The 72,089-nt window shown below is 36.2% G+C and overlaps 3 protein-coding genes across 3 annotated transcripts; 1 reads left to right on the top strand and 2 right to left on the bottom strand.

The window, feature by feature from the left end:
* Nucleotides 1-19,604: 19,604 nt before the first annotated feature.
* Nucleotides 19,605-23,846, bottom strand: LOC150037240 (uncharacterized). The gene is made up of 2 exons (XM_090311931.1): nucleotides 23,707-23,846; nucleotides 19,605-20,576 (listed from the first exon to the last, which is right to left on the bottom strand). Exons 1-2 carry the CDS (start codon nucleotides 23,844-23,846, stop codon nucleotides 19,718-19,720), a joined length of 999 nt encoding a protein of 332 aa, XP_090168057.1. The 3' UTR covers nucleotides 19,605-19,717.
* Nucleotides 23,660-27,015, top strand: LOC150037239 (uncharacterized). The gene is made up of 4 exons (XM_090311863.1): nucleotides 23,660-23,972; nucleotides 24,101-24,276; nucleotides 25,194-25,392; nucleotides 26,468-27,015. The coding sequence occupies exons 1-4, from the start codon at nucleotides 23,894-23,896 to the stop codon at nucleotides 26,689-26,691; spliced, it is 678 nt and encodes a 225-aa protein (XP_090167989.1). The 5' UTR covers nucleotides 23,660-23,893; the 3' UTR covers nucleotides 26,692-27,015.
* A 1,132-nt stretch (nucleotides 27,016-28,147) lies between these two features.
* On the bottom strand, nucleotides 28,148-32,302 carry LOC150037238 (zinc/iron-chelating domain protein). The gene is made up of 5 exons (XM_090311864.1): nucleotides 31,952-32,302; nucleotides 31,765-31,843; nucleotides 30,981-31,068; nucleotides 29,463-29,575; nucleotides 28,148-28,579 (listed from the first exon to the last, which is right to left on the bottom strand). The coding sequence occupies exons 1-4, from the start codon at nucleotides 32,186-32,188 to the stop codon at nucleotides 29,482-29,484; spliced, it is 498 nt and encodes a 165-aa protein (XP_090167990.1). The 5' UTR covers nucleotides 32,189-32,302; the 3' UTR covers nucleotides 28,148-28,579; nucleotides 29,463-29,481.
* Nucleotides 32,303-72,089: the final 39,787 nt, after the last annotated feature.

Below are 72,089 nucleotides of genomic sequence, written 5' to 3'. Positions count from 1 at the left end.
CTTACAGAAAATTGTTAAGCAAGTTAATGATTTCTTGACCAAATCAATGATGGCTAGTCATTATAGGAACAAAAGTTGTTTTGGTTAATGATTGGTTGGGAGTGTCTCAATTCAGAGGAGGGATAAATTGACTATTCTTTGGTGGCTTTTGTCCTAGACCACTGAAGCGTCATTGCAAAACTAGATGTCACATGGGGTTTATTTTGATTTTGCTAAACCAGATTGGATTTGTTTTTAAAGAGTATTTGCTAAAATCTAATGTAGATCAATATATTTATTTTTTCAGCAACGTGTCATTGTATGTTTTTCCATTAATTGCCTTTTCAAATTTGACTAATTACATACATTGGAAAGAATCTATTAAAACGTATTTCGTGGTAAACAACCTCGAGTTTGTCATAGTAGAGGAGTGTCCTCAAGTCTCAACCCCTGATGCACCATAAAATGTTCGTAATGAGGTATGGATGAAGGCTAATTCGATGATCCGACTTCACATTTTGGCTAGCATACCTGACATTGGCCAAAAGAGTTGAGAACATGGTCATTGCACTCAGATCATGGACTCGTTGCAAGAATTATTTGAACATTAGTTCTCACTTTTTGAGCAAAAAGGGATTGAAGACAAAGAAACCAATAGTATCGGTTCCAAAAATAATCTCCAGTCTTTCTTAAATGTTAAGGGACTAAAAGAGAGCAATTGTTGCTGACTCAGATGAAGTTCATCAATGAGAATTGTTCTCTGAAATGGAACTTGGAACTTATTTAGGTTATTATACAGATCCCACTACTCTCTAGAAGAGGAAGAAGTCTAGAGGCGATAAATATGATTTATTTGTCTTGGAGACGTGCTTGGTAGAGAATGATGATTCTACCTGGATACTTGATTTAGGTGCTAGTAATCATGTATGTTCTTCCCATCAAGGATTTAGTTCCTGGAAAAAATTGGAAGATGGAGAGATGACTCTTCGAGTCGGTACTGGTGATGTTGTTTCAGCTGTTGCTGTAGACAGGTTTAAGTTATTTTTGGACAAGAAACATTATCTGTTACTAGATAATTTATGTAGTTCCTCATATCAAGAGGAACTTAATTTCAGTTTCTTGTCTAATTGAACAAGGTTATTTGATCTCCTTTTCTGAGAGTAAAGTGTTTATTTTTTAAAAATGGTATGGAGATTGGTTTTGGTTCAATGGAAAATAACTTGTATGTACTAAGGTTGTTAGTTATAAAAGCCTTACTTAGTTTAAAATAGCAACACCTGCAAAAAGACCAAGAGTTTCTCCTAAGGAAAACGCCCATCTTTGGCATCTAAGATTAGGTCACATCAATCTCAATAGGATTGAGAAGTTAGTGAAATGTGGACTTCTAAATGGTTTAGAAGAAAACTCTTTGCCGGTATGTGAATCATGCCTCGAAGGCAAGATGATCAAATAACCTTTTACTGGAAAAGATTATAGAGTCAAGGAAACCTTGGAGCTTATACATTCAGACCTCTGTAGTCCGATGAGTGTTAGAGCTCAAGGTGGGTATAAATATTTCATCTCTTTCATAGATGATTATTCAAGATATGGGTATCTATACCTAATGCAACATAAGTCTAATGCTCTTGAAAAGTTCAAGGAGTATAAGGTTGAAGTTGAAAGCTTGTTAAGTAAGAAGATAAAAACACTATGATCTGATCGTGGTGGAGAATATATGGACTTAGAATTCCAGAACTATATGATAGAACATAGAATCATGTCCCAACTTTCGGCTCTAGGTACACCTCAGCAGAATGGTGTATCAGAAAGGAGAAACAGAACCCTATTGGACAATGGTTTGGTCTATGATGAGTTATGCTCATCTTTCAGACTCATTTTGGGGATATGCAGTAGAGACTGCAGTTTACATTTTGAACAATGTTCCCTCAAAAAGTGTTTTTGAAACGCCTTTTGAGTTATGGAGAGGCCGTAAAGGTAGTTTACGCCACTTCAGGATTTGGGGATGTCCAGCCCACATGTTTGTGGCTAACCCTAAAAAGTTGGAACCTTGTTCGAAAGTTTGCCTATTTGTAGGCTACCTCAAAAAAACGAGGGGGGATACTTCTATGATCCAAGTGAGAATAAGGTGTTTGTGTCGACAAATACTATCTTCTTAGAAGAAGACCACATAAAGGAACATAAACCACAAAGTAAGCTAGTTTTAAATGAGATTTCTAATAAGACTACTGAAAGTTCAACAAGAGTTGTTGAACAGACTGATAGATCAACAAGAGTTGTTGATGTTGGTTCATCTAGTCAACCATCTCAAGAGTTGAGACTGTCTCGACGTAGTGGGAGGATTGCAAACTCACCGAAACACTACATGGGTTTGATTGAAGCCCAAACCATTATATCTGATTATGGAGTTGAGGATCCATTGTCTTATAAGCAAGCAATGGAGGATGTTGACAAAGATGAGTGGATTAAAGCCATGAATCAAGAAATAGAGTCTATGTACTTCAATTTCGTCTGGAAACTTATGGATCAGCCTGATGGGGTAAAACCTATAGATTGTAAGTGGATCTACAAGAGAAAAAGAGGAGGAGATTAGGGGTGTTAAAAAACCCGATGATCTGAAAGAACCGATCAATCCAACACAACCCGTATGGTCTGGGTTGGGTTATTGACTTATTTGGGTTGAGTTGGGTTCATATAAATGAAAATTTTATAGGTTGGGTTGGTTCATGAGTTCACCTAATATAACCCAAACCAACCCGAATTTATTATTAACTTTAAAATATATTTTTTATTACTTATAACACAATTATTTATACATATATTGATTTAAATTTTATTTAGTTCAAATATTTTTTGAATAATTTATTCTTCTACAAAGTAGTTTCTTTGCACTTTAGAAATAAAATTTTCACTATATAAATCGAAATTGAGTTGTTAATCTTAATTCAATATATGAAAATAATTCAATTAGACTTTTACATATTTATGTTTTGCTTCTTTTTGGAACAAAATTTTAAATAAATAACCCGATTAACCCGAACCAACCCAACCCAAATATTTCATGGTTGGGTTGGGTTGGGTTCATTTTTTAATAAGGGTTATTTGGGTTGAAAAAATTTACAACATGAATAATTGGGTTAGGTCTAAAAAGTCTTTTAACCAAACCCAACCCAACCCATGAACACCCTTAGTGGAGATGGAAAGGTGCAGATCTTTAAGGCTAGACTTATGGCAAAGGTTTATACTCAGGTCGAGGAAGTGGACAATGAGGAAACTTTATCACTTGTTATCATGTTGAAGTCTATCAGGATTCTCCTATCCATAGCCACATTTTACGATTATGAGATATGACAAATGGACGTCAAGATTGCCTTTTTGAATGGTAATTCTGAGAAGACCGTCTACATGGCTCAACCAGAGGGGTTCATTAATCCAGATCAAGAGGGTTTGCAAGCTTAATAGGTCCATTTATGGATTGAAACAAGCATATAGATCTTGTAACATTAGATTGATAGTGCGATCAAATCATTTGACTTTGATTAGAATGTTGATGAGCCTTACGTTTACAAGAAAATCATCAACAACTCAGTAGCTTTCCTTGTGCTGTATGTGAATGATATCCTACTAATTGGGTATGATGTAGGTTTTCTTACTGACATTAAGAATTGGCTAGCCTCCCAATTCCAAATGAAAGATTTGGGAGAGGCACAGATTGTTCTAGGGATCCAAATCATAAGGGATCGTAAGAACAAAAGGTTGGCCTTGTCTCAAACATCATACATTAACAAGATATTGATCAGGTACTCGATGCAGAATTCCAATAGGGGTTTATTACCTTTCAGGCATGGAATTGTTTTGTCTAAGGAACAGTGTCCTAAGACACCTCAAAAGGTTGAGGAAATGAGATGGATTCCCTATGCATTAGCTGTTGGTAGCCTCATATATGCAATGTTATGTACTAGATCTAATATTTACTATGCAGTAGGGATTGTCAGTTGATACCAATCCAATCTAGTATTAGATCACTGGACGGTGGTCACAATGATCCTCAAGTATCTTCGAAGAACGAGGAACTATATGCTCGTGTATAGAGATAAGGTTTTAATCCTTATAGGATACATAAACTCTGACATTTAAACTGATAGAGATTCTCAAAAATTGACATCAGGGTAGCGTTCACTCTGAATGGAGGAGCTGTAATTTGGCGAAGTATCAAGTAGAGATGCATCGCAGACTCCACTATGGAAGTCAAATACGTAGCCACTTGTGAAGCTACTAAAAAGGTTGTTTGGCTTAGGAAGTTCCTTACCGATTTGGAAGTTGTTCCGTCTTTGCCGATCACACTCTATTGTGATAACAGCAGGGTTGTGGAAAATTCTAAGGAACCTCGGAGTCACCAACGAGGAAAGCATATAGAATAGAAATATCATTTGATCAGGGAGATTGTGCATCACGGTGATGTGATTGTCACAAAGATCGCGTCGGAGCACAACGTTGCTGATCCGTTTACATAGGCTCTCACAGCTAAAGTGCTCGAGGGTCATCTAGAGAGCCTGGGTCTACGACACATACGACATCTTGCCTAGGGCAAGTGGGAGATGATACTGGGGTATAGAGTATGCCCTAGTTTATTGTATATTGTACTATTTTTGTATTGTATATTATTCTCCCGAGGCATTAGAACAAGTGGGAGATTATTATGATTGGTATCCTTATTCTCCTGGTAGTATCGTAGTTTGTAAACACTTTGTGAACATATTGTTATTTATAAGCATTTACTCAATCCAATAAACTAAGATCTGTGGTTATTTTATGTAACTTAAGCATGTATGTGGAGACATACAAGTGAATCATGCCTTAAGTAATAACCTAAATGGTCCGTAGTATAAGGATAAAGGAAGGATACCTTATCCTTGTGACACTATGAATATGACCCATTTTGTAGATGTTACAAGTGTTGTAAAGTGCTACAAATGGTTTGATCCTGACCATTCATGGGGAGACATGCGAGCAGGGGTATTCTATATAAAGAGTTTGTATAAGACCGGACCGTAAAATGATTAGTCTTTTTATATAATATCATTGATAATTGAGACTTACATTTCACTAGGATGACTATAGGTGACATGACCTTAATCTTGAGTGAGTTGGGAACTCCTGCTTATGAGGGCGGTCCTTTGATTTGTATGGGAGAGAGTGGCCAAATCGCCAACTTAACAAGCATGCTTGTAATTTACTTATTATGCATAATTTGTTCTTGTAGACTGTAATTGTTGTGTTCTTTCTCAATGAGATTTGAAACAATCTGCTTCTGCTCACTGAATGTTTATGTTTCGATTTCCTCCATTCTACGAGGTTGATGAATTCTTATGTGGTCTTCCTCTAAGAATGTAGCGTTTGTCGATACAAGCACTTTATTATCTTGAGGATCATAAACAAACCACCTTTTTTTTCTTTGGGTTATTCTACAAATAGGCATACCTCATAACGTCATTCCAGTTTCTTTGGTTTTTGTACCAATACATATGTTGGACATCCCTAAATCCTGAAGTGACGTAAACTATATTTCAACCTTCTCCATAACTCGTACGATGTTTTTGAAACACTTTTCGAGGAAACCATGTTTAAAATAAATATGGCAGTTTGTACTGCAGATCCCACAATGACTGAGGTAACTGGGCATAACTCATCATTGAACGAACATGTCTAACAGGGTTCTATTTCTTCTTTCTGCTACACCATTTTGTTGTGGTGTACTAGGTGCAGTAAGTTGGGTTTGAATTCTATATTCTATCAAATAGTTCTAGAATTCTAAATCCATATACTCACAACCTCGATCTATCGAAGTGTCTTGATCTTTTTACATAATAAATTCTCAACTTCTGCCTTGTACTTTTTGAACTTTTCAAGAGTTTTGGACTTATGACGCATTAGGTAAACATAAACATATCTTGAATAGTCATCAATGAAATTGATGAAATATTCAGATCCTCCTCAAGCTTTGATATTTATTGGACCACAGAGATCTAAGTGCACAAGCTCTAGAGGTTCTTTACTTCTTAGACCTTTTTCTGTAAAAGATCTCTTAGTCCTTTTACCCTCAAGGCATGATTCACACAGAGGTAGAGAATTGTCTTCTAATTGATTTAGAAGTCCATTCTTTACTAACCTTTTAATCTTGTTGACATTTATGTGTCCAAGTCTTAAGTTTCAAAGATAGGCATTAAAAGAAATTTTTCGTTTCTTATTTTTCGTTTTAGCTTTTTTAAAGATCTTTATATTTAAAATAGCTTTTGCCATAGTTGATTTTAACATATATAAGTGTTGGGGTTGATGCCCTAAAGTCTCGTATTCTATAGTTTGTAAACAATTTCTAGGAACGCTTGTGATGTATAATATATGATATTTACTTCACTTCTTGATTTTGCTCATCTGAATGTTTTATTTGCTTTACCACAAACCAATAAATTAAAATCTCTGGTTGTCTTTATGTAATTTAAGCATGCATGTAGTGACATACAAGTGGATCATGTCTTAAGTGATAACCAAAATGGTCTGTAATATATGGATATAGGAGGGAAACCTTATCCTGGTAACGCTACGAATGCGGCCTGCTTTGTGGAATAGTTACAAGTGTTATGACTTGTCATAGATGGTATGATCCTAATTGTGAAGGGGAAATACGAGCGGGGGCGTCTTATACAAAGAGTTTGTATAAGACTTGACCACGAAGTGTTAACGTCTCGTTATATAACATCGTTCATGACATAGACTTCACTTCACTAGGATGACCATAGGTAACATGACATCAATCCTGAGTGAGTTGGAAACTCCTGCTATTGAGGGAAGTTCTTTGATTTGCATGAGTGCAAGTGGCCAGGCTGCCGACTGAAACCTATCACCTTGGAATTCGTATGATTTGGGAGCTGGGAACTCAGCTACACAAGATAGAATTCACTTCTTCCCCGAAGCAGGGGCAAGTAGATAGATAGCTCCCTTAAGGGCTGATTCCAGAGCTTGAAGGATGTGGTGCCACACACCTTCTCATAGCCCGAGAGGTGTTCACACATAGTTGGACTATGTTGTATTTAGAGGGATCAATTGTATTTAAGGAGTGAGATGTAACTACAGGGGAAAAATGGTAAATTGGCCCAGATGTACTTATGACATATGTGAAGGGTTATCATACTCATGATTAGTTATATACGATTGACACATAAATATATCTGTTGTAAGAAGAGTTTAGCTATTGGTCTTTAGTAGAACGCCTGGCAGTTAACGGATGGTGGATCTCGTGGCTAAAGAGTTTAGTCAGCTATTCACGTACCGTTGGAGCTTCAAGCCATAGGTTCATAAGGTCCCTTTAGTAGCTTAGATACGAATTGAGAATAAGTTTTTTGGGTCAGTTTGAAATGTTCAAATTGACAAGAGAGAGTTCAATTATATATGATATAATTGAACTCGTTAATTATATACGATATGATTAACTAAATGTATGAGATACACTATTTTGGAGGAAATTAGATATAAACATGATTTATATCAAGTAGAGAAGAAAACACTACAGTTGATATATGATATCAAACTATAGGTTAAGAATATAATATGATTATATTCATTCAGTTATGAGATAATTGGCCGAAGTTTTCTCCGAATTTGTGCGAAAGTGGGAAGCTGAATTCAATTCTAGTAATTGAAGAATAAAATGAAAATTGTCTTCATTTTACAAAAGACACGCAAAAATCGCTCACGGTGTGAAAGCCTTGTATCGCTTAGTGTTGAGAGCCTATACGATAGTGTTAGGGTTGATGCCTTAAAGTTTCGTGTCCTGTAGTTTGTAAACAGTTTGTACGAACGCTTGTGCTGTATAATATATGATATTTACTTCACATCTTGTTTTATGCTCAATTGTATTTTATTTGCTTTACCACAAACCAATAAACATAAAATCCATGGTTATCTGTATGTAACTTAAGCATGTATATGGTGACATACAAGTGAATCATGTCTTGAGTGATAACCAAAATGGTCTGTAGTATATGGATATAGGAGGAAAACCTTATCCTGGTAACGCTACGGATGCAGCCCGCTTTATGGAATGGTCACAAATGTTGTGACTTATCACAGATGGTCTGGTTCTGATTATTCGTGTTGGGGACATGCGAGTGGGGGCGTCCTATACAAAGAGTTCGTATAAGACCTGACCATGAAGTGTTAATGTCTCATTATATAACACCGTTCATGACAGAGACTTCACTTTACTAGGATGACCATAGGTAACATGACCTCAATCTTGAGTGAGTTGGGAACTCCTGCCATTAAGAGCAATCCTTTGATTTGTATGGGTGCGAGTGGCCAGGTCGCCGATTCAAACCTATCATTTTGGAGATTTGTCTGATTTGGGAGCTAGGAACTCAGCTACACAAGATGGAATTCACTCCTTCCCCGAAGCAGGGGTAAGTGGATAGATAGCTCCCTTAAGGGTTGATTGCAAGGCTTGAACGATGTGGTGCCACACACCTTCTCTTGGCCCAAGAGGTGTTCACACATAGTTGAACTATGTTATATTGTTCATTAGAGAAATCAGTGGTACTTAAAGAGTGAGATGTACCTACAGGGGCAAAATGGTAAATTGGCTCAGTTATACTTACGAGCATGTGTGAAGGGTCATTGTACTCATGATTGGTTATATCCGATAGACACAGAAATATATCTGTGGTAAGAAGAGTTCAGCTGTTGGTCTTCAGTGGAATGCCTGACAGATAACGAATGGTGGATCTCGTGGCTAAAGAGTTTAGTCAGCTATCACGTATCGTTGGAACTTCGAGCCACAGGTCCATTAGGTCCCCTGGGTAGCTTTGATAATGTTGAGAATCAGTGTTTGGGTCAGTTTGAAGTGTTCAAATTGACAAGAGAGAGTTCGATTATATATGATATAATTGGACTGGTTAATTATATATGATATACTTGACTAAATGTATAAGATACATTATTTTGGAGGAAATTAGATATAAATATGATTTATATCATGTGAAGGAGAAATTACTATAGTAGATATGTGATATCAAACTATAGGGTAAGAATATAATATGATTATATTCATTAATTATTAAATTGGTTAATTATATGATAATTGGCCTAAGATTTCTCTCAGACGTGCATTAGTAGGAGCAGCCGCATTCGGTTATGTTAACCGAAGAATAAAATGAAAATTTGTTTCATTTTGCAAAGGTTCGTAAAAAAAAAATCGCATCGGTGTGAAAATGTAACGATCACATAGTTTGAGAGCCTATATAATAGTCGCTCATCGTCTAAACGATCACACACCTTGTGCTTAAACGATCGTATGCTAGTTTCTAAACGATCGTTTAGCATTCCTAAATGATCGCATAGTGTGTCGTGTTTTCTAAACAATCGTCGACCATTTACTAAACGATCGCTTAGTAAAACCTACACAATCGTGTAACTTTTTCTAAACGATAAGCATTTAGCTATACGATAGCTTTTTTTCTCTCCCACTTGCTTATCGTCTACACGATTAGTTCTTTCTCCAACCTCTACCAAACTCACCAAAGACCACACTTTGGATTCTCACTCTGAGAATACCACGGGCTCAATTTTGGTGGTGTCGTCCCCGCTGCTGTTCACTTGTTCGTGATTGTTCATCGTGCTACTACGGACGACTTGTTTGCTGGGCGATAGAGATCGCATAGAGGTCTTCCATTGCGTCAGGGTTCCAAAATTTGAAGAGGGTCTTCAATTGTTATGAGAACTCTTTCTTTTGTATTTTATTGTTCGAAGCATGCCTTTAATTAGTGTGAATTTGCATAACTGTATGTTAGAATGTATGTGTTGTATTTCAGTCACAATGGAATCGGAAAGATCCAAACGTGCTCATGGATGCTCTTCGTTAAGAGATCCTTCAGACAGTGCTCGCCTACTAAACGATTGCACACCCGCGTTTCCTAAATGATCGCCCGTAATTATCTAAACGATCGTTTACCTTTTGATAGATGATCACTTAGAAATTACTACATGATCGTGTATCTTGTCCCAACCTAGACGATCAAGCACCAGACTATACGATAGTCTTCCTTTTCTCCCACTTACTTGTTCGTAATACACAATCAGACCTTTCCTCCTCCCCTCTACCAATTCCATCAAAGTCCACCATTTGGATTCTCGCTCCGAGAATACTGAGGGCTTTGAGTGGTGGTGTCGTCCCTGTTTGCTTGGTGTTCGTGCGTTGCTGATCGTGTAAATGACCATGGTGTTGCTGGGCGATTGCTTGTCGAACGAATAGGAATGAGAGAAGTTAGTTCACTGTGAGACCGAGTTCTGGTGAAGAAAGTCTTCAACTAGTACATTCTCTCGATCTTTTGGTTTTATCTTTTAAAGCATGCTAGTATTTAGTGTTTTCAATGCATATCTATATGTTAGAATGTATGTGTGGAAATTCTGTCATAATGAAATCGGAAAGATCCACTTCCGCTCATAAGTACTCTTGTATAAAAGTTTCTTCAATAAGTTATTTCAAGTTTAGCATAACATATTGGAGCACCTCTTGAACTAATTTACACTTTATTTATATCAAAAGTAACTTTTTACATATGTTCTAATAAATAGGAGATTGAAACTAAGTTCCTTTTCATATTAGGTGCATAGTATACATTTTCCAATAAAATGTAAACATCTCCAAAAGATAACTTAAGATCTCCCACTGCTTGAGTCGAAATGACTTCATCTTTCCCACTTTGAAAGTCATCTCGTTCTCTGTTAGCTGTCTCTAGGAACTAGTTTCCTGAATGAAAGTGAAAATATGATTAACGATGCTTGAATTCAATATCCAGGTTAAATGAGAAATTTCTACTAAACATGTTTCAATTACTAGTTAAATCATATTTACCTTGGTTTTCCTTCTCGGCCTTCTTTTTTGCAAGATATTTAGGGCAATTTCATTTTCAATGACCATCTTCGTTGCAATAAAAACATTTTTCTTTTGAAACTTTTGTCTTACTTTTCTTAGTATGGGCTTTTTTCTTCCCTTTTTCCTTTTTCTTCATTTTTATTTTTAATTAGAGATTGGTGAGTCTGGAGTTCATTTAAAAGAGTAGTCAAGTTATAATTAATTGTATTCATCACTGTGTTTGTGCGAAAATTTGGGAAACTCTTCAGAAGAGATTCCATGATCATACTGTTGGGTTTTATGTTCTAAAACTCGTGGTATGTAAACAATAGAGCTTATTCTGATAATTCAATAAAGGTGTTATTGAATAGATCTATTACTTGAATAGAAATCCAATAAATTGAAAAGTCCCTTGACTATTGGATGAGTACTTGAACTTTATGTGGAGACATAAAGGTGGATCAGGTTCGAGTAAATAGTCAAATTGATCTATAGTACATGGATAAGGTTGGGTATCTTACTCTGGTAACACTATTGGATGCTTCCTACTCTGTAGTTGTTACAAGGAGTTGTAAAGTGCTACAAACAAAGTGATCCTAATTCGTTCATGTTGGACATGAGGAGTGGGGGTCCTTGTGCAAAAGAGTTTGTACAAGATCAGACCACGAAATGAGTCACTCTTACTTTATAACATTGTTTACTGTTTAAGACTGACTATTTCAAAGTGATGACCTAGGTAACTTGACCTTAATCCTAAGCTAACTATGAACTCCTGTTTATCTAGGATTGCCCTTAGATTTGCATAGGTGAGGGTTGGCTTAATAACACCAGCTCAATATGACTGCCATTTCAGGGGTAAGACTGGATAGATAGCTAGGGACATAGGGTGTAAGAGAAAATTCACTCATATCCGCTTTAGGGATAGTATAGAGGTTGTTCTCTTAAGTGCTGATTTTTGGACTTGAACAAGGGATCCCGCCCTCTCATTTGGCATGAGAGGGACTCGGTTTTGTGATTGGATCACAAAACAATTGTTCATTAGAGGATCAATGGGGACTTAAGAAACAAGAGGTAATTTCAGGGATAAAATAGAGATTTGACCCAGCCGTTATTACGAACAACCTGTGAAGGGTTAACTTACTAATCATGGTTATATCGAGTGGACATAATATATCTACAGTGAGGGGAGTTCAACTATGGACTTTAGTGGAGTGACCCATTAGTTAATGAATGGGGGTTAGATCGGTCTAATGAGTTTAGCCGATTAATCTCAAATCGTTGGAGCCCATGATCTGTAAGTCCATGAGGTCCCCCTACTAGCTCAGAAATGGGATTAGCTCTAGAGTAATGTGATTAGTTAATTTGAAACGTTCAAATTAGAATCAAACGAAATTGGAGAAAATATATTTAAATATAATTTAAATATATGAAGATGAATTTGTGTAAAAATTAATTTAATATTGGATATTAAATTAATTAGAATTATTTAAATTGTTTAAATAACTATTTATTAATTTTATCAGAAAATTAATTATGAAATTAATTTGTAAAATTAATAAATTTTGATTTTAGAAATAAAATATGATTTTAAAATCAAAATAGATTTTGGAAATTGAAAAATCACACACACTTGAAAAATGGGTTTTTCAAGTCATCTTCAAAATTGCTCACAAGGAACCCACCACCTCTTCTTTGGTTTACTCCAAGCATGAGCTGCATCCCATGCAACATTTCTCTTTGCATGATAGTCTGCAATATATTAAAGATATGGGAGTGAAGAAATGATGAGGAACTAATTGAATTTTTGCTAAAAAAAAAAAATCGGATGAAAAAAGTGTTCTTCAATGGGTTGGTTCAGTGAGTTTTCTCCATATTTCCTTTGATTCCAACTTATTTTGAGTCCCACAACTCAATCTAGAACACCAAGAGGATAGTAGGAAAGATCTTGTGGTGGTCTACACAAGGATTTGGATGATTTAGTAGCTGAAAATAGAGATTTCGAAGGTTCGGCTAAGGTATGTTCTTGAAACCCATTATACTCTGTTTTAGCATGTTTCTTTTCAACCAAAATTAATGAATTAGAGTGCTTATAGATCCTGATTTCTTCCGCTACGTGATGGTGTAAGCACATCGGATATGCTTGCTAAAATTTAAGCTCGAGCCTTCTCATTAGCCCTAACCCATCTATCATAAGCATCCGAATACTTCGGTTTGCATTTGAACTAGGAAGAGGAGGACATTCCTCTGTTAAAACGAATCTCAGATCATCTACAACTAGTATTGTATTAATTTTTTATTTCCATTTTGAGTCACCATTTAATTTATTGGAAGCTAATAATTGTATAATAGAGTTCGACATGCTGAAACATAAACAAATTCTATCAGAAAACTACATCTAAATCCAAATTCATTTTAGCAAAAGTAATAATGTACTCAAATTTCATTATTTATTTACAACGATACTTTAGTGAGTCATAATAGATGTTACCAAGGGGCAGTCAAATAGTCATTCACTGAAGCAAGATATTTCCGGACTAAATACTAATTCTAGAATAACTCTTATTCCTGTAGTTTTTTAGTTATCATTTTCGGTCAAGAACTTACTAACGTTCAGTAATTCTTGTAAGTGTGACCCTTTATTTTCAAATTTCATAGTATAGTATCAACAAGCCCTCGAATTGGAAGACAATGTTGAAGACGGAAGTAACCCTATTCATTTCTAAAGTTAGAGTTGTTCTTAATCCTATGTTACAACCTTCAAAGGGATAGTCGCTAAAAAAAATGACTAGCTAATGCCGCCTAAAAACGACAACAGACACAACATAAGAATCTAACGGTTCAAACTAATGGTAGAGACCGTAGGATATGTTACACATTTCCTTCACCTACTTACTATGAACAATTTCCCCTATTTACCTTATTATTGACCTATGCAAACACTTTCTGAATGGAGCAGTCATGATAAAAGTTAACGAAGCCGAGCATGGATCTCACGGTGTGAACTCTCAGGGACATGAGAGCTAAAAAAAATATATCATATGTAATGTTAATCTCCCATGAAGTGTTCTAATGGATTGGGTATATTTATTTACTTAGGTATATGCCGACTAAAACATCTTAAGTCTAGGTGAATTATCCAAGTATAACGATTATAATTGGATTTTAATCTATGACGTCTAAGTGATAAAACCATTTTATTACCTCATATTGCTCATGCATGCTCATAAAATTGAGTTAATAACGCTCAATACTTTGGCTATACTCCCAGGTAGAAGGGTTTCGTAAACCATCAACTTAAATACCTCCAGCCTTAGACAGGATTATAGTCCGATTGAGTTTGTAACCAAAGTTTTACAAGATAACCACTTATTTTAACTATTAAAACAAGTTGTTATTCGTTAACCCTTAGTGAGCATGCTTCTTATATTCGTTGTAGAAATGTATGATTCATTTTATAACACTTTATAAAACTATAGGCATGCTACAACATACATCAAGCATTCCACATTTTTAATATAACAATTATATTAAATACATGAAACCTAAATCATGTATACTATATATTCTAACATATTATAACATACTTTCAATGCATGATACATGCTTCCTATGTTGAGATTTTAAATCTACATGGCATGCTTTATGCAAATACAAGATTTAATTTAATTAAACATACATTCGTAATGCATAAATAATTAAACGCACACTGAAATGGACTGATTTTGGCATCCTAAGCAAGCAAACAAGCTAATTATTACATTAATAAATGAAAATCAGCTTCCAAATGCCTCTAGATCGCTCGAACTGACCTGAATTGCACCCGAACCACCTGAACCAGACCTCGAGGGCTTCAAAATGGGCTGAATCGATCAAATCCAGGCCAAACCAAACCTCCAAAACCTAAACTGGTCAAACTGATTCAATTGAACCGTTGGACTTTTGGCGCGTGGGCGGACTGGATTAGGATGAATAGCGAATCGTTGCAACGCCACAAGATGTCGACTTCTTTTCTATTCAATTACAATTTAACACATTAAGGCCCATAAACAAAGAGCCAATTACAACAATTACTTGTAAATTAAAGGAAAATTTTGATGCCAAAGCCATAATTTATCCATTTCAGCCACAATTTCATGCAACTCATGAAAAACACCCACCATACTAAAATTAATGCAAATTGAGTACTTAAAACATGCTCTAATACTTGATGGAGTTGACATTCAACATGCAGAAGCAATTAAGGATCTAAACACTCTTACCACATCAATTTTAGAGGAAAATCATGTATGTTCAAAGAAAAAATAAAAATAGGGTTTCTAGTATACAACCTTTCCTCCTAATTGTGTTCAATCTCCTCAAATTTCTTCTTCAATCCTTGAATTAGACTATCACATAAGCCTTCATTGCTAATCTCAGACTTTAGATTGAGTGGTGGAACTCAAATTGAGAGGGAATTGGGAGGATTTTGGGATTTTGAGAGAAAATTTTGACAACACTTTTTTTTCCCTAAAATTTCAGTTTTGCATGGTCATTTCCCTAATATTAACACTCATATTTATGGGATTAATACATGCAATCAGTTTTAGTGGAGTTTTGACGTTCAATTTCCACAAAAATTGTGAGATTAGGGGTAACATAAATAGGAAAAATGGAATATTCCCACTTTCAAACTTCTTTATAATTTATTTTGAATTTAATTTAATTTTATACCAAATCAAATTAAATTAAAATGAAATGGATTCTAAATTTAATTATTTCAAATTCTAATTTATTTTAAAAACTTTATTTTAAATAAATAATTTTAATTAATTAATTTAATATCAAATATTAAATTAATAAAACACCTAATCCATACATGAATCACTATTCATGTACTTGATATTTAAATCAAATTTAAATATTTTCAACTCTCCAACTCCATTTAATTTGTTAACTAAACGTTTGATCATATTGAATATAATAATCCAAACCCTAAACCGAATTTGAATATTTCAAATTCTCTCAACACGCTATTCTAAGATTTAATCCTTTTACGAGCTAGTAGAGGGACCTAATGAACCTTCAGATCATGAGCTCCAACAATTTGAGATTAATTGGCTAGACTCTTTAAATCGAATTAATCACTATTGGTTAACTACGGAGACATACCATTATAGCTCAATAGTTGCACTTTCCTCATTGTAGATATATTTTTGTCCACTTGATTTGACAATAATTAGTAAGTTGATCTTTTACAGATCGTTTGTATTTTTAACTAGGTCAAAATTACCATTTTACCCCTATAATACATCTTGCTCCTTAAGTCTCCACTGATCCTCTAATGAACAATTGGTTTATGATCCTACCAATAAAACAAATCCCTCTCAGCTATGAGAGGGCGGGGCCCATTGTTCAAGACCAGGAGTCAGTACTTAAAGGAACAATCTATCCACCACCTTAAGATGAGTAGGAGTAAATTTCGTCTTGCAAGATTATGTCCCCAACTACCTGGTCTTAACCCTAAAATGGGAGGTTTATTGAGCAACGATGTTGAACCACTCTCACCTATGCAAATTAGAGAATAATTATGAATAAATTGAAGTTCATAGTTAGCTCAGGATTAAGATCGAGTTACCTTAGGTCATTGAATTGAAATAGTCAGTTTTAACAGTCAACGGTCATTATGAAGAAAAGTGACTATCTCGTGGTCCGGTTTTATGTAAACATCCTTTGCATAAGATGCCTCCACTCACATGCCTTTACATGAACAACTTTGGGATCACATCGTTTGTACCAATATACAAAGTGAGTTGCATCCACAGTGTCCCTAGGATGAGATACCTAACCTTATCCATATATTTATAGACCTTTTAGCTATATACTAAAACTTAATCCTTTTTTATGTCTCTACATAAAGTTTAAGTATTCATGTTATAGCCATGAGTTAGTTTATTGGATTTAGGAATGAATGCAATTCAATAACACCTTTATTTAAAGAAATCTCAATTGTGAATAGAATAAAATGTCAACATATATTAGTTGATGGTTTTTAATGTTTACAAAATGCGAGTTTTAGGACATTCCCAACATATACAACGAAAAAATAAGTGTCACAAATTTTAATTGTGATACTTTTTAAATGTCAGAAATCTCAGTTTTGTAGTAGTATTAGTTGAACTACACTCATATTGACATATTTACCCTTGTTTGTGAGTTCAACTGACATGAACATAACTTAAAACTTGTACTATGAACCTTAAAGTCTAAGGTTTGATTTTTCGTCTCACATATTGCCAAAAAAAACTCTATTGAAGGTCGTTTGGGACGTTAAGTTATTATGAAGTTTGGAGTTAGGAAACCTATGTTTGAGGTGCAGAGTTATTAGATCGTGGGTATTTGGTGTAGTTTTTGTAATCTAAAAAGTATGATTTTCTAGTGTTTATTTTTGTTTGCTAAATTTATTTGCTTAACTTTTTGTTTAATCCATCGATTGCACGTATATTTTTTTCAAGTTTTTAACGCTTAACTGAGATGTCAACTTAAAAACCTTCACACAATTTTTTTAAATGGATTCATTGTACTTGAGGTAGGCAAAATACTCTTATTTCATAAAACAACAAAATTACATTATACTTTTACATTAATGAAATGTATGAACGTAATATGCACACACAAAATAGGGCATCAAGGGGTTTAGGGCTTTTCATGAGACTTTAGGTCAAATTGTAGGTTAAAATTTATTATTCATGTATGTTGGTGTTGCAAACGTAATCAAAGCCCCACACATAAGCTAAGTAAGAGAATAATCATAGGTATATATAAGAGATAACAGTTATTATCAATGGTATGAGTCATTTTGAATGGAACCAAAAGTAACGTCATAAAGGTATAAACTACTATATAAGATGACTATTAGATATCTATGAATTTGTAATTTCAATTTTGTGTTTATAAGCACGTTCACCGACCTTTTATATATATATATATATATATATGATCGATTGAGTTGGTCGTTAAAGTTAATCTTTGGAGATCATTGATAGAGTTGATGGTCGGAGTTGGTCACTAGAGGTGATCATCAAAGTTTGTCATCAAAAGTGGTAGTCCTTTGGAGTTAGATCATCGAAAGTGGCCGCAAGAGATGATTTTCGAAGGTGATCTTCGTCCAAAGGTAGTCGTTAGATGTGATTGTCAGAGTTTAGTCGCGAGTGGTGGTCGTCGTAGCATGTTGCTGGAGTTGATTATCGACAGTAGCCAACGGTTGGAGTCATTGGAAACATTAAGAGGGAGGAAAGAAGAAAGAGAAAAATATAGCATTTCTCAATAAATGTATAAATTTCAATAATAAACACTATAGAAGTTTGTAGAAATAAATTGTTTAATACCAACTTATAATATTAATGAGTCAAACATCGAGTTGAGTTAAAAACGCAATTCATGTCAATATTCCAAACGCCCCCGGTATAACACAACTATTGAAACGGATCGAAGAAACTTCGATGGGCTATGTTTCATTAGTTATTTGTTTTCTCATTTTTAATTATTTTTATAAAATTTTGTATTGATAGTGCAGATTTTTTTCTAAAAAAAAATTCCTGAAGTGCAAGCTATGCACAATGAAATATTTAGATACACGTCAATCCGAGTATATTGTTGAATGTACACAACTCATATTGTTGGAAGTCAAACCATTTCCTTCAATTACTTTGATTTACCTAATTATTTTGCCAAATGATAAAGTGTTTCCTTCCCTTTGTAAATCAGTTTTTTTTTCTCTTTTTAATAATTTTTATTATCATACGTGAAGTGAAAAAAAAAAACCTCCAAATTGAACCCAGTAGTATACGTTTTTTTCAATTCAACAATTATATAAGAATAGAGTATCAAACCTCTAACCTTTCTATAAAATTCAAAATCTGGATAACGAAAGCATTTCAAATTTGCACTATTTCGACCACATAATTCGAAAATAGTTTTCGACCAAACACCATTTGCTAAACTCAATGAATTTGAAAACATAAAACAAAATACAGATTCTCTACCAAATATGTACTAACTTTTTGAAAAGCTAAATTTAAAATGGTTTAAATACTTCTTTGGTCCATATACTTTTAGTTTTGGTTCATTTTGGTTCCTATACTTTCAACATTTTCATTTTAATCTCTACTCTCCATTTTGGTTCATTTGGATCCTTATACTTTAAAATATTTATTTTGGTCATTATACTTTCAACTTTGGTTCATTTTTTTAAAAAATTTAAGGATCAAAATGTACGAGTACAATGATCAAAATGAAAATTTTAAAAGTATAGGGATCCAAATGAACCAAAATTGAGAGTATAGGAACTAAAATAGGCATTTTGAAAATATAAGGACCAAAATGAATCATATAGTAAAAATATATGGATTAAAATAGTATTTAAATCGATACAATGATTCTCAAAACTAAATTTAAATTCTGTTTTGAAGTTCAACAATTGAATGTAAGATTTATTAAATTAAAAGACTAAAATTAAACCATTGAAAATATAAGAGAATAGAGATTAAAATGAAATTAAAAATAGATAATAATGATAAGTAAACCATTAAAAAAAAAAACAACAACAGCAATAATAATAATAATAATAATAATAATAATAAAAGAATAATTTTAGTTACAAAATTATCTTTTCCTTTTCAGGTATTGAATGTTTTGCAAACAAAAAATTTAAATTCTTTAAAAAAAATTCTAAGAGACCTCTGTGAGAAGAAGAAAGAAAAAAGCAAAATCAAAAGAAGAAAACCTATTAAATACCTTTTTCTATCCGCTTCTTAGGAGTTTAGCTTTACAGCAATAATCCCTAATCATTTCGAAACTTCATTCCGCCATTTTCCGGTGAGGCGAGCCGGCTGATACCTTAGACGGCGGTGTCGGTACAGTTCCAGGCGCATTCGGATTAGCGGTGGCTGTGGCTGCGGCTCCGCCGTGGATGGTGTCGAATGGGCTCTCATTGACGTAATTTCCAGGCGGATCGTACTCACAAATCATCAAAACGCCTCCAGTTTGACACTTGACGCGAGTGCATCCAAGTTTGAGAGAATCTCTCCAAATGATTTGTGTATAATGCCCGCACATTTGGCCGCCAGAGCAGGCGTTATGTTGAACATCGTAAAATTGCTTCTCCCTCGACCACGATTCCACCGCTTCCGTCGGCGTCCAGTGATCGAGCGCTCCCCAAAACAGATTCTCACCATAGGGACCGTAGGAATGGATCATTTTGCAATCGGCGACGCGTTTCATTCCCCAGCGACGGGCGTATCGAGCTAATTTTTTGTCCCAATTTAACAGAGGATGCGTCACGTTCATCCTTACTTTGTTGTGCGCTAACAGGAATTCGCGAGCGAAGAAAGGCGCAGAGCGTCGAGGCGGCAGCGGGGTCGGCGGTGATGGCGGCGATTGATTTGCCGTCGCGGTGGATTGAGTATTTCCGGCATTGGAAGGGGATTGTTGATGCGATAAGACGATTGGAAGGAGGAGGAGGAGGAGGAGAGAGATGCAGAGAAGAGAAGGAAGAGTTGAAGGTGGCGGCATTGGGAGGAGGAGGCGGCGGCGGTGGCGGTGGCGGCGATGAAGGCAAATTTTTGAGGGATTATTGATTGGTGAAGAAGAGAAGGTGGCTGCCCTGAGGTTAGAGCAGCGGGAGGAGAGGGAAGGGAGAGGAGAGGCGTTTTTGTATCTGATTTTTTGTCCATAAATTTCCAATTTCTTTGGTCATCATTTCTTCTTCCTTCAATTTAGTAAACTCTCTCTTTTCCTATTAATGTCTTAATCTTTTTTTTTCTTTTTCTTATTATTTTTGTTAATTATAATTGATATAACTTTTTTATGAAACAAATATAATCGATATAATTTCTTTTAGATTTAATTATAATTTTCATTTACAAACGTTTTATTTGCGTCCATCGAATGATCAGAGCGTGGATAGAAAACTATAGCTATGGACTTTTGTCCACCCATAAAAGCGTTAACAAAGTTTTTGCCAATGTTTTATTGAGTCAATAGATAATAAAAACCACATAGCATACTTTGATACATGTTAAAATAGTGAAGGTTAGTTTATTATTATATCATCTAACATTTTTTTATTTATTTATGTTTAATTTGATAAGTTTTAACATGGAGCATTTTACTCCATACCATGTTAAATCATCAATCAATTTAAAAGTTCAAAGTTCAAAGTTGATAGATTAAGATAAATTAATTATATCAATAATTTTTTCACTAATATAAATGACTTTTTATATTATCGTTTTTCTCTATTTATCTCTTTAAAAATAATGGTCATAATTGATTATGAAAGTTTAGAATTTAAGTTGATATAATGATTAGTTTGAGATTCAAATTAACATAATTCTAGAGTTTAGTGGATTTAAATTGACAATATGTTAGATATATTTAAATAATAATATATTTAAGGCTATGTATGTAGATTAATAATGTATCACATTAAGTTATTTTATTAGATTGAGTCATATTATATGATCTAATTAATTATGGACTTAATGGGTAGAAGCTCGTTAATTAGGAATGGGAACCCTAATTGAATTAGTATATAAAGAGAGCTTAGGTTATGGTCCCTAATATACCAAAACAATAAGTAATCAATCTTTCTTGAATCCCATCTAGAGAAATATCCTACTTAGGGTGTTCAGAGTTTTGGTTGAGGAAGACAACAGTCATTTAGAGCCATTATCAATTAAGAGTCAATTTAGAGTCATTATCAATTCGTCAATAGAATCTGGTAGGTATATATTCTTGACAATTTGACATGAATGATTCTAAGGTTTATCTATTTAATATAGATATAAAGTAATTATACTAACACAATGCACCTATTACTTGAAAATATTTAATATTCCACTAGTACATCTATTCAACTAAACAAAACACCGTCGACAATAACATTGTTTAACAGACCTGAAGTATGTACTCTTGATCAAGATATCATAGATTCAAATCTCCCGCTCACATATTATAAAAAAAATGCTAAATAAAAGTTTAACTGCCAAAAATGTTTTTTAACCTTAAATTTGTATTGTTTATTCATTTAAATATTTAATATTCTATAAAAATTAATATGCCATTACTAATTCAATATAAAAAGTTAAAAAATCATAAATAATGAACTAATCATAATCGAGTTCAAGGTTAGGGTTCAAGTTTTTTTTCTCTTAACGTGGACTTTTACCATCCCTAAATACAAATAGACTTATCTAAAATTCAGAAATCAACTTTTAAGATTTTAACAAGAAAAAAAAATGGATTTCTATCATAATTCATTTTATATAAGTCAACTTATTTAGACATTTCTCTCGTAAAAATAAAATTCCAAATGACTAAAGTTTGTAAATGTTAAAATTTACAAAATACAATTAAATTTTAGGGTAGGTTTAGTTATATGTATAGAGTTTGAAAATATTTATTTTTCTTTTGGACTTTGAAATTTATTCCAAATAACGTGAAAGATGTTATTTTCATTAAAATTAGATGGATGTTTAATGGTTAACCTATACAAATTGAAAGACAATATGTAACATAAATCAATTGTATAAAATTGTTTTAATGATGCATTTTGAGATGAAATAAATGATAATAAGCATCTTAATCTTTTATGTAATTACATACCATATCATGAATACCTTATAATTTTCGCACATTAATCAATACCTTAATTCCTATCGGTTTCTTAAATAGAAAATAAATGTTTTTTTGGAACAATTTCAAACTCAAAGGGCATTTATCTTTATTTTTTCTATTATTTTTTTTTCATCCATGGTTTAAAATTTCGGTTGAAATCTTCGAAACTTTAGTATGGGGAGAATTTTCGATTTTCACAGCCGATGGAAATTTCGATTTTTTTTAGCAATTAGGCTAAAGGTAGGCTTTTTAAAGTTTATAAATCTGTCTTGTTTATGCTAATTGTATAGTTTGCCACATCAATGTATAATTTCACCTCAAAATTGAATTGATATAAGTTTTATTTTTTACCATCCAAAACTTTCATTTTCAAGAAATCAAAATTGTGAAAATAATAACATTTATTTAATTTTAACTTCATTCAAACATTTTTCTGTTGATTTTTCACATCATTTCACCTTAAAACTGTATTGATGTAAATTTTATTTTTTTTACCATCTAAAGTTTTCATTTCCAAGAAACCAAAATTCATAAAAATAACATATATTTATATTTAATTTCATTCAAATCTTTTTTCATTGAACGTTCACATAATTTCACCTTAAAATTGAATTGATGTGAGTTTTACTTCTTTGCCCATCCAAAGTTTTCATTTACTAGAAAAAGACTTAAAAAAATTGATATTATTTTATAATTATTTTTTCATTTATTTTTATTTCTAAATATTATCTTATTTTATATAAATTATTATTAACAAATGTTAAAATATAAGTTTAATTAGGTTACAATCAAAGTTTCATTTCCATCGATACTAATATTTTTCATATTTTCATCCAAATATTTCAAATCTTGTTTTTCACCTAGAATGTACATTTATTAATATAAAATTGTCAACCTAGATGTCATCAAGAAAAAGGGAAAATAAAAAGGTCAAACTTACATCATTCAAATAGGGGAAACAATCCAGTACGGCAGTTCTATGCCAAGCCCGACAATAGACCGCAAATCAGATTTCTTTATGGTCCAAAGCCCACCCTACCAGATTACGCCACGCCACCACCCTACCTAATGACGTAACATCACAACACGTGGCACAAATCTGGCACATTAACAGTTTTGGGTTGGTGTGAGCGTGTCACAGACACAAAATTCCCCAGTTCTTCCATTACCCCACCGGTCCATTCGCACGCAAAGGAGCCAAATCGCCATAACCTCGAAGCTTCCGTATAATTGAATCGGAGTTAAAACTTCTGCCGTCGGCCACCGCTCTGTCTCGCCGGCTCTCTCCTCGATCCCTTTGTTTCAACATTTCTCCAGTAATCGCGATTAGGGTTTTCAGAAAATTTGATTCGCGATATGCCGATTCGGTGTACTCTGAATTTCAGAGTTTCGACGGTTTTTCTTCTCGTTTCGACATTCCTGAGCTGCCATTCAGGTAAAATTTATTCGAAATAGATGTGAAATTGTGGTTTGTTTATTGTTTTTCTTGCTTCGATTTTGTTTTTGTGTTTGTTGTTATTTTCAATTTTGAAGTCGGAGATTGAACATTGGAAATGATTTCAGGGGGTGTAGAATCAGCGGTTGTTACGCTTGATTCCATCGTAATTTACAAGACGCACGAGTGGTTAGCATCAGAACCAACAGTTTATTTTCAATGTCAAGGGGGAAATAAGACGAAATTGCCTGATGTACAGAAAGAGCATGTTTTATACAGCTTCAACGGTGAAGAATCATGGCAGGTTTGTGGTTTTCCATTAAGTTGTTTTGAACAGTGTTATGGCTTCTCCAACTTTTTCTTCTCGTCTTTATTGAGTGTTCTAATTTCACACTTGAATGAGCTAGGGCCATTTTCGTCCAGCTCAAAATTACATCGAAACATGTCTTTCCTCATAAAAAAATTAATTTAATGTTTGATTTTAGGTTAGAATCAAATTTGATTTTGAATGTGTAATAGTGTGTTTTTAGAGTGATTTTAAGCATGGAAAAAGTGATTTGGACCGTTTCAATCAGGCATTGTTTGAAAGTGTTTTTGACTTTTATCATGTTCAAAATGATTCAGAAGCATGTTTATCAATCATTCAAAATTAATTTTGATGTTATGCAAGTTACGTGTAAAAGTGTAACATCGAACATTAAATTGATATTGGATTATCAATGGTAGGTCTAGGAGTGATTTTGAACCTGATAAAAGTGATTTTAAGTTTTTGAAAATCACTTCCAAACATACCTAGACATACCCTAGAGATCAACCTTTTATAGACCAAAAGGTCACTCGGTGGAACCAAAGTATCCTGTTTGCTTCTAATTATGTAATGATGGAAACACAAATTGGATAATAACATAGCAATAGGACATTCAGAAACACAAATTGGATTATGACATAGCAATAGGACATTCAGAAACACAAATTGGATAATGACATGGCAATAGGACATTTGGATACGACAACGTTAACTTTTGTATATGTTCAGTCTAAACAAAGACCTTTTGAACTCTTCGTTGCAAAAAAAAATATGATCAAAAGTAAGAGAGTTTTGTTTTGGTGTCTCTACGAATAGATAAAAGGGGATTATATAGGCAGTATAACAATAGCAAATGACACTGTTTACTATTGTTGATTTGGTACCAATGGTGAATATTATCTATTTGTTTTCAGCCACTGACTGAATTTGAAAGCAAAAAGTGTAAGCGATGTGGGTTCTATGAAGAGGACAGCATTAAATCTGATGATGTATTTGAAGAATGGGAGTTCTGTCCATCTGATTTTACAGCCCCGGCTGGAAAATATGTACGATTCAATGCAGAAGAGTTCAATGCCACCTTTTTGTGCTTGCAGTGCACAGCATATTCCAATGGTGAGTTGTAACATACTATAGTTTATTACTCTGCGTTTAGTTGAATTAATATTGCCGTTTATACAACGAATCAAGATCTTGTTTGGACTGAAGTGTTTAAAAGAGTTTTAAGTGCTTAACAGCATGTTTAATATCACCTTCATACAACATACTTCAATGTTTAGATTGACTTTCTTAGTGTTTAAGAGTCTATCAATCCAAACAGGCTCTATGTTGGAGGTTTCAACTGTTTATAATTCTGAGTATTTGACGAGTTTTAAAGTTCTGAAGAAACAAGTTCGCCTCTAAATATGAGTGATCATATTGCCTTCATTGTTTAGATTGACTTTCTTAGTGTTTAAGAGTCTATCAATCCAAACAGGCTCTATGTTGGAGGTTTCAACTGTTTATAATTCTGAGTATTTGACGAGTTTTAAAGTTCTGAAGAAACAAGTTCGCCTCTAAATATGAGTGATCATATTGCCTTCATTGTTTAGATTGACTTTCTTAGTGTTTAAGAGTCTATCAATCCAAACAGGCTCTATGTTGGAGGTTTCAACTGTTTATAATTCTGAGTATTTGACGAGTTTTAAAGTTCTGAAGAAACAAGTTCGCCTCTAAATATGAGTGATCATATTGCCTTCATCTACTAATGGTGTTCCCTCGGGCATTCACATACTTATACATTTTGATATATTAACTGCAAATCACCTGCTCGTTCACTCTCTTGGATATTTTAGTTGTTTTACACGGAAGCATTTGAGTTTGAAGATAAACAGGATTATTTGTGAGAACATAAATAGAAGTTTTGTTGTTTTTAGGATCCTTCAGAATCTGCGTCACTTGTTTCTTCTCAATTTTGCCTACTCAGATTGGGTTAATGCAACTATATAATACTTTCCTTCGGAGGGAATGCCAAGACCTCGAGAGTTTTGAGAATATATGCATAGCCTAGTCTGTGAACTTGAACTCATGCTTCCTGTGTAATTATTTCGATCAAATCTGTGACTGTGGCTCTATTGACTTGTCCATGCGTTCTGGAAGTATTACAATCTGCATTTAAGATTTTGTCTAAAAATTGGGTGCTTGCTTGCAGTTACTAGTTCAAGTTTTCCTTCGTATGACGGAGAAAAGGGAATGCATTCTGCTGTAATCATAGTGATCAGTGTTGTGGCTTCAACTGTATTAATTCTTGGTATGGTGGTTGGTTACAAATATTGGCAACAAAAGAGAAGAGAGCAAGATCAAGCCAGGTTTCTGAAGCTGTTTGAAGATGGGGATGACATTGAGGATGAATTGGGCCTTAGCGAAGTAATTTGAGAATTGGTATACTTAAAAGAAAAAGATACTAATGTACAGAGATACACTTTTATTTTATTATTATTTTCTCAAAGTTAAACAACAAATGGGTATAGAAAAATTTAAACCAAGTCATTAACTAGTTGAGTTATGTTTAGGTTAGTGCCGTACGAAAACACATTTTGCTTAATCTTTCTATTACCTCTGGTTTAGAATAGAAATAGCATAAAGTTTCTGCATTATTCTTTAGTCACAGGATCTTTGATGTAATAAAGTAGGGAAAATTTGTTATTATTTCTGGTAAAAGAACATTTCAAAGGAATAAATAACTCTCATTACACTGCATTCAGCCAATTGATATTTGATGAAAAATAAAAAAGTGATATGCCAATGTCAGTACCCCAGAATGGCTTCTAGGAGTGCCAAAGCATCAGAACAGAAGCCATTTTCAGGTTTCAATTCTTGCCCATTCCAGTCTTGACCTTGCTCATCTTCCCCAAGTCCAAACCAAAACTTAAAGCGATCCCAAGTAAATTCATAGTACAAGTTTCTAGAATCACCATTATAATCCTCAAGTTGATCCTCAATCTGGAGGAGAACGAGTTCTGTGTTCTCCATTCTGCAGCCATTTTCACTGCCATAAGGGTCTTCGCAATTGAAGAAGAGATTGGTGGAGTTGATTTCATTTGACAACCACCCGTAACAACTGTGGTGAGTTTGTTCACCCTCAGGATTGTCTCCAATTGGGTCTCCATCAGACTGGTGTTCGCTCGTGAAACCGAACTCCGCTGTAGAGTAGTCATAGCTGTTTGCATTTAGCATGAGCAGGCCAATGGAGTTAGAGCCATTGTAACTCATAGCAGACATTGAAAGCTCAACAGGCCACAGTATGACAATGGGCGTGTTCTTAGATGACCTATATATAAACTTGGAAAGGAGAAAAAAGAGAACCATATTTGTGGTGGATTCCATTCCAATCTAAAAAACATATTCTATTTAAAATTAACTGTATAAGCTAACCTACACTTGGATTTTGGTATTTGGAGACTTGCAAGATATTCAACATCTCCAAATAGGTAACATGATGAACTTACCTTGTTTTCTTCTTCTTCCTTCAACCATTAATGAAGAAATATTGTTCATTTCCACTCAAAACATCTTCACACAATCTCCTTACCAAGGACAATTTCAAGCATGTTTTTCCGAATTATTCTAAAATGATTAAATCACTTTTATCATTTTAAAAATAACTACGAAATATGCTTTAAATGATTCAAAATCAATCTTGATGAAATGAAAATTGCAATTAAAAATTTACAATTAAATATAAAACTAATTCTGAGTGATTAAAGACGTGTTTCAAAGTGATTTTGAGCTTTTAAATGATTTTAAAATCACTCCCAAAATATACACTTCCACAAACAAGTTAATATTAAATGATATAATATTAAATTTACCTTCACTCATAAACTTAAACTTTTGGGTGAATCAGTGATATAACATGATATTAAAGCAGGTGGTCCAAGAGGTTAACCATTAAATTTGTACGTTCTAACATCTTTTTGAAGTAAGAAATGAATTTAGATATCTCACATTTTTTGCTTACATAAGAGAATATTCTTAACAGCTTTCTTTGGGGGTGGATGAAAAGCAGCAAAGAATCAAAAATAAAAAGGGGGGGAAGGTATCACCAGGTTAGTTGCCAAAGCATCTTTATCTAATTTCTTTCAGAGAGTGAAGAAGAAGAAAGTAATTTGCCTCCAACTGCTGGATAAGAATTCCTTTTCCTCTCAGCTTTCTGCTAGAGATATCCTTTGTGCAGAGCTTCTCCTAGTGGCTATCATGTGCCATACACCATATTTCTTATCTTCCCAAGTACATGTTATATTGAAGCTTGCTCTCCGAGACCCTGAACAATGAACATGCAATGCACGAATTTGTGTTAGTAACTTCTTTTTATAAATGTGGGGAATAAAAAATGGAAACGTAAAGACATATTTGGAGGTGATTCTGAAATGGCTAATATCACTTTTGTCATTAAAAAATCTGTATGAAAACGACTTTTATAATTGTAAAACCAAACAAGAAATTGAATTTGAATGATTTAAGACATTACGGAGCAATTTTAAACGCGATGAAAGTCATTTAACCATTTTAAAATCAATCTCAAAGATGCCCTCAGTGGGCACCAAAATTTGCTTGGTTTGCAGTTTTATCCATGAGGTTAAACAAGAGGAAGGATCCTCTTTCTTTTAAAATGTTTGTAGAAATGAACAGGCCAATCTGTGAATGAATGAATGGTAAAGTTATTATTATTATGTTGTTCTGCGATTTTAGAAGGAATAACAACTTTATTCCTTTTGGGAAATAATTTTTTTTCCCGTGAAAATGCAAGGATACAAGAAAAACTACCTTTTAAAAAATATGTACTTCTACAAATGTTTTATTCTAGAAAACAAAAAATTGTTCTCTCCCTCCCGTTAGAGAAGTGCTTCTCCTCCACCTTGTGTCCTACTTTGTGGTGATTCAAGGATATCAAAGAGGGTTTTTGTGGGGTCTAAACTACGTTTTATCTACTGTCCGTCATTATTTCCATGTGTGAAAGTTTAAAACCGTCATTTAAATGTTAAATTATGGCATGCTTGGACAATAGTTTCCAACCAACTCAATAAAACATCTAGAAGGAAGGTTTTGATCAGCAGGGAGAGTGCAGAGAATGATGATATATACTCCAAGTCAACATATAAGCATGTTATAAGAATAGTTGATCATCCATAAGAAAGATATATGACCTTTGAGCAATTGAGCCTTTTATATTGACTCGGAGCTTTGAACTGCTTTGTTGAAGTTTTCCAATTCCTTGGACGAGAAACCATAGATTGCTTTTATAGTGTCCCTGCAGCTACTGCAGAAAAGATGAAGAATTAGCCAAACCACAGCATTTACAAGAATTCGGTATCCTAAAAAGCATTGAGGAGGAGGATATGCTACTGAAATTCCACCCACCTTCTCCATCAGCAAAAATTTCCCTAGCTTTTCTCTCTTCGCAAGGTTTAACCTTATTGGTTCGTTTCTTTATGGGAAAAACAAAAGTTATAACTCTAAACTTTGGGGTAAATCTTTCAGTCCGTGTAGAATAGACCCTTGATTCGGATTTCATTTCAGAACTACTATTACATGAATGTGTTTAAGATTTCTTTAAACACAAAAATTAACGAGTGGAGAAGTGCTTGAATCAAATGAATAATTGCAACTTTCAGTGATGTCAGTGGAGTGGTTTTTTTATACTCTCTCTCCCTCTATGAACTACTCATATAGAATTTTTCTTGCTACTCCAGTAAGATTTTGGAAGAAGAACAATTTTATTTGGAAGAATCTGAATTGATTTTAGTAACTAGTTATAAATTACTGCCGGAAGGCATTAAATGATTTTACATTTAAAGATGCAATCATTCATGGGAGTTTCAATAGATACAAACCAAAGTGAGCTAACGAAAGTAAATTGATTTTTTCCATTTCTTTTAGATCAGGGAGTATTTTTGAAAGGGTTAAAAGTCACTTTTATCACTTTCAAAATCACTCTAAAACATATTTTTAATCATTTAAAACAATTTTAATTTGATATGAAAATTGCAAAAAAGTGGAAAAATTATTGATTTTAAGAGATTAAAGGCGTGTTTCAATATGATTTTGATCATGACAAAAGTAATTTTAACAATTTCAAAATTACTCCAAAACTTGCACTTAATTCTCTAGCTTTATTCTCGCTTTATTCCAATTCTTCTTATTTTCAAAGTTTAAATATTACTTTGGTCTTGGTACTTTCCCATGTTCAATTTGGTCCATATATACTTTCAAAATATACATTTTAGTCCATGTGATAATTTTGGTCTCTTAATTTTCATTTTCATTTTCATCTCAATTTTTTTTCCCTAAATTTATGTTAAGATTTTACAAATAGAGATGAAAGTAGTCACTTCTAAAGTATAGGATTCAAAATAAACATTTTAAAAGAAAAGTGATCAAAATGAACCAAAATTAAAAAGTACATAAATCAATTTGAACAATTTGAAAGTAAAGGAGCTAAATTGAACCAAAGTCGAAAATAAAGAAACCAAAGTAATATTTAAACCTATTTTTAATGAATATTTTTCCTTGAGTCTCTAAATCAAAGTGCATGGCTATGTACTCGTTTCAGCTCGAAAATTTGAATTCTCCTATCACACTAGTTGGAAACCTAAAGCATATGCCCACCCTTCAACTTGAACAACAAAAAACAGAATAGAAGATACTGAGGTTTATGAAAAGACCTGCAAGCAGCCTTGTTGAACTTGTTTTCTTTGATTCCATACAACTTCTCAAACACAGGAGACTCTACGCGGCAAAAATATGGGCGATCTGTAAAAGTTAATGAAGAATACATAAGCATCATATTTCATACACTGGGACAACTTTCCAAATATCATCACGATGGTTTGATATTATCTACTTTGGACATATATCCTCGTGACTTTATATTTTATTTTACCCAAAATACCTCGTACCATTATAGATAGATGTCTTTACTTATATACTCATGATCATCTTAGTCAATGTGGGTTTGGTTACATTTCAAACAATCCTCCAAACTATCACCTCGAAGTCGAACTTCCCCTCAAATAGTCATTCCTTCAAATTACACTGGAACATATTACCTTTTAACTAGGACAATTCCCCACCAAAGGGTAGAGGACACTACCTGTCCCAAGCTCAACCACATGTTCACTGTGACAACGTATCAAGGATAGTTAATTTCTTTGTAGGATTTTTTTTTTTTTATCGAGAAGGGATTTTCTGTCGACATAGCTAAGTCAAGGTATGATTCTGATATACCTTTGTTGGCACCACAACCCTCTAAATATCTTTAGTATGATATTATTTACCTTTGATCATATACCTTTGTGATTTTGCTTTTGGTTTCACCTAAAATGGTTTATTTAGTTGCCCATGATTATCCCTCTGACCAATGTATAACTTGGTTAACTTTAGGTGTATCACCAACACAGAACATTAGAAATCAAAATTGGAAGCTGCAATCAGACGGCTCAGTCTTACCGGCATAAATGGAGCATTTACGTGTGCTCTTCTCGTAGTGAATGCACCATCCATCTGCGCCAATCAAGCTTTTATAGAGCTGAAATTCATAAAGTAAAATCCATATCAATGGATACTGAAAAATACAGTACAATCTACAGGGATTCCAGCTGAGACTTAATTCTGATGATGAAATGAGTTGATAAACCTCAATATCGGAAGTATTCTGGAAGATTTCCTCCGGCGAGGCGAAGGACGGCCCCTTCGCGAGCTTGCAGCAGGCGCCGCATCCCTCGACGCACTGCCATAATTGCTCCTTTCGTTTTTGCCCAAACCCTACATTGATGTTCCGACCTTGAGTGGCCTTCTTATCCTTTGTTGTAATCTGTTGCGGTCGGCGAGCGGCGGTTATGGAGACTTGCGGCGGAGCCACCGCCTGGTACATTGTGTTTGGAGTTTTGGATAAGCGTCGTATAAAAGACCGAAGAGGACTCCGGATCTTATTTGTGGAATAGGATTTCGATTTTCCCCATAAATTTAATTTTAAACGTTTTCTTTTTAATACAGGGCTAATGAATTGAAGTTGAACTTTTATCTTTCGATTCTGGTCTAATTTTTATTTGATTTTTAAATTTTAAAATATTACACATTTAGTTATTAAATTTTAAATTTAGTTTCAATTTAATCCTTAAAATTTAAAATGTTATAATTTTATTTTTGAAATTTGAGTTTTATTTCAATTTGGTTCTTATGTTTCAAGATTTTACATTTTTAACCCTAATTTTTCATTAAATACTCATTTTCAATCATTGACATCAATGTCTTTTAATTAACAAAAAATAATTATGAAGCAAAAATTTGAACTTAACTTTAAAAGCGATGAAAAATAATGAAACTTGATTAATTATAATTCTTTTAAATTTATTAAGATATGTTAATAATAAAGACGAAACATGAGTGTTAAATGACAAATCGAAGTTAAAAGTGTCAATCTTGAAACATAAGGACCAAATTGAAACCAAACTCAAATGTCAAGTGTTAAATTGTAACATTTTGAAACCTAAAGACTGAATTGAAACCAAACTCAAAACCTAAGGACCAAATGTGTAACATTTTGAAATCGAAGAACTAAATAGAAACTAAACCCAAAACCTAAAAACCAAAAAGGTATTTTCCCTTGAAATTAATAACACGAGCACTATTCCCGTTTTGACATTTTAGGTCACATTTACCAAACCATAATAAAAAAAAAATGGTGTTATCGGAATGAAATTTCATTGATAGATCGATTGTAATGAACTTGAATCACAAACATAATTGGATTAATTTTGATCACATTTACTTACAATTATGATTTTTTTTTTTTAAATTTACTATTACTATTACCACTACCTTTACCTCTGAGGGTCAAGCGGTATTGGTAACAATAAAGATGCTAAATCTGATAATTTTTCAACTATAAAAGTATGATAATGTAAACCCCTAAACATATTTTACTAACTAATTGTGTTTAAGTTTCTATGAGTATGAGTTGATGGTGTTTTTGTAGGTGAATTATGTAAAGTGTTCTATGATTGTATATAATGTTTAAAAGAGGAAATTTTCCTAAGTATTAGGAAGGTGTGCTCTCAGGTTGTAAAGGGCAGTCGACGCTTAGGAAACTTGAGAGCTTAAAGCAATGGAAAGTTAGGCGTGTGACAAAGTTGGAAGAGGGCAGGAAATTTCCTAAGTATGGAAAGGAAGGCTCTCGGGTGAAATAAGTGGAAGTTGTACTTAGAAGAAATAAAAGAGCTTAAGGATGGTTTTGCAATATCATGCGTCCAAGGTTTCAAACAGAAAAATGACTAAGTGTAAGACTTGCATTGAGGACTATGAAGAGGTTAGCAGAGCTTACTGAGGGAATGGTTATGGAGGATGTGTTGATTTTGCTAAAGGTTAGTGAAGGTCAAGGTATGCAGTGTGGGTGCAGTCAAACTTGCCTAGGAGAATGCATGAGGGGCACCAAGGCAAGAGTTAGGCAGGCCACAAGGTGCAAGGTATGCGTTGACCGAGGGACAGAGAGGTTAGGTTGATGTGGATGACTAAAGGCATAAACGTTGGCTTGAGGGGCATTGAAGTGTGTCTTAGATGTTAACTGAGGCTTTGATGAGTAGCAAGTCTCAACGCAAGTGCCTAAGGCAAGGCGTAGGAGATAATGGCTGGTGAGGCGATGGCCGAGAGAGAGGGGTTTAAGCAACGAACATCACCCTATGTGATGGTGTCCAGCTTATGCGTCAGGTGAGGCTCACTCGGTTAGAGGGCTATGTGGCGTGTTTAGAGCCTTAAGCTCGAGTTACTAGCCTAGATGTCACTTTATTAAGCCCTAAAAGAAAGTTAGAAATAGAGAACTCGATTTGGGCATTCTATTCATGCTAAAAAAGGAGAGTTGTTGCCCACTTGAAGCTTGAACAGTGAAGAAGTTAATCTAGTGTTGCCGGAGGGAAATTCTTATGGAATTGAGCTGGAAGTAGAAGAATTTCTCAAGTTCTTGAGATTCTTAGGTTACTCGGAAAAGTTGTAAACATTGATGAATTTCAAGCTCGTGGAGAGGAATCAGAGACTGAAATTTTAAGGTAAGTTAGTTAAGATATCAGAGAATAAGTTCTTAGAATGAAGTCTTATGAGATAAAGTCTGAAGTTTAAGTTATTCAAGCTGGAAAATTAAATTCGGAATTTTTAGTTGGATGAACAAGCAGGAAGTTTGCAACCAAGCATAAGTAGGTAGCTAATCGGTTGAGGCTAAGTGTGGGCGAGCGCACACATAGGTGAGGGTATATGATAAAGTAAGCAGGCACTGGTCAAAGTGTGCACGCAAAGTGCGCGAGAGGTTGCGTGTAATGGAAGAGGCACACTAAGGGTTGTAGCCACAAGCGCCCATCGTATAGGCGAGGTAGGTGCATCCTAACACCATTGAACACTTGTGTGTGCGGATTGCTACTCACTTAACTAATCACAAGGTAAAATCTGGTTAAGGATGGTAATACACTAAGTACCTATGTGTTGGGGATGCGTCGAGTAAAAAGGAATAAGATGACACATTGAATTAGATTTGGACTTAGTATATATTAAAGTTGAATAGTGAAGTTAAGCTCAAGAGGGAGCTAAAGGTATTAACCAAGGCTCTTATCATTTTTATAGGGCAAACGCATATAGAGGAGGCCTACAACCCTTTGAGGAAGTAACTTAAAGACAGCGAGTGACTAGCTTTCAAAAGTTTACTGAGTGTTTTACTAATGAGTTTGCAACGCATAGTTAATTTTAACCCTTTTTTTTAACGCATGACTTAAGTATTGGAAATTGATGTTGAACGCATGAGTATGGTTTAATGAAAGATTTTATATATAACTTCCATGTGTTCCAATTAAGCTTTATGCCATGTTTTAACATGAAACTAAGCTTTTCAAGGATTTCCTAAAGCATGTTGAGTATGATGTTATATAATGAAGATTCATGTACAATTAAAATAGTTTATGTTTTGTATGTAAAACCTATTTCTGGACATTGGTACCAAAGGTATGATAAGGTACCGAGTTACATGGTTATCCTTGCTACCAAAGGTATGGTAAGGTAGACAGGATCCCAGTCAGTTCTAATGCATGTAAGATCCATGTTATCGACGTTGATGAGTGATAACGAGCAGAAATGCACGTTATCATAGTGCTAAGCTATTAAACAATGATGGATTGCGTTGATAAAAAATGATAAATTGCATCTATTAAGCATAAAATCTATAATAGTGCGATCGCATGCGTCAGCGCATTAAAACTATTGATTTTCGTATTTTTTATGCAGAATATGCGTTAACGCATTGCAGAGATTGCGATCATAGGAATTCATCGGTCGAACGCAACTTCACCGCAAGACTTTGCGTTGATCGCGCTCACAAATATTCACCCAAGAAGAATCACCGCAACATGGTGGACGCATCCGGACGAAAGGACAATTAAGATTGATGGGACAGAAAGCTGACAGCAGTCGGATCCAAATTAAGTTGACAGCCGATAACGGTCACAAAGTACATCCAGCTTTATCAGTGACAATTATTCGAAGTATCAGTCAGGAATTAAAGCTGTCCCATCTGAACAACCAAGAAAGAGAAACCGCCTTTCACCTTTTGATGCCCTATAAATACCAAGTGCATTCTTCAGAGAAGGGGTTAAGCAGTTGATTAGTTCACCATTTTTAGTTCACGCCTCTGTCCATAGTTTTCTTTCACCTTTTTTTTAAGGCAGATGTTAGGAAGAAGTTGTGCCAGTAGATCATTATGGTAAGCTTGGGAGAGCACCAGAAGCTACTAAGATGGAGAGAGGGCCGACTCCTGCGGAGGCGGGAATATCTTTAATTCAGAATAGAGATTCTAGTGTAAAAAGCCTCGGTCAACAAGGAATTGCTACCAGGCTCTCTACCTTAACTTCCATTAGCATTTTGTACTTAACATATATATAAGAATGGAATTTCTTTCTCTATATCTGTTCACTCTCTGTGATTCACGCATGAGTAACTAAATTAGTTGAATGAGAAGCGTTTAACTAGCACAACGAGGGAATCTTCATTCTATGTGATTATCTTATTTATGTATGCTTTATTCGTCTATTAGAGATACTCGAGAGGGTAGTCTAAGGAAAAGATCTAGACTTGGGAAGGTCAGATCAGAATCTAGATTTGGAAGAATCAGATTAGAACGCATAAACAGGAGATAGGCACTTAGGGATAAGCACTTTGTTATCAACGCATCGCATGCATCTTAGCAATAAGATATGATTGTATGCGGTCACCTTGCTTTCTTGCATTTTGCATCAACGCATAAGACAAGAGTAGAGACTTAGGAATAAGCTCTACGGATATTTTGCATGCAACACGTGCGTCCTAGATTTAGAAGCATTACATTTCCATTGGAAAATGACTTGTTGTGCATGGTAGTAGCATGATTGCATAGTCTGACGCATTCTCAAGTAACGCTAGCTAAAGATATTCTCAACCCGTTCATCACATACTCATTGCTTCTATCAACGCAACTTTGTTTCTCAAATCCGCCGCATTTATTTATTCTTTTTATCAACACAACAACAAACCAACCACTTCATTTATTTACCCAGTTACCACAAAGTTTTCATAAGAAAATTATCAATGCAAACTATTTTCACAAGTCCCTGTGATCGACCCTGGACTTACCAAGAAACTCAGGGAAATTTACACTTGAATTCCGCTGGAGAAACTTGAATGCACAACGTAATTCCACTAACGCATTTCATCCATATTTCCATTCAATAAAATAACGCATCAATGAGATCAAGTAAAAAGGGCTCTCCCACATGTTTAGTCAGAGGAGTAGAGGTACTTTGCAGGAAATGATCACGAGCTTCATTTTAGGGTTTTTATGTGCCATGCTTTCATTTTTCCAAATTTAATTTTAATCCTTGTAGATGTTCTTTTAAATGTTTTATGGAAGTATTATTTATGTTGTTCTTGTATGAAAGCATGTTGCTTAAAATAGTCACTCACTGGACATTTTAAGCTTATTCTTTAAAATGTTTTCTCTCCCCAGGTAGTTTTCAACGTCTTGAATCCTAGAAGATTTGCCAGTCAGTCACTACTTAGGATCTTCTAAGCATTCTATAGTTTAGGTGGTCCACTTTGCTATGTTTAGACCTTCGTTTTGTAAGTACATGTTATGGGGAAAGAGATAGAACTTGTGTCAAACTATTATTGTATTAAACTTAAGTTTCCAGAATATGTTAATGTATGTTGGTTCGATAACTGTTTAGCAATATATATATATATATATATAAGTATAGTGAAATGTTGATGAGATTGTGGTAGGATGTTAAGATTATGAGTTGCTAATCAATTTTAACAGGTACTAAAAAGATAGGTTCACAAGAACAGGTTGGACCGTAGTTGTCATAAGAGAGTTGACGATTATTGTCTTCGCATCCCTTCTCGGATTTAGAGGATAATCTTGGAGAGGGTGTGACAAGTTGGTATCAGAGCATAAGGTTATGTGAATAGAGTCATGCATTAGTTTAGGGGAATGTAAGTGATGTTATAAACCTAATAATGTGAATATTATAGGAAACAGGCCTCGAGGTAGTGATGAACTGACTTGGCAGACGGCTGACGGGGATTATGACCCTACCTAAGACCTCGTAGTTCAAGAAGATCGAGATACAGTTAGAGAACCAGTGGTACAGGAAGCTATAACTGAGGGAAAGTCTAGCACCCTTCAGGTTAGAGTTGATCCTTAGATGGAGGACAAATTTTTTTACAGGATTGCCTAAATGTTAGCAGCCAATGTGGGGTCTATACAGGCAGATCCAAAGAAGAAATATGGTATTGGGAGGATGAAGGCACTAGGTACCACTGCATTTGGGGTACAACGAACCCAATAGATGTAGAAGCATGCTTGATTCAGATGGAGAAATGTTTCTAGGTTACTAAATGTCCTGAGAACCGTAAGGTCAAACTAGTTGTATTCTTATTGCAAAGAAAAAAGAAAAAAGAAAAAAGAGCAGAACAGTAATGGATAGTGATAGACTTTAGAAGAAACAGGTCCGAGGTGATGACCTGGGATGAGTTCAAGAGAATTTTTGAAGAAAAGTATTATCTTGCTTCCTTTCGTGAAGCAAAGAGGAACGAGTTCTTGAGACTTGTTTGGGGGAATATGACCGTTGCTGAATATGAACCAAAGTATACTGAGTTATCCAGGTATGCTTCTATAATTATAGTTAAGGAGAACGATAGATATAAACGATTTGGACTGAGGAAGGAGATTCGAACTTCTGTAACCATTATAGCCAACTGAACGGATTTCTATCAGCTAGTTGAATTAGTAATGAGAGTTGAAGAAAGCCTGACAGAGGATAGGCAAGACAGGGAGATCTTCATAGGTAAGAAACAGAGATTTCCTCCAGGGGGCTCAGAAATGAGAGATTTTAAGACCCGTTTCAGTGGGCAAAAGACTTCCCACGGTAGTACAATAGGAAGCTAGTAAAAGAGGAGTAGATAGAGATATAGTCAGACTGTTGGAGGATCTAGATCAGGGCGTATGGTAGATTCTGCCACTAATTCAGTAAGGAAACCTGAGCATGAAAATTATGGTAAGAACCATTTAGGACGATGTTATAAAGGGCATAATATTTGCTACCAGTGTGGATAACCCAGGCATTATCGAAGAGAGTGTCTCTAGTTAGTTTCTGAAGGATCTCATATCGAGAGTTCCATGAGCGGGCGATCGCTCTAATTTCACGGTGACCGAAACATAAACGATATACATTCCATACAAACAGTTATGCATATTAAACTCATAATCGGCATGCTCAGAATACAATAAAATACAAGGAAAGGGTTCATACAAAATGAAGACACTCTTCGAACGATTGAACCCAAAGTAGCGGAAAACCTCCTACCGATCTACTAGCACCCGACGAGTCTGTCGACTGCAACAGCACGATCCGAACGTACATGAACAATGCCGCGAGGACGACACCACAACAAGAGAAACCCGGGTATCCTCGGCATAGAAAACCTAAAGAGTAGGCTCTGGTGAGTTTGGTAGAGGATGGAGGAGAAGATGTCGTGTAGACGATAAGCAAGTGGGAGATGAACTCTGCTATCGTATAGCGGAAATACTTATTGTATAGTAGAGCTACACGATCATTTAAGAAAAACTGAACGATCGTTTAGAAAAGATGTATACGATCGTTTAGAGAACGCGTGAACTAGACGATCGTGAACGAGCTTCTATCGTATAGGCTCTCGTGATCGCTCTTTCACAGATTTTTTTTGGACACGAGCGATATGAATGCACGATTGAATAATAAAATGAAAACGATTTTCATAGCTTTAAAACACCGGTTACCATAACCTTCGCAGCCCCACTTCCCATGTCCGAACATGGATTAATTGATTAATTATCAAATAATTAATCAATTAATTTAATTAATAAATATAATCATATTATATTTATATCCTATAGTTTGATATCATATATCTACTATAGTATTTTTTTTTCTCTACTTGATATAAATCATATTTATATCTAATTTCCTCCAAAATAATGTATCTCATACATTTAGCTAATTATATCATATATAATTAACCAATCCAATTATATCATATATAATTGAACTTCCTCTTGTCAATTTGAACATTTCAAATTAACCTAAACACTGGTTCTCGACTTTATCCAAGCTACCCAGGTGAACTAATGAACATATGGCTCGAAGCTCCAATGGTACGTGAATAGCTGACTAAAATCTTTAGCCATGAGATTCACCATCTGTTAACTGTCAGTGATCCTACTAAAGACCAAGAACTGAACTCTTCTTACCACAGATATATTTTTGTGTCCATTGGATATAACTAATCATGAGTACGACGACCTTTCACAGATGATCGTAAGTATAGCTGGGCCAATTTACCGTTTTTCCTCAGTAGTTACATCTCACTCCTTAAGTACCACTGATTCCTCTAATCAACAATACAACATAGTCCAACTATGTGTGAACACCTCTCGGGCCAAGAGAAGGTGTTGGCGCCACATCGTTCAAGCCCTGGAATTAGCCCTTAAGAGAGTCATCTATCTACTTACCCTTACTTCGGGGAAGGAGTGAATTCCATCTTGTGTAGTTGAATTCCCAGCTCCCAAATTAGACGTATCCCTAAAATGGTATGTTTGAATCAGCGACTTGGCCACTAGCACCCATACAAATCAAAGGAGTGTCGTCAATGGTAGGAGTTCCCAACTCACTCAGGATTGAGGTCATGTTACCTATGGTCATCTTAGTGAAGTGAAGTTTATGTCATGAATGGTGTTATATAACGAGACATTAGCACTTCGTGGTCAGGTCTTATACAAACTTTTTGTATAGGACGCCCCCGCTCGCATGTCCCCAACATGAATGATTAGGATCAGACCATCTATGGCAAGTCACAACACTTGTGACCATTTCACAAAGCGGGCCGCATCCGTAGCATTACCAGGATAAGGTTTTCCTCCTATATCCATATACTACAGACCATTTTGGTTATTACTCAAGACATGATCCACTTGTATGTCACCATATACATGCTTGAGTCACATACAGATAACAAGGGATTTTATGTTTATTAGTTTGTGGTAAAGCAAATAAAACAAGTAAATGAGCAAAACAACAAGATGTGAAGTAAATATCATATATTAACAATCACAGGTGTTCGTATATACTGTTTACAAACTACAGGACACGAGACTTTAGGGCATCAACTTCAACAATCTCCCACTTGTCCTAAAGCGAAGTGGGGTGTACAAAAAACTTAGTATAAAACAATAAACTAGGGCATAAAAGGCCAGTATAATAAAATCCCCCACTTGCCCTAGTTCAGCCATGGGAGATCCTGTAGACCCATGCTCCGTTGGTGACCCTCAAACACTGTAGCCGTGAAAGCCTTCGTAAACGGGTCAGCAACATGATACTTTTGCTTTATGTGTTTATCACGCCGGTGACTCCTTGGCTCCTTAGAGTTTGCCACTGCCCCATTATTATCACAATAGAAGGTAATGGGCCTAGACATATCTAGAACAACTTCCAAGTCTGTCAAGAACTTCCTGAGCCAGACGGCCTTCTTAGCAGCTTTGCAAGCCGTTACGTACTCCGCCTCCATAGTGGAGTCAGCGATGCACCCCTGCTTAGTGCTTCGCCACACTACAACTCTTCCATTAAGAGTAAAGACTGACCTTGATGTGGACTTGCGAGAGTCCTTATCAAATTTGTGTATCCTGTAAGGATCAAATCCCTCAAACCATACACGAGAATGTAGTCCCTCGTTCTCTGAAGATACTTGAGAATGTTCTTCACTACGGTCCAGTGACCCTGGCCTGGGTTAGACTGATACCTATTGACTATGCCCACAGTGTAGTAGATGTCTGGACGAGTACAGAGCATCGTGTACATTAAACTGCCAATGACAGATCATATGGGACCCGTCTCATGTCCTCAACCTCTTGAGGCGTCTTAGGACACATTTCCTTAGACAAAGTGACTCCATACCTGAACGATAGTAGGCCCCTCTTGGAGTCCTGCATCGAGTACTTGAGCAACATCTTATCAATGTACGATGCCTGAGACAGTGCTAGCACTTTGTTCTTGTGATCCTGAAAGATCTGTATACCTAGAAAAAACTGAGCCTCTCCCAAATCTTTCATTTGGAATTGGGTCGCTAGTCAGTTCTTAACTGCAGTCAGTAGACCTACATCATTCCCAATTAGTAGGATTTCGTCTACATACAACACTAAGAAGACTATTGAAGTGTTGATGATCTTCTTGTAGACACAAGGTTCATCAACGTTTTGGTCAAAGCCATACGACTTGATCACAGCATCAAATCATATGTTCCAAGATCGAGACGCCTGTTTCAGTCCGTAAATGGACCAATTTAGTTTGCAAACCTTTTGCTTTTAAATTTGGGCTATGAATCCCTCAAGCTGCACCATATAAATGGTCTCCTCAAGATTGCCATTCAGAAAGGTTGTCTTGACGTCCATTTGCCAAATCTCATAATTATAATAAGCAGCAATGGAAAGGAGGATGTGGATCGACTTTAACATGGCAACAGGCAAAAAAGTCTCCTCATAGTCGACTCCTTCTACTTAGGTATAACCCTTTGCCACAAGTCGAGCCTTGAAGGTCTGTACCTTCCCATCAGCACCTCATTTGTGCTTGTAGATCCATTTACAACCTATAGGGCGAACCCTATCAAACGGATCTACAAGATTCCATTAGCGCGAACCCCATTAGATGGATCTACAAGATCCCATACTGATTTGAAGTACATCGACTCCATCTCGAAATCCATGGCCTTGACCCATTCATCTCGGTCAACATCCTCTATTGCCTTCTTATAAGACAATGAATCCTCAACGTTGCCATCTGCTACCATGGCAAGGATTTCCGTGAAACCCAGATAGTGAACGGGTGGGTTCACAACCCTCTCAATATGTCGAGGTTTCCTCAACTCTTGAAATGGAACTGACCTACTGGATGACCTCCCATAACAATTCTTGTTGATGTAGCAGGCTATTTAACAACTCTTGTTGAAGTTTTAGTAGTTTCATTGGAAAGCTCACGTAACACGATTTTACTCTGTGGACTGTGCTCCCTTATATGATCCTCCTCTAGGAAAGTAGCGTTTTTTGAAACAAACACCCTATTTTCGGTTGGATCATAAATATAACCCCCTCGTGTACCTTTGGGGTAGCCTACAAAGAGGCATAACCTCGATTGTGATTCCAACTACTTGGGATTAGCCTCAAGCACATGTGCAGGGCAACCCCAAATGCGGAAATGACGTAAACTAGTACGCCCGTTTCACAACTCCAGAGGTGTTTTTGCAACACTCTTGGAGGGAACACAGTTGAGTATGTATACCGCAGTCTCCACTGCGAAAGCCCGAAACGAGTCTGGTAAGGAAGCGTAACTCATCATCGAGCGAACCATGTCTAACAAGGTCCTATTTCTCCTCTCCGCTACACCATTATGCTAAGGTGTACCAGACACTGAGAGTTAGGAAACAATTCCACGTTCTATCAAATAGTCTAGGAATGCAAAGTCCAAAAACTCTCCACCTCGATCTAATCGAAGTGTTTTAATCCGTCTATCTAATACGTTTTCAACTTCAGCCTTGAACTCTTTGAACTTTTCAAAGGATTCAGACTTCTGTTGCATAAGATAAACATACCCATACTTAGAGTAATCATCAGTAAAACTGATAAAATACTCATAGCCACCTCGAGCTCGCACATTATAGGACCACAAAGGTCAGAATGTACTAACTCAAGAGGCTCCTTGGCTCTAGAACCTTTCGTAAAAGGTCGTTTTGTCATCTTACCCTCAAGGCAAGATTCGCATATTGGCAAAGAATTTTCCTCTAACTCACTTAGAAGTCCATTCTTTACCAATCTCTCAATTTTATTGAGATTGATGTGCCCTAAACGTAGATGCCAAAGTTGGGCATTTTCTTTTGGAGAAATTCGTAGACATTTTGATTGAGTTATGGTAGTTCTGAACATTTCAATATTATAGAGGGAATTAATGGCTAACGGCCTTAGCACATATAAATTCGATTCTAGATATGCTGTGCAAATAAAAACACCATCTTTATGAATAAACGCTTTACTCAAATTGAAAGAAATAGTGTATTTACATTGCAATAAACACTTTAAAGAAATAAGGTTCCTTTTTAGTTCAGGAATAATATATACATCATTTAAAAATGGAAACCTATTATGTAAAGTTAACTGGAGTCCTCCCACTACCACAGCTAAGACCTCCAGGTGTCGCCAAGATCTAATCCCCTGAAAAGAAGAACAAACATGGTTAGTGACACCTGAATCAATTATCTAAGTAGAATCATCATTCTCCACTAAAAAAGTTTCGAGCACAAGTAAATCACATTTACCTTTATCCGCCTTGGCCTTAGCCTTGGGTGCTTTCTTCTCCATCAGATACTATGGATAGTTCCTTTTCCAATGTCCATCTTGGTTGCAATGGAAACACTTTCCCTTAGCAACTGATGGATGCCTCCTCGGGGCGACAGGCGGTGGGTTAGTAGGTGCCTTCCTTTTTCCCTTACCACCCTTCTTCTTCTTCCTCTTTGCAGAGTTAGAAGTAGAAGGTGCAGACTTCGTTCCTGAGGTCGAACCTCTATGGAACGTCCTTGAGGAGGAAGCCACATTTGCCTCACCCTTCTCCTCTCCTTACTTTTCAATAAAGATTGTATGTCTGCAACTCGTTGAGGAGAGTTGTAAGGTTATATTTCACTTTGTTAAGAATCACATTACTAATAAAGTGCAGGAAGCTCTCTGGTAAAGAATGTAGGATTATGCTAACCTGGTTGCCCTCATCGATGGTAGACCCATTCAACTTCGCCACATTGAGGTGAACCATCATGTTTTGCACGTGTTCACGAACAGAGGTGCCTTCTTGCATTTTGGAGTTGAATATGTATTTAAGAGCCTCATGCATAAGTTGTTCAGATGGTTGTCCAAAGATCCCCCGCAAGGACTCCATGATCTCACAGGCTGAGACCATAGGCTTATGCTTCTTGGCCAAGATTTTAGAAAGACTTGCCAAGATATAGGCTCCAGCCTTCTCATTCGCCCTTGTCCATTGCTCATATGCCTCCCAAACATTTCAAGTGGCATTTGGAGCTGGAATAGGAGGACAAGCCTCCATGAGAGCGAACATGAGATCCTCGATGAATAGGATCGTCGTGATCATGTCTTTCCATGTTGAAAAATTGTCGCCAGTTAATTTTTCGACGCTTAACAATGATAAGGTGGTTGTAGCCATTTGAAAAAGTTGCTGAAAATACGAACAAATCTTTATTAGATTTTGCTAAACCACTTTAAACCAATTTTTTTCCAAAACAGTTTCAAGTACCCTAAGTTATAGACTTCTATTTTGCAATGATGCTCAGTGAGTCAGGACAAACGCCATCGGTGGGGTGATCAATTACCCCTTAACTGGGATGAGACATTCTCAACCATTAGGTAGAACCAACTCTTGGAACTGAACCTAACACCCACCATTTTTCAGTCCAGAATCGTTAACCTTTAACTATTTCGTGTAAGTGTAACCCCTCGTTTTCGGTGCCAGAGTCCCACCCTAATGCACTTACCGTAGGGAAAAGACAGATTAGGCCAAAAGACTAAGTTACCTTATCCTCTTACAGGAGATCAAATAAAGAAACGCACAAAACTGCCATCCTTTACGGGACACTCCCAGGGTGCCTCGAGGCGATGCACAATAACTTTATTCAACCTAATGACGGAGACCGAGGGATATGCTGTCGCACTTCCCGCTCCCACTTACTATGAATATTCTCTCTATCCACCTTGATATTGACCTACCCAAACACCATCCGTTTGGGGGACACGCCAAAGGTGTCGCGAGGCCGAGGATAGATCTCACAGTGTGGACTATTTAGGAGAAAAGTGAAAGGTTTAAGTGAAGCATCTTATGCCCCAAGTACCTCCCACTGAATGTTCTACCTAGGGATTCATTAACCTAGACAATCCGACTACTGATTTTAGTCTAAGTTCTCTTTTTAAACTCTGCTCACAAAAACGTTTGTTTATGAGATATAAACAAGTTCAAGTAGTCACATTTAAACACTTTAATGGACTGTCCTTAACTTGCATGCATGCATCAAATCTATCTAATTCACCTTTCCAGGTAAGTTCCCAGGTAGGGGTGTTACGTTTCCGTCAACTTAAATACCCCAGCCTAGATAGAACCCGCCTTAGACAAAAGGTCCCTTATAGATAGATTTGCTACACTTTAACCTTTTATTAGCCAATTTAATCCTATTAAACTGATTAAAAGATTAAAGCCTTAGGGTTGCTAATCATATTAGAACCGTGATCTTAGGTCTATGTGATCTAAGTTTTAAACATTTTAAAACATGAATTAAACCTAAGTGAGCATGCATGTCTTTCTTATTTCTTTTAGTTCTAATTTCTCTTTAACTCTTAAAAAGAAACAACTAAAAAATATTGTGCATAACGAGGCGTTTATAACAATTATAAAGTAACCTATGTGTCATGCTTCATGCAATGTCCGGTCATTATTATATAACTTTTATATAACGCGTAATAACCAAGCAAACATACTATCATTTACCTTATACTATAACAATTATAATATAAAGATGATACATGTCAATGCTTTTTATGCAAGCATAAATATAACTCCTATATTAATGATGCATGAGCATTCTTTTACATAATAAAATCATGCTTTTCTAAATTATAACAATTACAATAAAGAGATGATGCATGATCAATGCATAACCTAAGGTGGGATTTATTATATGTACATACCATATGACATATAAGACATACATCGCATGTATTAAATAAATAGATTAATGGATCGGGATGAGCCTTTAAACCAAAAAGGACCAGAATGAAAAACCCTATCTATTACATTTGTTATCGAGCAAACTGGTTCACAAACGAACCGGGTCTTGAACCGCCAAGAGGTCTCCATTGTGTAGCAATCTTTAGATGGTAGACGATCGTTCAGCGTGCACTAGACGATAGGAACTTTAACAAAACGATCATGTAGACGACGAGGAGGCTGCGAAGCCTGATCGTCCATACGATCGTGTAGCGCGACGATAGGTAAATGATTTACCTTGAGTTACTAAGCGATGAAGCTTGCTGAACTAAACGATCGTCTAGCGCGCTTTAAACGATACGCGAGTGTTTGATCGTTTAACCGATGCGTGCAACTTGGTAAACGATTTACCTTGCGATGCTAAGCGATCGTTTAGTCAATTACTAAGCGATGAAGCTTGCTGACATAAACGATCGTCTAGCTCGCACGCGCATTAAACGATACTCAGCGATCGCGTGCCTGATCGTCTTCCCGATACGACCAACGCTTGATCGCATACTCCATCGTTCAATCGATGCTTTCAACCACGATCGCTTAGTCTTTCATCTTCACGATGCGATGGACAGCGATCACATAGAACTTTTTCTACACAATGCGATCAACCCTAGATCATCTTCTTCCTCGAAGAGCTGCAACCTTTGCCCAGAACTTCGACGAATGACTCAAGACTTCAAACACTTTGAATACATACTTGATGATGATTATATATGCCCAAAAACATAAGGGCCTTTACATACAACCGCAAATGTAAAAGGAATTTAAATCGATCGAGGCAATTCATCTCGAAAACAACCATTAATCCGGCACATCCAAAACAGTATTAACACTTAAAAATAGCGTAGAAATGCACCCACCATGAATGTAAACGTTATTTCGTTGCAACAAATGAAATCGGAGTATCAAAAACTTAGCTCTGATACCAATTGAAGGATCTCAAAACAAGAGTTCCATGAGCGGGCTTAGATCGCTCCAATTTCACAGTGACCGGAATATAAATGATATACATTATATACTAACAGTTATGCATATTAAATTCATCAACAACATGCTCAGATTACGATAAAACATAGAGAAAGGGGTTCATACCAGAGGAAGACAATCTTCTTTTGTGTGAACTCACAACAGCGGAAAACTCCACCGATCTACCAACACCCGGCGAGTCTCTCGATTATTACTGCACAATCTGAACGTACACGGACAAGGCTTCGGGGACAACACCACCACCAGGTATCCTCGGTGTCAAAAATCCAGAGAGTGGGCTTTAGTGAGTTTGGTAGAAGACGGAGGAGAGGATTTCGTGTAGACAACAAGCGCGCACGAGAAGAACTTTACTATCATATAGTGGGGACGCTTATCGTATAGTAAAACTACACGATCGTTTAGGAAAAACTGGACGATCATTTAGGAAATTGGTATACGATCATTTAAGGAACGTGTGAACCAGATGATCGTTTAGACGAAAGAGAATCTATCGTATAGGCTCTCAGCGATCGCTCTTTCACGGTTTCTTTTGCGAGGTCTTAAAGCACGACTGAATTATTCTACAAAAATGAAAATGATTTTCAATCTTTAACCCACCGGTTACCTTAACCTTCGCGGCCCCCACGTTCATACGTGAATTAATTGGTTAATTATTAAATAATTAATCAATTAATTTATTTAATAAATATAATCATATTATATTTATATCCTATAGTTTGATATCATATATCTACTATAGCATTTTTTCTCTACTTGATATAAATCATATTTATATCTAATTTCCTCCAAAATAATGTATCTCATACATTTAGCCAATTATATCATATATAATTAACCAGTCCAATTATATCATATATAATTGAACTTTCTCTAGTCAATTTGAACATTTCAAATTAACCCAAACACTGGTTCTCGACTTTATCCAAGTTACACAGGTGATAATTGACCTGTGGCTCGAAGCTGCAACGGTACGTGAATAGTTGACTAAACTCTTTAGCCACGAGATTCACCATCTGTTAACTGTCAGTGATTCCACTAAAGACCAACAGTTGAACTCTTCTTACCACAGATATATTTCTGTGTCCATCGGATATAACCAATCATGAGTACGATGATCCTTCACCAATGCTCGTAAGTACAGCTGGGCTAATTTACTGTTTTGCCCTTGTAGTTACATCTCACTCCTTAAGTACCACTGATTCCTCTAATGATCAATACAACATAGTCCAACTATGTGTGAACACCTCTCAGGCCAAGAGAAGGTGTGTGGCGCCACATAGTTCAAGCCCCGGAATCAGCCCTTAAGGGAGCCATCTATCTACTTACCCCTACCTCGGGGAAGGAGTAAATTTCATCTTGTGTAGCTGAGTTCCCAGCTTCTAAATCAGACGAACCCCCAAAATGCTAGGTTTGAATCGGCGACTTGGCCACTCGCACCCATACAAATCAAAGGACCACCTTCAATAGCAGGAGTTTCCAACTCACTCAGGATCGAGGTCATGTTACCTATGGTCATCCTAGTGAAGTGAAGTCTCTGTCATGAACGGTGTTATATAACAAGACATTAACACTTCGTGTTCAGGTCTTATACAAACTCTTTGTATAGGACGCCCCCGCTCACATATCCCCAACATGAATGATCAGGATCAGACCATCTGTGGCAAGTCACAACACTTGTGACTATTTCACAAAGCGGGCCGCATCCGTAGCATTACCAGGATAAGGTTTCCCTTCTATATCCATATACTACAGACCATTTTGGTTATTACTCAAGACATGATCCACTTGTATGTCACCACATACATGTTTGAGTCACATACAGATAACCAGGGATTTTATGTTTATTAGTTTATGGAAAAGCAAATAAAACAAATAACCGAGCAAAAGAACAAGATGTGAAGTAAATATCATATATTAACAATCACTGGTGTTTGTATATACTGTTTATAAACTACAGAACATGAGACTTTAGGGCATCAACCCCAATAGTTTCGGGGGCACAGGTTGAGTAGAGAGCAGTATCCCAGACCGTGAGTCAGCCTAAGACAGGTGCAACAAAGGATGAGGGCACCAGTAGTGCAAACCAGAATAGCATAGTAGGACAACCATGTCAGTAGGGTAAGGTCTATGTTATGACCTAACAGGAGGCAGAAGATGCAACAGATGTTTTTACTGGTATGGCATTTATTCATGATAGGCCTGATCATGTATTATTAGATCTAGAGGCGACCCATTCATCTATTTCTAGCATGTTTGTATTGAATATTGATAGGTTATTACCTAAAGAGTTAGTTATTTTGACCCTTTTTGGTGATGTATTGATAGTAAATGATTATTACAGAAACAATGTTATTTTAATAGAGGGATAGAGCATGAAGATTTATTTGATTCCTTTAGAATTTTTAGAGTTTGATGCTATTCTGGGTATAGATTTCTTATTTAAATACCATGCATCTGTTGATTGTCATAAGAAGGAAGTGACATTTAGATTACCAGGCAAACAGAAAGTAGTGTTTGCAGGAGAATGGAAAATGTTTCCTACTTGTATAATTTCAATAGTAAAGGTCGGGAAGCTGATGAGTAAAGGATGAAAAGTGTATTTGGCTTATGTATAGTTTCACAAGGGATGAAGTTAGGATCAAAGGATGTTCCTGTGGTGCAAGAGTTTGTAGATGTATTTCCTGAGGAGTTATTAGGATTACCACCTGATAGAGAGGTGGAATTTATGATAGACCTGATCTCAAGGACATCGCCTATTTCTTAGGCACTTTACAAAATGACACCAGCTGAGTTGAAAGAATTGAAAACTCAGTTGCAGGAACTAGTTGATAAGAGTTATATCAAGCTCAGTGTATCAGCTTGGAGAGCACCGGTCCTATTTGTGAAGAAGAAAGATGGCACACTCAGGTTGTGCATTGACTACAGGCATTGAACAAAGTAACTATACATATTAAACATTTGTTGCCTCGTATTGATGATCTATTTGATTAGTTGAAAGGAACATCAGTATTCTCCTAGATCGATTTGAGATTAGGTTATCATCAATTGAATTTCAAGGAGTCAAATGTCCCTAAGACGGCCTTTAGAACTTGGTATGGGCACTATGGGTTTCTAGTTTTTCCATTTGGCTTAACTAATGGCTCGATAGTTTTTATGGATTTGATGAACGGGATATTTCATCCATACTTAGATCAGTTTGTAATTGTCTTCATAGATGATATCCTGATTTGCTCAGATAGTAGGGAAAAACATGCAGAGCATCTGAGGATAGTATTGTAAACACTGTGAAAAGCAGTTATATGCCAAGTTCAGTAAATGCGAATTTTGGCTCAACCAGGTAGTATTCTTGGGACACGTGTGTTGGGGTTGATGCCCTAAATCTCGTAGGGTCCTATAGTTTATAGTGGTATTATACAAAAAATTTATTTATTTAATAAAATATGAAATGTTTTATTTGATATTTAGTAGTATTAAATCCACAAACCAATAAACTAATATCCAAGGTTATCATCCGTAGCTTAAACATGTATGTAGAAATATACAGGTGGATTATGTTTAAGTGATAACCTAAATGGTCTATAGTAGATGGATAAGGTTGGATACCTTATCCTGGTGACAGTGTGAATACGACCTTCTTTGTAGATGTTACAATTGTCGTAAAGCGTTACAAATCAAAGGACCGCCCTCATAGGCAGGAGTTCACAACTCACTCAGGATTCAGGTCATATTACATATAGCCATCCTGGTGAAATATAAGTCTCTATTATGAATGACGTTATATAATGAGACTAAAGTTTTGGTGGTCTGATCTTATACAATTGGTGGTATGATCTTATACAAACTCCTTTGTATAGAATATCACCGCTCACATGTCTATACATGAATGATCAGGATCAGATCATTTGTAGCACTTTACAACAATTGCAACACCTACAAAGTGGGCCATACTCGTAGTGTCACCAAGATAAGGTACCCAGCCTTATCCATCTACTACAGACCATTTAGGTTATCACTTAAACATGGTCTACCCATATGTCTCTACATACATGTTTAAGGTACAAGATAACCTTGGATGTTAATTTATTGGTTTGTGGTTAATGCAACTAAAATATGGAATAAAATATCATATATTTTATTAAATAAATAATGAGTTTGTTCAAAACATTTACAAACTATAGGACTCTATAAGATTTAGGGCATCAACTCTAACAATCTCCCACTCGACCTAAAGCTAGTGGGGTTTACAATATAGTCAAAATACAAAGTACACAAATAATAAACTAGGGCATAACATGCACCCAGTACAAATCTCCCACTTTCCCTAATCTAAACGTGGCCTGTCCCATAGACTCATACTCTACAGGTGACCCTCAAACACTTTCATTCTATATCGAAAACAGATCAGCAACATTATGCTCTGAAGCTATCTGCATGACGATCACGTCCCCTTGATACACAATCTCTCGATTGAGATGATACTTCTGGTTTATATGCTTCCTGCGCTTGTGACTCCTAGGTTTTCGAGAATTAGCTACAACACCATTATTATCACAATAAAGTGTGATGGGCTTTGACATGTCTGGAATGACTTCCAGATCAGTTAAGAATTTTCTAAGCCAAACAGCTTCCTTAGCAGCTTCACAAGCTGCTACATATTCAGCCTCCATGGTGGAGTTAGCGGTGCACCCTTGCTTGGTACTTCTCCATATTATTGCCCCTTTGTTAAGAGTGAACACTGATCCTAATGTGGATTTCCTATAATCTCTATCAGTCTGAAAATCAGAGTCCGTGTATCCTATAAAGATCAAATCCTTAGAACCATACACGAGCATGTAGTCTCCCGTTCTCCGTAGATACTTGAGGATGTTTTTAACAATGGTCCAGTGATCAAATCCTAGATTTGATTGATATCTACTGACTATCCCCACTGTATAGTAGATGTTAGATCTAGAACATAACATCACATACATTAGGCTGCCCACAGCCAAAGCATAGGGGGTCTGTCTCATTTCCTCAACCTCTTGAGGTGTCTTAGGAAACTGTTCCTTAGACAATGTAACTTCGTGCCTGAAAGGCAATATGCCCCTCTTGGAGTTTTGCATTGAATATTTGACAAGCATCTTGTCAATATATGATGCTTGAGACAGAGCTAGCATTTTATTATTTCGATCTCTAAAGATCTAAATACCCAGAACAAACTGAGCCTCTCCCAAATCTTTCATTTAGAATTGGGTCGCTAGCCAGTTCTTAACTTTGGTCAGTAAACCTACATCATTTCCAATGAGTAGGATATCATCTACATATAACACTAGAAAAACTATTGAACTGTTGATGATCTTTTTGTATACACAAGGCTCATCAACATTTTGATAAAAGCCATAAGATTTGATCGCAGTATCAAACCTTATGTTCAAAGATCGAGAAGCTTGCTTCAGTTCATAAATGGATCGATTAAGCTTGCAAACCTTTTGCTTTTGACCTTGGGCTATGAATCCCTAGGGCTGCTCCATGTAAATAGTCTCATCAAGATTGTCATTCAAAAAGGCAGTCTTGACATCCATCTTCCAAATCTCATAGTCATAATATGAGGCAATGGATAGAAGTATTCTGATAGATTTAAGCATGGCAACAAGTGATAAAGTCTCTCATAGTCATCTCCCTCTACCTGGGTATAATCCTTTGCCATTAATCTAGCCTTGAAGGTTTGCATCTTCCCATCAGCACCTCGTTTCCTCTTGTAGATCCATTTACAACCTATAGATTTAACCTCATTAGGTTGACTACAAGATCCCATACAGAATTGAAGTACATAGACTTCATTTCGAGATCCATCGTTTTGATCCATTCATCTTTGTTAATATCCTTCATTGCCTTCTTGTAAGACAATGGATCCTTCACTTCACCATCAACTACCATAGTCAGAATTTCTGTTAAACTCATATAGTGAATAGATGGGTTCACAACCCTCCCACTGCGTCGAGGTTCCCTAAACACTTGAGGTGGATTTAACCTACTAGATGATCCAACTTCAACAACTCTTGTTGAGGTATTAAGTTCTTCAACAACTCTTATTGAAAATTCAGTAGTTTCTTTGGAAATTTCATTCAATACAATCTTACTTCTGGGTTTGTGCTCTCTTATGTGGTCTTCTTCAAGAAAAGTAGCGTTTGTTGATACAATACTTTGTTTTCTTTAGGATCGAAGAAGTAACCACCTCTCGTTCCTTCGGGGTAGCCTACAAATAAGCACAATTTTGAACGTGGTTTCAATTTCTTAAGATTGGCCTCAAGCACGTGTGCTGGGTAACCCCAGATTCTAAAATGGCATAAACTAGCTTTACGACCATTTCATAATTTCAAAGGTGTTCTAGTAACACTTTTGGATGAAACGCAGTTCAGGATGTACGCTGCAGTCTCTACTACATAACCCAAAAACAAGTTAGGTAAGAAAGTGTAACTCATCATTGACAGAACCATGTCCAACAGGGTTCGATTCCTCCTTTCTGATATACCATTCTGCTAAGGTGTACTAGATGCTAAGAGTTGAGATACTATTTCATATTCTATCAAATAGTTTTGGAATGTTAAATCCATGAACTCTCCACCTTGATCAGATTAAAATGTTTTAATCGTTCTGTTTAATGCATTTTCAACTTCAGCCTTGAATTCTTTGAACTTTTTAAAAGATTCAGACTTATTTTACATTAAATAAACATACCCATATCTTGAATAATCATTAGTAAAGGTGATAAAATATTCAACCTCCCTTTGCTTTGACATTCGTCGGACTACAGAGGTCTGAATGTATTAGCTCTAGAGGTTCTTTGGCCTTATGACCCTTTCCAGTAAAAGGTCTTTTAGTCATTTTTCCTTCAAGGAAAGACTCACACACAGGTAAAGAATTTTCTTCTAACTCACTTAGAAGTCCATTCTTCACTAACCTCTCAATCCTATTGATATTCATGTGCCCTAATCTTAGGTGCAAAAATTGGGCATTTTCTTTAGGATAAAATTTAAGTCTTTTATGTTGAGCTACTGCAGTTTAAAATATTTCTGTGTTGTGGAGGGCGTTAGTTGCTAATGGTCTTAGCAAATAAAGATTATTTTCCAATTTTGCAGAACAAATATCAACACCATTCTTAGAAATAAACACTTTATTTAAAATAAAGTTGATAGTATAAGAACGTTCAAGCAAACACTTTACAGATACAAGGTTCCTTTTTAAATCAGAAACTACATATACATTTTCTAAAATAGGAAATTTGTTCCGTAAAGTTAACCGGAGACCTTCTACTGCCACAGCCGAGACAAAGTGCCTAGTTTGAACTTGCATCGTCATCTCACCAGCATCTAGTTGTCGCTAGGAACTAATTCCTTGAAATGAAGAACAAACGTGGTTAGTGGCCCCAGAATCTATAATCCAGGCAGAATCATCATTCTCCACTAAGCAAGTTTCCAATACAAGTAAATCATATTTACCTTGTTTGGCCTTCTTATTTTCTACCAAGTATTTGGGGCAATTCCTTTTTCAATGCCCATCTTGGTTGCAATAGAAACAAATTCCTTTTGCAGCATTGATCGATTTGCTGCCCCTTTGAACAGCAACTATAGGGTTAGCTTTCCCCTTTCCACCATTCTTCTTCTTCCACTTTTTGGTGCCGGAAGAAGAAGGTACAAACTTAGTCCCAAAGGTCGAACCTCTGTGAAACTTCTTAGAAGATGAAGCAACATTTGCTTCACCCTTTTGTTCCTTGCTTTTCATCAAGGATTGAAAGGTCTATAGTTGAGCAGAGTGGTCAGGTTGTAGTCAATCCTGTTCAAAACTGCATTGCTATGGAAATGTAGGAAACTTTCAGGCAAATATTCCAAAATGAAGCTAACCTAACTGGCTTCATCAATGCTTGACCCATTCATCTCCGCCTCGTTGAAGTGGACCATCATGTTGAGAACATGTTCTCTAATAGATGCCCCCTCTTGCATACGGGCATTGAAGATGTATTTTAAAGCATCATGCCTGAGTTGTGCAGACGGTTGTCCAAACATTCCCCTCAGGGACTCCATGATCTCATGAGCTGTGAGCATGAGCTCATGCTTCTTGCCCAAGACTTCGTTAAGACTTGTCAAGATATATGCTCGGGCCTTATCGTTTGCTCGTATGCAATGCTCGTAAGCTTCCTTAATGTTTCGAGGAGCATTAAAAGCTGGAATGGGTGGACAATCCTCCATCAGGATAAAATGAAGATCATCAATGATCAGTATTGTATTGATAGTGTTTTTCCAACTAGTGTAATTTTCTCCCGTTAATTATCCGCGGAGAGAAAGTTTAAAGTAGCGGTAGCCATAATAGTTTAATTGCTGAAAAAGAACAATTTATTTACTATTAGTTTACTTTGCATTAAACCACTCATACAACCAATCAATTTTAGAAGAAATTTAATGTACCCTAAGTGACATCTAATTTTGCAATGATGTTTTAGTGAGGTAGGACAAGAGTCACGTAGGATGATCAAGTATCCCTTCACTGAAATGATCTCGACCATTTGACAGAAACAACACCTTGTTACTGTGACTAACAGCCACCATTGTTCGATCAAGAATTTGTTAACTTGCTTAAAAATTCTTGTAAGTGTAACCCCTCATTTTAGGTTCTAGAGCTCCACCCCAATGAGCCAACCGTAGGGAAACTGATTGGGACATGAAACTAAAGCAACCCTATCCATTTCTGGAGATTGAATAAAGCATTATGCAATACTGCCATCCTTTAAGGGAACACCCACGATATGACGAGGCAATGCATGAAACTTTATTTAACCTAATAAGAGAGACCGAGGGATATGCTGTCCCACATCCTGCTCCCATTTACTATAAACACTCTCTCCATTCACTTTGTTACTGACCTACCCAAATGCCATCCGTAGAGGGACACACATGGTGCTTCGAGGCCTACTGTAGATCTCATGGTGTGAATTTACAGGGAGAAATGTGTAGAGGATGAAGTATCATATACTCATTTTCCCCCCACTGAGTGTTTTACCTAGGGTTAATTAATTTAGGAAAAACCCGGCTACTAACTTTAACTAATAATTTGCTAAAAAACAATACTTGTCTTTGATGATTAAACAATTTTGATTGAAGTCTAATTAAACTCTTTAATAGACTTTGATCAAATTTGCATGCATATAACAAATCTATTTAATTCACCTTTCCATGTAGGTTCCTAGGTAGGGGTGTGATGTTTCCGTCAACTTAAGTACCCCAGCCTAGACAAAACCCGCCTTAGAAAAAAGGTCCCTTATAGATACTTTTATTGCGTATTTAATCTTTTATTAAGAATTAATTTAATTCTATTAAACTGATTAAAAGATTAAACTAAGATTTCTAATCTTATTAGAAATATAATCTTAGGTCTATCTGAAACATGTTTTAAAACGATTTTAAAAAATGATTATAACCTAAGGTTTGAATGCAACTCTTAATTATTGATTTTAATTCTAATTTCATTTAGTTATAACGATTATAAATAAATGAAACAATTAAAACATTCATTACATACTTGACATACTTCAGTTAATCATAACATTTATAAATTAACCTAAGTAGTGTCATACTTCATGCAATCTAAATTCATATAATAAGGTAATGAATCATACTATAGCATACTTCCATACATTCATTCAACCATATATTATAACAATTATAATATAAATGATGCATGGATATGCTATAAATGCATGCATACATATACTATAACATTTATACTATATGATGCATAAGCATGCTATATAATTTAAATCATGTATATACATATATTATAACACTTATAATATAAAATGATGCATGAATATAAATGAATAATCTATAGTGTGTTTTAAAACTATATGAGATACAATATGACATAGTAAAAACATACATCAAATGTATATTTATAAATAACAGTTAATGGACCAGGATAAGACACCTAAAAGGTACTTAAAGGCGAATTATTACAAGAATAAGAGTCATTCGGTTCAAAATAAGTGAACCAAGCCTTGAACCGCCCTTCAAGGAATTCTCCATAGCGATTGTGTAGCAAACTTGTTGTAAATGCAGTAGAAACTTGCTGCACGATCTTGTAGCAAAAGCTACACGATCATGTAGCAAAAACCACACTATCTTGTAGCATAAGCTACACGACTATTTAACAAATGCTACACAATCGTGTAAAAGAAAAAGCTACACGATCGTTTAGTAAAAGCTATACGATCCTACAGAAATGCTTTCGTCTTCATCGAAGTAGTGCTTTGAATTTCCTCTTTGAAGCTCATCGGGAACAACACGAACAACTCAAAACAAAGAATACAGACTCTATCACATAATTATGCCAAAAACAGAGGCCTTTACAAACCAAATTTGTAAAAGAATAAAGCCTTAAAACTAAGTATCCTATCCCGAAACGTCCATCAACAAAACCAAATTCATTACTAAAACATTCATCTCATGAATCATGTACAGAATGCAGAATATTAAAACTCACTATTACTGTAAAAATTGATTCAATAAGAAATGGAATTTGGGATCAGTAAACTAGCAACCTGACTCTGATACCAATTGAAGGATCCACATTGAAGAGAACCTTGAGCGAAAGTAAGATCGTCCCAATTCCCATTTCTCATAGAATTTAATTTTTCTATAAAATAAAGAACAAATTATGCATTTAAATACATTAATTACAACATGCTTAAATAAACAAAAAAGAGTTTCAGAAACCCTAACTTTTGAAGACAGACTTCAAGAATCCCTCAATCTTAAAGTCGACACTACCACGATGGCTTCCTCGATATTCTCAGGCAAAGAACCCAGGAGTGGTGGACTCTGACTATTTTAGAATGAGGGAATTTAGATTTGAGTAGAGAGGAGGAAGAGTGGAGATTGTTCACCAGCAACCCAAAAACTCACAGAACACTTTCTATCTTTCACACACTCTGTTTTTTTCAAGAAGGAGACTCTTTTCTCACTTTCAAAAACACTAAATATATATATATATATATCAACCACCCACTTACGTGGGTGGAGAGAAAAGAAGGGGAGGGAGTTGTAACTCCCTTCCTCATTTAAAAATAACATTTAATATATATATATAGATATAGATATGTATGTATGTATGTATGTATGTATGTATGTATATATATGTATAAATATGATAACTAACTTATCATATAATATATATATTAAATTATATGTTATATCAAATATAATATATAACCTATAGTTTTAATATTGTGTCACATACAATGTAACCTATAGTTTCTTTTCTCTCCCATATCACATTTAATATAAATCACATTTATATTAAATTTAACAATTATGAACCCAATTCATATAATTAATATTTGAATCATATTCCAATATTTATTTCCTCTCATTAAAGTTATAATGTATCAAATACATAATAATAATTATATCACATATAACTAAAATAACTTAATTATATCATATATATTTAAATCCTTCTATTAATTTGAACAATTCAAATTAATTCAAAAACTGATTCTCATTTAATTCTGTTGAGCTACCAAGGAGACCTCATGGACCTGTAGCTTGAAGCTCCAATGGTACATGAATAATTAATCAAACTCTTTAATTAAATTATTCACTATTTGTTAATTGTCAGGCAGTCCACTAAAGACCGAAAGCTGCACTCTTCGCACTACAGATATATTTTTGTGTCCATTGGATATAACCAATCAATAGTATGATGACCCTTCATAAATTGCTCGTAAGTACAATTAAGCCAAAATTACCGTTTTGCCCCTGTAGTTACATCTAACTCCTTAAGTACCACTGATCCATCTAATGAACAATAGATCATAGTCCAACTATAACTAAACCCCTCTTGGGTCAGAAGAGGGTGTTGCGGCATATTGTTCAAGCTCTGGAATCAGCCCTTAATGAAGCAATTTATCTACTTACCCTGACCAAGGGAAAAGAGTGAATTCCTTCTTGTGTAGCTGTGTTCCCAGCTCCCCAATCAGATGAATCTCCAAAATGGTAGGTTTGTTGAGTCGGCGATCTAGCCACTCTCACCCATACAAATCAAAGGATCGCCCTCATAGGCAGGAGTTCACAACTCACTCAGGATTCAGGTCATATTATCTATGGCCATCCTAGTGAAATATAAGTCTCCATTATGAACGACGTTATATAATGAGATTAAACATTTCGTGGTCTGATCTTATACAAACTCCTTTGTATAGAAAATCCTTGCCCATATGTCTATACATGAATGATCAGTATCAGATCATTTGTAGCACTTTACAACAATTGCAACACCTACAAAGCGGGTCATACTCGTAGTGTCACTAGGATAAGGTACCTAGACTTATCTATCTACTACAGAACATTTAGGTTATCACTTAAACATGATCCACCCATATGTCTCTGCATATATGTTTAAGCTACAAGATAACCTTGGATGTTAATTTATTGGTTTGTGGGTAATGAAACTAAAATATGGAATAAAATATCATATATTTTATTAAATAAACAATGAGTTTGTTCAAAAAATTTACAAACTATAGAACCCTATGAGATTTATGTTGGGATTGATGTCTTAATTCTCCCTGAGTCTCATTGTTTTGTAAAGATACACATTGTTTAATGAATAAAATAAGTGTTATTTAATTCGGGCATTTACTCATATCTAATAAACAAAGCTCCTTGGTTATCTTATGTGAACTTATGTATATGTGATATACAAATGGATCATGCCATAAGTGATAACCTAAATAGGTATGTAGTATAAAGATTAAGGTGGGATACTTGATCCTAGTGATACTATGGATACAACCCACTTTGTAGAGGTTTGCAAGTGTTGTAAACTACTATAGATGGTTGATCCTGACCATTCATGTGGAGACATGCAAGTGGAGGTGTCCTATACAAAGAGTTTATATAAGACCGGGACCACGAGATGGCTAGAATCTGTATATAACGTCGTTGATAATAGAGACTTGCATCTTACTTAAACGACCATAGGTGACACGACCTCAATCCTGAGTGTTTTGGGAACTCTTACCTTTGAGGGCAATCCTTTGATTAGTATGGGTGAGAGTGACCAAATTGCCAACTTAATATGCCTATCTTTTTGGGGACTTGTCTGATTTGGGAGCTGGGAACTCAATCCACAAGATGGAATTCACTTCTTTCCTAAAGCAGGGATAAGTAGAGAGATTGCTCCCTTAAGGGCTGATTCTGAGGCTTGAACATAGTGGCCACAGCTTCTCTTTGGAAGAGAAGACTCAGTCATAGTAGCACTATGATTTGTGTTCATTAGAGGGATCAGTGGTACTTAAGGAAACAGATGTAACTACAAGGGCATAACGGTTATTGGCCCAACTGTACTTATGAACGATCTATGAAGGGTCGTCGCCCTTCTGATTGGTTAAGATGGACACATAATATATCTATGGTAAGGAGAGTTCAGTTGTCAGTCTTTAGTGAAGTGCCTAGTCGTTAACGGATGGTGGATCCCATGACTAAAGTGTTTAATCAGTTATTCACTAATCATTGGAACTTCGAGCTATTGGTCTATAAGGTTCCCTTGGTAGCTCAATGGATTCAGTTGAGGATAAGTTCTTGGTGTTGATTTGAAATGGTCAAATTGACAAGAGGTATTTTCATTATATATGATATAATCGGTATGATGTATACGATACATCTAGTGAAGGTAATCAGTATGATGTATGTGATACCTTTTTGTATGTTCAAATTTACATTAAGTACAATGGAATAGAAAAATAACTATGGTTTATATGTTTCATGAGATGAAATATTAAAACTATAGGTTATAAATATAGTGTGATAAGTTGGTTATCTTTTATATTTATAATAATAATAATAATTAGATAATTAATTCTTTTTCGCTAATAACCAATTGAGTGGGAGGTTATTAGTAGTTCATGGTAACTATGAGTCAAAAGGAAAATTGTTTTCCTAATGTTAGTAAGTTTTTACACAAAGGTTGAAAATTGTTTTGAGATTTCTCTCGTAAAAAGAAAACTCACGGAAGCTTGTCAAGTAAATATAGATTTACTAAACGACAGCTTGGGTGAACTAAACGATCGTGCAGTATTTACTAAGCGACAACGTGTTTTAGTAAACGATCGTATAGTGTTTTGTAGGTGACAGACACTAAGCTAAATGATGAGCTAAACGATCGCTTAGCTTTTGCTAGACGATCGCTTAGCTTTAGCTTAATGATTGGGCATCGACCTATGCGATAGGTTTCTGTCTTCTCCCACTTGCCCAATCATGTACACGATTGTTCATTCCTCCTTTGTCTGCCTCATTCCAAGTCCGAACAGTGCCCACCCTCTGGATTCTCACACCGAGAATACCAAGGTAACCTTCTTGGTGGTGTCATACTCAACTCAACACCGTCGAGGTTCTGTGGAGGCCATTCGTGTTGTTGGAGTGTTCGTGACTGAGGCGATCGTTGAGGACGAGCGCGAAGTGTTTGTGCAGTATTGCAGTCATGTTGTTCGAGCGTTCGAGGTTGTTGTGTTCGAGCATTTATGAGCAAGAAGCGTGGAGACGAGTCTACAAATGTTCATAGAATTTTCTCCTTGTTCATTTGTAGTGTTCATGCTATAATTTCTATTTTGATTGTATAACCGAATGTTTCTATATGATTGTAATTTGTAATGTTCATTCATGATTGTAATTTGGAATGATCTATTTTTCGCTGCTCATGGAAATCTTGAGTTCGATTTCCTTCAACTAGTATCAGAGCCAGGTTGTTCTGATATTCCAAATTACAACTCTGTTTTGAACTCATTTTACAGTCGTGGTGGGTTTTCTACATTTGTGGTTAATCGTTTTCTGCATTTGTGGATGAGTTGATGAATGTTTCGGGTGTAATTGCCTTTTGTTAAAGCTTTCAGTCACTACAAAGTGTTAATTTGTAAGGGCCCCTTTGTTTTTGGGTGTAATTAACTTTGAAATCGAGTCTGTAATTCAAAGAGTTTGAGTTAGTCGAGTCGTTCGTGATGAAGCTTCGAAGCATGGAGATGCGGTTCTCGACGAAGAAGAAGACCAAATGTTGGTCGTATCGTCTAGCCTCAGGTAAACGATCGTTGGGTTTTAACTAAGTGATCATTTAGATTTTTTTAGACGATCGTATAGTATTTTCTAAATGATCGTTTAGCTAATGCTAAGCGATGGGGTAAATCGTTTACTCTATCATGTAGCGTTGGGAGCATGCGATGCTCGTCATTTAGTAAAAGGTGTGCGCTAGACGATCGTGTAGTTAGCAAGCTTCATCGCTTCGTTACTTCCTACACGATCGTGCGTATGCGATACAGAGGTGCTAACAAAGCAATCGCTTAGGCAATGGTACTTTGTGGCATCGTAGTCGTTTAGACGATCGCGGAAGCCGGGCATTGTGCGGAGTGCGCTAAAAGATCGTGTATCTCAAGCTTCATCGCTTAGTAAAAGATACGCGATCGTGTAGTAATAGCTCAACGATCGTTTAGATTTTTCTAAACGATCTTGTAGTAAATGTTAAACGATCGTTTAGCTCTAGGAGCGCTGGTAAGCGATAGAACAAAGCATTTGTTTTATCGTGTAGAGGATCGTGGGGTGCTTAGTACATGATGGTTGGAGACGCGATGCTTTGCCGAGTCGTTCAAGACCCGGTTTGCCTATTTGAACCGAAGACTCCTTGTCTTTGTAATAGTTAGCTTTAAGCTTTTTTGTTTTTAAGGCAATTTTACCCCTTTCATCAACATTGGTTTTATTATACATGTGATGTATAGTGTTTATATGCCAAAGTGTTTGTCATATAGTTTAAAACCCACCTTAGGTTATGCAATTATTCATGCATCATGTATTATAAATATTATAGTCGAGCATGAAGAAATTACTTGAAAGCATGCGCATGCATCATGAAATATAAGAGTTATATTTTGCATGCAGTGAGCATTATCATGCATCATCCTTTTCTTATAAGTGTTATAGTCTAAGGGTGAATGAAAGCATGTTTTGCTTGTTTCATTACTATTTTGTATAAGTGTTATATAAAAGAAGTAGCAATGAATGGACAATGCATTGAGCATGACACTTAGGCTGTTTATAAGTATTATGAATGCCTTGCATGTGTTAGCTTCGCATTGTGGTGGTTGTTTTTGTTTATAAGTGTTATAAAGGAAATTAGACCTAAAATCGATAATTCAGAGTTGCATGCAGACTTAGGGTGAACTCAAGTTTTTTAAAAGGGTTTTAAAATTGGATTGAGATAGACCTAAGTTCAAGTGGTTGTAAAGAGTTTAGCAACCTAGTAAATCCCACCTTAGGTTATGTATTGGTCATGCATCATCTCTTTATTGTAATTGTTATAATTTAGAGAAGCATGATTTAAATATGTAAGTGCATGTTCATGCATCATATAATATAAGAGTTATATTTATGCATGCATAAAAAGCATTGACATACATCATCTTTATATTATAATTGTTATAGTATAAAGGTGAATGATAGCATGTTTGCTTGGTTATTACGCGTTATATAAAAGTTATGTATCGTAATGACCGGACATTGCATGAAGCATGACACATAGGTTACTTTATAATTGTTATAAACACCTTGTTATGCGCAATGGTTTTTGTTTCTTTTTAAAAGTTAAAGAGAAATTAGAACTAAAAGAAATAAGAAAATCATGCATGCTCACTTAGGTTTAATTCATGGTTTTAAAGTGTTTAAAACTTGGATCACATAGACCTAAAATCACGGTTCTAATATGATTAGCAACCCTAAGGCTTTAATCTTTTAATCAGTTTAATAGGATTAAATTGGCTAATAAAAGGTTAAAGTGTAGCAAATCTATCTATAAGGGACCTTTTGTCTAAGGCGGGTTTTGTCTAGGCTGGGGTATTTAAGCTAACGGAAACGTAACACCCCTACCTGGGAACTTACCTGGAAAGGTGAATTAGATAGATTTGGTGCATGCATGCAAGTTAAGGAAAGTCCATCAAAGTGTTTAAATGTGACTACTTGAACTTGTTCATATTTCATAAACAAACGTTGTTTATGAGCAGAGTTTAAAAAGACGACTTAGACTAAAATCAGTATCCGGATTGTCTAGGTTAATGAACCCCTAGGTAGAACATTCAGTGGGAAGTACTTTGGGCATAAGATGCTTCACTTAAACCTTTCACGTTTCTCCTAAAAGTCCACACCGTGATATCTACCCTCGGCCTCGAGGCACATTTGACGTGTCCCTTTAACGAATGGTGTTTGGGTAGGTCAATATCAAGTTGGATGGAGAAAGTGTTCATAGTAAGTGGGAGCGAGAAGTGCGACAACATATCCCTCGGTCTCCCTCATTAGGTTGAATAAAGTTACTGAGCATCGCCTTGAAGCACCCTGGGAGTGTCCCCCTAAAGGATGACAGCTTTGTGCATTTCTTTATTTGATCTCCTGTAAGATGATAAGGTATCTTAGTCTCTTGTCCTAATCTGCTTTTTCCCTATAGTGGGCACATTAGGGCAGGACTCTGGCACCGAAAGCGAGGGGTCACGCTTACGCAGAATTGTTAAAGTTTAACAATTCTGGATCGAAAAATGGTGGCTGTTAGGTTCAGTTCCAAGAGTTGGTTCTGCCTAATGGTTGAGAATGTCTCATCCCAGCGAAGAGGCATCTGATTACCCCACGGTGACATTTTTCCTGCCTCACTAGGGCATCATTGCAAAATAGAAGTCTTTAACTTAGGGTACTTGAAATTGTAAAATAGAAATGACCACGTTTGGTTTACTTGGTTAAAAGTGGTTTAGCAAAACTGATTGGTTAAAAGTGGTTTAGCAAATTTTAATAAAGTTTTGTTTGTATTTTTAGCAACAACTCTTTTTCAAAATGGCAACAGCCACGTTGGCTTTGTTAAGCACCAAAAAATTAACTGGCGACAATTTCGCAACATGGAAACATATGATCACGATAATCCTAATCATCGAGGATCTCATGTTCGCTCTCACGGAGGCCTGTCCTCCTATTCCAGCTCCAAATTCCTTTTGAAATGTTTTGGGAGGCATACGAGCGATGGACAAGGGTGAATGAGAAGGCCCGAGCCTACATCTTCGCAAGTCTTTCTGAAGTCTTGGCCAAGAAACATGAGCCTATGGTCTCAGCAAGTGAGATCATGGAGTCCCTACTGGGGATGTTTGGACAACCGTCTGAACAACTTATGCATGAGGCTCTTAAGTACATATTCAACTTCAAAATGGAAGAAGGCACATCTGTTTGTGAACATGTGCTTAACATGATGGTCCATTTCAATGTGGCGGAGTTGAATGGGTCTACCATCGATGAGGATATCCAGGTTAGCATAATCCTGCATTCATTTCCAGAGAGCTTCCTACACTTTGATAGCAATGTGATTCTTAACAAAGTGAAATATAACCTTACAACTCTCCTCAACGAGTTGTAGACCTACCAATCTTTACTGAAAAGTAAGGAGAGGAAGAAGGGTGAGGCAAATATTGCTTCATCCTCTAGGACGTTCCATAGAGGTTCGACTTTAGGAATGAAGTCCATACCTTCTACTTTTAACTCTGCAAAAGGGAATAAGAAGAAGAATGGTAAGGGAAAAGGGAAGGCGCCGCTAACCCACCGCCTGTCACCCTAAGGAGGCGCCCACCGGTTGAAAAGGGAAAATATTTCCACTGCAATCAGGATGGACACTGAAAGAGAAACTGTCCTCGCTATCTGAAAGAGAGGAAGGCAGCCAAGGCCGATAAAGGTAAATATGATTTACTTGTTCTTGAAACTTGTTTAGTGAAGAATGATGATTCAACCTGGATAATTGATTCGGGATCCACTGACCACGTTTGTTCTTCTTTTCAGGGGATTAGATCCTGAAGACAATTGGAGGCTGGTGAGATGATGATGTGAGTAGGCACCGGGCACGTCGTCTCAGTTGTGGTAGTGAGAAGGCTTCAGTTAGCTTTAAGGAATAGGTTTCTAGTTTTGAATTATGTATTTTTTGTTCCCGAACTCAAGAGGAACCTTATTTTTGTAAAGTGTTTATTGCAATGTAAATACACTATCTCTTTTAATGTGGATAAAGCGTTTATTCATAAAGATGGTTTTTTATTTGTACAGTAAATCTAGAATCTAATTTATATGTGCTAAGTTCATTGCCATTAATTCCCTCTATAACACAGAATTGTTTAGAACTGTCGTAACTCAAACAACACGTCGCCGTATTTCTCCAAAAGAAAATGCCCATCTTTGGCATCTACGTTTAGGGCACATCAGTCTCAATAGGATTGAGAGATTAGTGAAGAATGGACTTCTAAGTGAGTTAGAAGAAAATTCTTTACCAGTGTGCGAGTCTTGCCTTAAAGGTAAGATGACTAAACGACCTTTTACTGGAAAAGGTTATAGAGCCAAAGAGCCTCTTGAGTCAGTACATTCTAACCTTTGTGGTCCTATAAATGTGCAAGCCCAAGGTGGCTATGAGTATTTTATCAATTTTACTGATGATTACTCTAGGTACGGGTTTGTTTATCTTATGCAACAGAAGTCTGAATCCTTTGAAAAGTTCAAAGAGTTCAAGGTTGAAGTTGAAAACGCATTGGATAGATGGATTAAAACACTTCGATCGGATCGTGGTGGAGAGTTTTTGGACTCGGCATTCCAGGACTATTTGATAGAATATGGAATCGTTTTCCAACTCTCAGCATCGGGTACATCTCAGCAAAATGGTGTAGCAGAGAGGAGAAATAGGACCTTATTGGACATGGTTCACTCAATGATGAGTTACACTTCCTTACCGGACTCGTTTTGAGGTTTCGCAATGGAGACTACGGTATACATACTCAACCGTGTTCCCTCCAAGAGTGTTGCGAGAACACCTTTGGAGTTGTGGAACGGGCGTAAAGCTAGTTTACATCAACTCCGCATTTGGGGTTGCCCTGCACACGTGCTTGAGGCTAATCCCAAGAAGTTGGAACCACAGTCAAGGTTATGCCCTTTTGTAGGCTACCCCAAAGGTATACGAGGGGGTTATTTTTATGATCCGACGAAAAATAGGGTGTTTGTTTCAACGAACGTTACTTTCTTGGAGAAAGATCATATAAAAGAGCACAGTCCACAAAGTAAAGTCATGTTGCATGAGCTTTCCAATAAAACTACTGAAACTTCAACAAGAGTTGTTAAAAAGTCTGCTACATCAACAAGAGTTGTTGATGGGAGTTCATCTAGTAGGTCGGTTCCACCTCAGGAGTTGAGGGAACCTCGATGTAGTGGGAGGGTTGTGACCTGCCCGTTTCGTTATCTGAGTTTCATGAAAATCCTTGCTATAGTAGCAGATGGCGACCGAGGATTCGTTGTCTTATTAGAAGGCAATGAAGGATGTGGACCGGGATGAATGGTTCAAGGCCATAGATCTCGAGATGGAGTCGATGTACTTCAACTCAGTATGGGATCTTGTAGATCAGCCTGATGGGGTAAGACCTATAGGTTTTTAATAGATGTACAAGCGCAAACGGGGTGCTGATGGGAAGGTATAGATCTTCAAGGCTAGACTTTTGGTAAAGGGTTATGCCCAGGTAGATGAAGTCGACTATGAGGAGACTTTCTCGCCTGTTTCCATGTTAAAGTCGATCTGCATCCTCCTGTCCATTGCAACTTATTATAATTATGAGATCTAACAAATGGATGTCAAAATGAACTTTTTGAATAGAAATCTTGAGGAGACCATTTACATGGTGCAACCCGAGGGATTCATAGCCAAGGTTAAGAGAAAAAGGTTTGCAAGCTGAATTGGTCCATTTATAGGCTGAAACAGGCATCTCGATCTTGGAACATATGGTTTGATACTACAATCAAGTCGTATGGCTTTGACCAAAATGTTGATGAACCTTGTGTTTACAAGAAGATCATCAACGCTTCAGTAGTCTTCTTAGTGTTGTACGTAGACGATATAATACTTATTGGGAATGATGTAGGTCTACTGACTTCAGTTAAGAACTGGCTAGCGACCCAATTCCAAATGAAAGATTTGGGAGAGGCTTAGTTTGTTCTTGGTATACACATCTTTTGGGATCATCAACACAAAGTGTTAGTATTGTCTCAGGCATCGTACATTGATAAGATGTTACTCAAGTACTCGATGCAGGACTCCAAGAGAGGCCTACTGCCATTCAGGCATGGAGTCACTTTGTGGAAGGACATGTGTCCTAAGATTCCTCAAGAGATTGAGAAGATGAGATGGGTCCCATATGCGTCTGTCGTTGGCAGTTTGATGTACATAAGTATCAGTCCAACCCAGGCCAGGGTCACTAGACTGCAGTAAAGAACATCCTCAAGTATCTTCGGAGAACGAGGGACTACATGCTCGTGTATGGTTCTAGGGATTTGATCCTTACTAGATACACAGATTCTGACTTTCAAACTAATAAGAACTCTCACAAGTCCACATCAGGGTCAGTATTTACTCTTAACAGAAGAGATGTAGTGTGGCGAAGCACTAAGCAGGGGTGCATCACCGACTCCACTATGGAGGCGGAGTACGTAGCGGCTTGGGAAGCTGCTAAGAAGATTGTCTAGCCCAGGAAGTTCTTGACAGAACTGGAAGTTGTTCCAGATATGTCTAGTCCCATTATCCTATATTGTGATAATAGTGGGGCAGTGGCGTACTCCAAGGAGCCGAGGAGTAATAGACGCGACAAACACATAGAGCAGAAGTATCATCTGATCCGCGAGATAGTGCATCGAGGGGACGTGATTACCACGAAGATCACTTCGAAGCACAATGTTGTTGACCCATTTATGAAGGCTCTCACGGCTATAGTGTTTGAGGGTCACCTATGAAGCGTGTGTCTACAGGATCGCCCACGGCTAGACTAGGGCAAGAGATTTTTTTGTACTGGGCTTTTATGCCCTAGTTTATTGTTTTGTACTAGTTTTATGTAGACCCCATTTCGCTTTAGGACAAGTGGGAGATTGTTAGGGTTGATGCATTAAAGTCTCGTATCTTGTAGTTTGTAAACAGTTTGTACGAACGCTTGTGTTGTATAATATATGATATTTACTTCACATCTTATTTTTTACTCAGTAGCATGTTTTATTTGCTTTACCACAAACTAATAAACATAAAATCACTGGTTATCTGTATGTAACTTAAGCATGTATGTGGTGACATACAAGTGGATCATGTCTTGAGTGATAACCAAAATGGTCTGTAGTATATGGATATAGGAGGGAAACCTTATCCTAGTAATGCTACGGATATGGTACGCTTACTAGAATGGTCACAAGTGTTGTGACTTGTCACAAATGGTCTGATCCTGATCATTCGTGTAGGGGACATGCGAGTGGGGGCGTCTTATATAAAGAGTTTGTATAAGACCTAACCACGAAGTGTTAACGTCTCGTTATATAACACCATTCATGACAGAGACTTCACTTCACTAGGATGACCATAGGTAACATGACCTCAATCCTCAGTGAGTTGGGAACTCCTGCCATTGAGGGCGGTCCTTTGATTTGTATGGGTGCGAGTGGCCAGGTCGCCGATTCAAACCTACCATTTTGAGGATTCGTCTGATTTAGGAGCTAGGAACTCAACTACATAAGATGGAATTCACTTCTTCCCCGAAGTAGGGGTAAGTAGATAGATAGATCCTTTGAGGGCTGATTCCGAGGCTTGAACGAGGTGGCACCACATACCTTCTCTTGGCCTGAGAGGTGTTCACACATAGTTGGACTATGTTGTATTGTTCATTAGAGGCATCAGTGACACTTAAGAAGTAAGATGTAACTACAGGGGCAAAACAATAATTTGGCCCAGCTGTACTTACGAGCATCTATGAAGGGTCATCGTACTCATGATTGGTTATATCTAATAGACATAGAAATATATATGTGGTAAGAAGAGTTCAACTATTGGTCTTTAGTGGAATGCCTGACAGTTAACGGATGGTGGATCTCGTGGCTAAAGAGTTTAGTCAGCTATTCATGGACCGTTGGAGCTTCGAGTCACGGGTCTATTAGGTCCACTGGGTAGCTTGGATAAAGTCGAGAATCAGTATTTGGGTCAGTTTGAAATGTTCAAATTGACAAGAGGAAGTTCGATTATATATGATATAATTGAACTGGTTAATTATATATGATATGATTGACTAAATGTATAAAATACATTATTTTGGAGGAAATTAGATATAAATATGATATATATCAAGTAGAGGAGAAATTACTATAGGAGATATGTGATATCGAACTATAGGATAAGAATATAATATGATTATATTCATTAATTATTAAATTGGTTAATTATATGATAATTGGCCTAAAACTTCTCTCGGACGTGCGTTAGTGGGAGCAGCTGCATTTGGTTATGGTAACCGAAGAATAAAATGAAAATTTGTTTCATTTTGCAAAAGTTCGGAAAAATTGGCATCAGTGTGAAAACGTTACGATCGCATAGTTTAAGAGCCTATATGATAGTCACTCATCGCCTAAACGATCGCACACCAGTGCCTAAATGATCGCACGCTAGTCCCTAAACGATCGCTTAGCTTTCCTAAATGATCGCATAGTGTGCCACGTTTTCTTAACGATCGTCTATCATTTACTAAACGATTGCTTAGTAAAACCTACATGATCCTGTAGCTTCTTCTAAACGATAAGCACATAGCTATACGATAGCTCATTGTCTCTCCCACTTGCTTATCATCTACACGATTTGTTCTTTCTCTAACCTCTACCAAACTCACCAAAGACCACACTTTGGATTCTCACTCCGAGAATACCAAGGGCTCTATTTTGGTGGTGTCATCCCCGCTGTGTTCACTTGTTTGTGTCTGTCGTGTTACTACCATTCGTGTAGACGATCGTGCTGCTGCAGCCAATGCGTTTGTTGGGCGATAGAGTATGGGTGAAGGTTCTTCCACTGCATCTGATTTCAAAGCTTGAAAAGGGTCTTCAACTGGTATGAGAAATTTTTCCCTTGTTTTTATTATTCAAAGCATGCCTTTAATTAGTGTGAATTTGCATAACTGTATGTTGGAATGTATATGTTGTATTTCGATCATAATGAAATCGAAAACATCCAAATGCGCTCATGGATGCTCTTCGTTAAGAGATCCTTCACCTAGATTAATCTTTTAAAATCGGTTTACTAGGATTACATTGGTTGAAATAAAAGATTAAATTTGTTGTAAACCTAACTATAAGGGACCTTTTGTCTAAGGCGGGTTCTGGCTAGGCTGGGGTTCTTAAGTTGACGGAAACGTAACACCCCTACCTGGGAACTTACCTGGAAAAGTGAATTAGATAGATTTTCAACAAGCATGCGACGTTTAGGTCGAGACTCCATTAAAGAGTTTAATGGATGATGATCAAAAGTTGTTTC

The sequence above is a fragment of the Benincasa hispida genome, chromosome 3 (assembly GCF_027475165.1).
Source record: "Benincasa hispida cultivar pf3 chromosome 3, pf3_genome.v1.1, whole genome shotgun sequence".
Lineage (NCBI taxonomy): Eukaryota > Viridiplantae > Streptophyta > Magnoliopsida > Cucurbitales > Cucurbitaceae > Benincasa > Benincasa hispida.
Note: the sequence above shows the minus strand (reverse complement) of the source record. Positions and strands in the feature narration are given on the sequence as shown.

Bases quoted from the DNA above. Each gene is read 5' to 3' on its own strand.
- LOC150037239 (XM_090311863.1), top strand. From the start codon at position 23,894: ATGCCGATTCGGTGTACTCTGAATTTCAGAGTTTCGACGGTTTTTCTT. The intron at 24,277-25,193 runs GTTTGTGGTTTT...ATTTGTTTTCAG, and splicing joins ACGGTGAAGAATCATGGCAG to CCACTGACTGAATTTGAAAG. The intron at 25,393-26,467 runs GTGAGTTGTAAC...GCTTGCTTGCAG, and splicing joins GTGCACAGCATATTCCAATG to TTACTAGTTCAAGTTTTCCT.
- LOC150037240 (XM_090311931.1), bottom strand. From the start codon at position 23,846: ATGTTGAAACAAAGGGATCGAGGAGAGAGCCGGCGAGACAGAGCGGTG. The intron at 20,577-23,706 runs GTAATGGAAGAA...ACAAAAAATCAG, and splicing joins CGTGCGAATGGACCGGTGGG to ATACAAAAACGCCTCTCCTC.
- LOC150037238 (XM_090311864.1), bottom strand. From the start codon at position 32,188: ATGTACCAGGCGGTGGCTCCGCCGCAAGTCTCCATAACCGCCGCTCGC. The intron at 31,069-31,764 runs GTAAGACTGAGC...TAACTTTTACAG, and splicing joins TAAATGCTCCATTTATGCCG to ATCGCCCATATTTTTGCCGC. The intron at 29,576-30,980 runs GTCTTTTCATAA...TCTTTTCTGCAG, and splicing joins TTCAACAAGGCTGCTTGCAG to TAGCTGCAGGGACACTATAA.